The following is a 58,391-nucleotide window of genomic DNA, read 5'->3' on the forward strand; positions in this document are numbered from 1 at the left end:
ACCACTTCCGCATCCCACACACTGCGCACCCCTTCCGCATCCCACACACTGCACACCCCTTCCGCATCCCACACACTGCGCACCCCTTCCGCATCCCACACACTGCGCACCCCTTCCGCATCCCACACACTGCGCACCCCTTCCGCATCCCACACACTGCGCTCCCCTTCACAATCCACATCCCACACACTGCGCTCCCCTTCCGCATCCCACACACTGTGCTCCCCTTCCGCATCCCACACACTGCGCTCCCCTTCCGCATCCCACACCTCACACACTGCGCACCCCTTCCACATCCCACACACTGCGCACCCCTTCACAATCCACATCCTACACATTGCGCACCCCTTCCGCATCCCACACACTGCGCTCCCCTTCCACATCCCACACACTGCGCTCCTTCTCCCTTATCTACATTCCACACTGCGCTCCCCTTCTGCATCCCACACACTGCGCACCCCTTCCGCATCCCACACATTGCGCTCCCCTTCACAATCCACATCCTACACACCCCTTTCGCATCCCACACACTGCGCACCTCTTCCGCATCCCACACACTGCGCACCCCTTCCACATCCCACACACTGCGCACCCCTTCACAATCCACATCCTACACACTGCGCACCCGTTCCGCATCCCACACACTGCGCTCCTTCTCCCTTATTTACATTCCACACACTGCGCTCCCCTTCCGCATCCCACACACTGCGCTCCCCTTCACAATCCACATCCTACACACTGCGCACCCGTTCCGCATCCCACACACTGCGCTCCCCTTCCACATCCCACACACTGCGCTCCTTCTCCCTTATCTACATTCCACACACTGCGCTCCCCTCCCGCATCCCACACACTGCGCTCCCCTTCACAATCCACATCCTACACACTGCGCACCCCTTCTGCATCCCACACACTGCGCACCCCTTCCGCATCCCACACACTGCGCACCCCTTCCGCATCCAACACACTGCGCCACCCCTTCCGCATCCCACACACTGCGCCACCCCTTCCGCATCCCACACACTGCGCTCCTTCTCCCTTATCTACATTCCACACTGCGCTCCCCTTCTGCATCCCACACACTGCGCTCCCCTTCACAATCCACATCCTACACACTGCGCACCCCTTCCGCATCCCACACACTGCGCACCCCTTCCGCATCCCACACACTGCGCACCACTTCCGCATCCAACACACTGCGCCACCCCTTCCGCATCCCACACACTGCGCCACCCCTTCCGCATCCCACACACTGCGCTCCTTCTCCCTTATCTACATTCCACACTGCGCTCCCCTTCTGCATCCCACACACTGCGCACCCCTTCCCAATCCACATCCCACACACTGCACACCCCTTCCGCGTCCCACACACTGCGCACCCCTTCCGCGTCCCACACACTGCGCACCCCTTCCGCGTCCCACACACTGCGCACCCCTTCACAATCCACGTCCCACACACTGCGCACCCCTTCACAATCCACGTCCCACACACTGCGCACCCCCTCCGCGTCCCACACACTGCGCACCCCCCTCCGCGCCCCACACACTGCGCACCCCCTCCGCGCCCCACACACTGCGCACCCCCTCCGCGCCCCACACACTGCGCACCCCCTCCGCGTCCCCCACACTGCGCACCCCCTCCGCGTCCCCCACACTGCGCACCCCCTCCGCATCCCCCACACTGCGCACCCCCTCCGCGTCCCCCACACTGCGCACCCCCTCCGCGTCCCCCACACTGCGCACCCCCTCCGCCTCCCCCACACTGCGCACCCCCTCCGCCTCCCACACACTGCGCACCCTTTCCGCATCCCACACACTGCGCACCCCTTCCATATCCCACACACTGCGCACCCCTTCCATATCCCACACACTGCGCACCCCTTCCGCATCCCACACACTGCGCACCCCTTCCGCATCCCACACACTGCGCACCCCTTCCGCATCCCACACACTGCGCACCCCTTCCGCATCCCACACACTGCGCACCCCTTCCGCATCCCACACACTGCGCACCCCTTCCGCATCCCACACACTGCGCACCCCTTCCGCATCCCACACACTGCGCTCCCCTTCACAATCCACATCCTACACACTGCGCACCCGTTCCGCATCCCACACACTGCGCTCCCCTTCCACATCCCACACACTGCGCTCCTTCTCCCTTATCTACATTCCACACACTGCGCTCCCCTTCCGCATCCCACACACTGCGCTCCCCTTCACAATCCACATCCTACACACTGCGCACCCCTTCCGCATCCCACACACTGCGCTCCTTCTCCCTTATCTACATTCCACACTGCGCTCCCCTTCTGCATCCCACACACTGCGCTCCCCTTCACAATCCACATCCTACACACTGCACACCCCTTCCGCATCCCACACACTGCGCACCCCTTCCGCATCCCACACACTGCGCTCCCCTTCACAATCCACATCCTACACACTGCGCACCCCTTCCGCGTCCCACACACTGCGCACCCCTTCCGCGTCCCACACACTGCGCACCCCTTCCGCGTCCCACACACTGCGCACCCCTTCCGCGTCCCACACACTGCGCACCCCTTCCGCGTCCCACACACTGCGCACCCCTTCCGCATCCCACACACTGCGCTCCCTCTCCCTATCTACATTCCACACACTGTGCTCCCCCTCCGCATCCAACATTGTGCTCCTTCTCCCTTATCTACATTCCACACACTGCGCTCCCCTTCTGCATCCCACACACTGCGCACCCATTCCGCATCCCACACACTGCGCTCCCCTTCACAATCCACATCTTGCACACTGCGCACCCCTTCCGCATCCCACACACTGCGCACCCCTTCCGCATCCCACACACTGCGCACCCCTTCCGCATCCCACACACTGCGCACCCCTTCCGCATCCCACACACTACGCACCCCTTCCGCATCCCACACACTGCGCTCCCCTTCACAATCCACATCCCACACACTGCGCTCCCCTTCCGCATCCCACACACTGTGCTCCCCTTCCGCATCCCACACACTGCGCTCCCCTTCCGCATCCCACACCCCACACACTGCGCACCCCTTCCACATCCCACACACTGCGCACCCCTTCACAATCCACATCCTACACACTGCGCACCCCCTTCCGCATCCCACACACTGCGCTCCCCTTCCACATCCCACACACTGCGCTCCTTCTCCCTTATCTACATTCCACACTGCGCTCCCCTTCTGCATCCCACACACTGCGCACCCCTTCCGCATCCCACACACTGCGCTCCCCTTCACAATCCACATCCTACACACCCCTTTCGCATCCCACACACTGCGCACCTCTTCCGCATCCCACACACTGCGCACCCCTTCCACATCCCACACACTGCGCACCCCTTCACAATCCACATCCTACACACTGCGCACCCCTTCCGCATCCCACACACTGCGCTCCTTCTCCCTTATTTACATTCCACACACTGCGCTCCCCTTCCGCATCCCACACACTGCGCTCCCCTTCACAATCCACATCCTACACACCCCTTCCACATCCCACACACTGCGCTCCCCTTCACAATCCACATCCTACACACTGCGCACCCGTTCCGCATCCCACACACTGCGCTCCCTCTCCCTATCTACATTCCACACACTGTGCTCCCCCTCCGCATCCAACATTGTGCTCCTTCTCCCTTATCTACATTCCACACACTGCGCTCCCCTTCTGCATCCCACACACTGCGCACCCATTCCGCATCCCACACACTGCGCTCCTTCTCCCTTATCTACATTCCACACACTGCGCTCCCCTCCCGCATCCCACACACTGCGCTCCCCTTCACAATCCACATCCTACACACTGCGCACCCCTTCTGCATCCCACACACTGCGCACCCCTTCCGCATCCCACACACTGCGCACCCCTTCCGCATCCCACACACTGCGCCACCCCTTCCGCATCCCACACACTGCGCTCCTTCTCCCTTATCTACATTCCACACTGCGCTCCCCTTCTGCATCCCACACACTGCGCACCTCTTCACAATCCACATCCCACACACTGCGCACCCCTTCCGCGTCCCACACACTGCGCACCCCTTCCGCGTCCCACACACTGCGCACCCCTTCCGCGTCCCACACACTGCGCACCCCTTCCGCGTCCCACACACTGCGCACCCCTTCACAATCCACGTCCCACACACTGCGCACCTCTTCACAATCCACATCCCACACACTGCGCACCCCTTCACAATCCACGTCCCACACACTGCGCACCTCTTCACAATCCACGTCCCACACACTGCGCACCCCTTCCGCGCCCCACACACTGCGCACCCCCTCCGTGTCCCCCACACTGCGCACCCCCTCCGCGTCCCCCACACTGCGCACCCCCTCCGCGTCCCCCACACTGCGCACCCCCTCCGCGTCCCCCACACTGCGCACCCCCTCCGCGTCCCCCACACTGCGCACCCCCTCCGCGTCCCCCACACTGCGCACCCCTTCCGCATCCCACACTGCGCTCCCCTTCCGCATCCCACACACTGCGCTCCCCTTCCGCATCCCACACACTGCGCACCCCTTCCGCATCCCACACACTGCGCACCCCTTCCGCATCCCACACACTGCGCACCCCTTCCATATCCCACACACTGCGCACCCCTTTCATATCCCACACACTGCGCACCCCTTCCGCATCCCACACACTGCGCACCCCTTCCGCATCCCACACACTGCGCACCCCTTCCGCATCCCACACACTGCGCACCCCTTCCGCATCCCACACACTGCGCACCCCTTCCGCATCCCACACACTGCGGTCCCCTTCACAGTCCACATCCTACACAGTGCTCCCCTCCAGGAATTACCTGGAGCACCCAACCATGCTGGAAAAAAACAGGAGATTTTGGTTGGGATGTACTAAAGGAAAAATGTGGTAAAAACCCAGTTATCGGGGTTTTTTACCACATTTCCATATGTACTAAGCCCTGTCCACCCTCTTTTCGGTGTGGAGGGTAACACCAGAGAAACATGGCGTTACCCTATAGAAGCCCATGGGCTTCTTACCGCACCCGACGCTTCACCACCGTGTTGCCGCTCCGCCGTCGCCCAGCGCTGGCCCCCACTCACCTGCTCTCCATGGTCCCGTGCTCCTGCTAGGTCCTCCGCCTCCTCCTAATCTTCTTCTGGGTGCAGGGAGGAGGAGGAGCCCGGGGCTTCCTGCACAGGTGTTAGTACATATGCGATTTGCAAGGTTCGGTGACTGGCGGAATTGTCACCGCAACCTTAGTACTTCCTGGCCTTTAGCAGTGTCCAGGCCTTTGCTTGGCAGCTCGGACAGCTGAATGGTCTACAATAATAGTAATGTTCTGGCCAAGCGAGTACAGTTGGGGTTGTGACATTTTATGTTAATCTGCCATAAAATATTTACTGACACATTCAAAATACAATTATGTAAAATAAATATAATGCTCCTTTAATTTAAGGGAGACTAAAATGTACCCCCACATAGCCCAGGGGTTTTTCTAAAGGTGTACTGTACTGTTTGTTCCATTTGATAGCCATAAAAGATGACAAAATTACCTCATTGTATGTTTTTAGCCACACAGCAGATAGGTTTTCTACTCTGTGATTCACAGCAATCCCTGCCACTGTTGTGGGACCAGTAGGGGCACCAAAGAAATCTGTGAGGGCAGCGGGGGGGGGGTGTCCTGGGTGACATGGCGGCTAGCAGCAGGGTGGCCCGGAAAACGCAGTATTTTGAAAGGGGGTTTCCAAATCCATACAGCTTACACAGGATTTAGGACCACTGCAGTAAAATATACCACTCAGCTTATGACGGGGTACACACTCATTGACTGACACAGACACACAAAGACAGACAGACACACACACAGTAGTAGTGCCCCTTATACAGTGTCCCCAGTAGTGCCTTATGCAGTGACCCATATACAGTGCCCCTCTATGTAGTGCCTCCAGTAGTGGTCCCCCTATGCAGTGCCCCAATACAGTACTCTCAGTAGTGCCCCTTTATACAGTGCCCCCTTAGAGGTCCCCCTATGAAGTGCCCTTTATACAGTGCCCTCAGTAGTGGCCCCCACTATGCAGTGCTCCCAGTAGTGCCCCTTATGCAGTGCCCCACTATGTAGTGCCCCCAGTAGTGGTCCCCTATGCAGTGTCCCTTATACAGTGCCCCACATACAGTGTCCCCAGTAGTAGGTCCCCCCTATGCAGTGATACAGTGCCCCCAGTAGTAGGTCCCCCATATGCAGTGCCCCCAGTAGTGGTCCCCCTATACAGGGCCCCCAGTATTGATCCACCTCCAGCCCGGGTTCCTCCGTGGATGCAGCAGCCAATGAGAGTCTGTCTGACTCTCATTGGCTGTTAAAACAAACACACCACCGCTGCGCCGGCGGCTGTGTGTTTGTCACTATGTAGTGCGGACTGCACTCATTGCGGTCCGCACTACACTTACTGATCGGAGGGCAGGGGAGGTTTCTGGGTACTCAGAAACCCCCCCTCCATGAGCGCACTGCTACTGCTGTCTCCCTTCCCCACGCTTGCTGTGCACACCGCACACAAACAAGCTGGCTCCAGGGGTCCAGGCATCCCTGGGCCATCCCCAGTGTGATACGGCGTATCACAGATTGCCGGCTTGTAGTTAATTGGCTTCCGTAGCCCTGCAGGACACACAGTAAGAGCCTGTGACCGCAGCTGCCGCCGACAGTCAATGTCAGAACGCAGCCACGGCTGCAGCAGCAGAGCAGCATAACATACTGGACCACCAGGGCCCTTTGCGTTCTGAAGAGGCGGCCTGCGATGCTCGGCTACAGAGCGGCCTGGGGTACAAATGGCACTCTGCCCCCCGACCCAGCCCTCCACTACTTATACCTCTTTCAGACACATGCCCCAGCAAATACACAGTTGTTCAACACGGGTGTAACCCTGGTCACAGCTCGGAGAATCCCTTTCACACTACACCGCAGACCCGGGTTTCCCAGGTTGACCCATTTTACACATAAGCTACATCTGCCCTGGCTTTCAGTGTGAAGTCATTTAAATTGGACGCTTTTTTGGCTCCCAAAAATGAAATCAAGGAACTCCGGGTGGCTACTTGTGGGTTTGGGGAAGGGTAGAGACTGCATTGCTGTCATCATGGCTAACGAGGTACACTTGTGTAGCCTGGAGTTCCTTGATTTCAGAGTTTGTTTGCTGTTTCACATAGCACGGGCCCTATTTATTAAAATCCACATTTGCGATAGACAGTCTGCTACTGTGCATGCGCTGCTTTAGAGAACATCAAAGAAGAGAGCCTTAGCAAATGCACCCCCCTCCGCGACCCCTCACTCACCTGACACTTACCTGGGTGATCGTTGAGCTTGAGCTCTCTTCTTCTCCGGTCAGCTGATAGCCGAGGCTCCTGGTCTGTGACCCCGGTCAGCTGATGTGTACTGTAAACTGAGATGCCGGTTTTCAGTACAGCTGACCGGGGTCACAGTGCAGGAGCCCTGGCGACCAGCTGACCGGAGAAGAGAGCTCAAATTGGCGGTCCCCCAGCTGCAGGTAAGTCATATCTGCAAGGATCGCAATTGCAAAGCTGCCTGAGTGTATATATCATATCTATAGCCTGCAGCTTTGCAATTATGATCCTTGCAGAATCAGGCCCTGAGAACGCCCACTTTTAGAGCCCCGTGCACGTTGTGACAGAGATTGGTGCATCCTTGTATACCACCATCGGTCGCACCATCGAAACGTGCACCAGCCCTATGACAGGTGCAGTTTCTCCATCTGACCACGGCCTCCTCTACTTGTGACTGTAAGTCTGAGAACGCAGCCACTGGCATTGACACAGCCATGACACTCCCATAATACGCCCACTGAACAGCCCATTTATGCTTGACTACTACCAATCTCCCAGTCACCGCCCATCGCTTTGCTACCACCAGGTCCTACCTGCACTCCTGCAGTGGGGATCAACTCCGAAGCCTCCTCTCGGGCAGCTTGGGCACCGATTCTGCTAGTATCCAGCCTTCTCTGCCAGCAGCAGTGTGGCAACTGCCCCCATCTGAGCACAGGCAAACCCTCTGCAGTCTCTGCTTCCACATGGCAGGTAGAGCCGGACGAGCCAGAAGCAGATAAGCATCTGCAGCATCAGCTAGCATATCGGTCACATTGGATGGCATGGCCGATATAGAAAGAGCTCTTCAGTGTACATGGAGTCTCATGTCGGTAGTCAGCGAGCTGTGTCTTAGAAGGATTTGGGTCTCGCTTCCACTGCTCTCCCTGTATACAGCATGCCGATTGTCCAGCCTCCAGAGCAGACAGGGAGATACACCACTTTTCTGGGGACACAAGTACCACGGCAGCCCACCACTATGTCTGTGCCAGCAGGTATATGCGTCCCATGCACAGGATGTTCAGCATCATCCACCCCACTTCACCAGACAGCCAGGTATCCAATGCCAACCCACCCAACACAACCCGTCATTGCCCAAACCCAAGCTGCTGCCATGGGGAGTCAGGGCTTCCAGCCTAATGTTCCATCTCAGTTACCTTTGGAGACAGACCTAACTCCTTCCTTGATCTACCCTCCACCAGTTGTATCCCCTACCACAGGGCTCGACAGGAGCCAGTTTAAAAGTTTAGGAGCCAGACCATTGTCCATTACCAAAATATATGAAAACTTGTATAGACCACCACACATGCCCCTCAAGCTCCCCCACATACCATCAGACCACCACACATGCCTCTTCAATGGTCATCGGATTCTGCCCCATGCCCATACCTGCCCCCAATTCAAAATATGCTAAGCAGTGGGGCCCAAATGAACATTATGCCACACAGTAGGAACCACAAGCACATTATGCCAAACAGTAGGACCCAAATGCACATTATGCCACATAGTAGGACCACAATTCTTATTATGCCACACAGTAGGATCAAGATGCACACATGCCACATATTAGGGCCCAAATGCACATTATGCCACACAGTAGGACTCAAATGCACATTACGCCACACAGTAGGTCCCAAATGCACATGATGCCACACAGTAGGATCCAAATGTACATTATTCCATACACTAGGACCTAAATGCACATTATGCCACATAGTAGTGGCCAAATGCACATGATGCCACACAGTAGGATCCAAATGTACATGATGCCACACACTAGGATCCAAATGTACATTATGCCACACACTAGGAGCAAATATATATTATGGCACACACACTAGGAGCAAATACATATTATGGCACACAAACTAGGAGCAAATACATATTATGGCACACAGTAGGACCAAAAACATATTATGGCACACAGTAGGACCAAATACATATTATGGCACACAGTAGGACCAAATACATATTATGGCACACAGTAGGACCAAATACATATTATGGCACACAGTAGGACCAAATACATATTATGAATTATAAACTGAATGCAAGCACAGAATATCCTTATAACAAAATAGAGTTTACGATTACTAGAGAATGTTTTTTTTGGGGTATATATCCAACCTCTATGGAAGGTGGATTGACAAAGGGGAATCGCGCTATACTGATTAAATTGACAGCTGCTGCCAAAAAGACTATTCTGTCACACTGGATCTCGTCAGAACCTATCCCCATACACTTATTTCACACTAAATTCTCCTTTTTATTTTTTATGGACTGGACCGAGACTTCTTTACACAAAGAGAAAATGACAGAAGGGTTTTTTGATGTTTGGCTCCCTATGTCCTCACACTTTCTGATGTTATAAAGGATGCATTGCGAAAATGTTTCGGCTTAACAACATGGTACAATTTTGAAGTTTTGTCCACAGGTGTGCCATTCTAATAGAATTAAATGGTTATTATGTGTTTTGCTCTGTAGTTGATGGGGTATAATATGGATATATTTTTGTCAATGTCTTATGGTTCTAAAATATGTACCTTCTAATCTATTTACTATGTTTATTTTACCCGATATTGCAATTTTATGTATTTTGTCATTTTTGCCACTCTGTCAATAAAAATTTGTTGAAAAAGAATATCCTTATAACCTGGACTGTTAGGGAGCTTGGGAAACACTGCATTACGGAATCGGTATGAAATACCGTCAGCAGCCCGACAGATGAACAGATTCTGGCAGCGGCAGCCCGACAGCGCTGGAAATCACGATCGTCCTCAGGTAAGTTATAACTAACCCTAACCTCCCCCCAAGTGCCTAACCCTAAGTTCCCCCAGGGGTGCCTAACCCTAACCCTCCCTCCCCCTAGCCTAACCCTAAGTCCCCCTCGGGTGCGCTAAACCTAACCCTACCCCCCGCAGCTGTCCGCTCGCGGCGCCTGGCATCCGCTCAATCGGGATGCCGGGCGCCTGTCTCCCAGCGTCGGGAAAATGACAGGCGTCTAGAGATAGCCGCCTGTCATTTAACCCACTCCAGGATAAAGCAGTCGGGAAGCCGGCTGTTGGGATCACGTCAGCCGGTTTCCCGATTGCATCCCCTGCATTACATGTAGTGTTATTCATTTTCTAATAATGCTTTACCAATGTTTAGAAGTTGTAGGGGTTTGCTCCCAAATGTTGTTTACATCTTTACTGAAGTGTATATACAGTATATGCAAGCTACAGATATGCAGAGCAGACAGTATAAAGAGAGAGTTGTATCACACTCATAACAAGCAGCTCTATCTATTGCAACAGCCTGTGCAGTTATTTACAAGGGTGTCCCTTTCCTCTAAGGACTCATAAAGGAAGTTAGTCATTACACTAAGGTCCTTCCACATGTGACCTCCTGTCTCCGTAGTGGATACATGTTATATCTCTGTCTCTGTGTGTGCTGTATCTGAGGTTTCACTTATATCTGTAACCAACCAGTCAGACCTGTTCCAGGTGCAGAAGTTACAGCGGAGAAATCTTACTTGTGTGTGAATAGAACATTTACAGTATGGACACAGGAAGACGGAAGGGATTTCAGTAAAGGCAGGAGGCAGGGACATGGACATTGTCCACAGGTCACAAGCAGAGCACTCTGACACACCTTGTCTTGGCAGGAAAACTGTATGTATATGTAATTGTATATATTTGTATCTATTTTGTACTGGCTATTCCCTCTGTTGTAGTAACAGTATGGCAATAATTAATGTTAGTTTATTAATAATTAATGTAATAGTCTTATGACAAAGACAGCAGGGGATTAAATAATGGCATATTTAATTGTTTTTGGGCACTTATATATAACTGAATTCTAGATATGCTATAGTGACAATATATAAGAAAATAAGTACTATGAGATTGATGAGAGAGAGAGAGAGAGAGAATGGTGCGAAACTCAGGACAGAATAACGACTCAGAGACAGCAATAAATTCCAACGTTTCAATGTATTAGTATTGCTATCAGGGATCTCTTGATAAAAGTTGGATAACCTGAAATATTGGACAGTATTGCGGTGGTAACTATTTAATCTCCTGGTACAAGTCCCGTTGAGTGCGGCCTCCCCTCCCACCCCCCCACCTATAATTTCTAGTTACATCAGGTACAGAGATTAATATTCTTTTGACAGACGTGTATGCTATAAATACTTACCAGTACAAAGAGTCTGCAGCCACCAAAATATAATTGGATCTACAATAATCTGGATTTCATGAAACATGCCTAGATTTGTACAGTATTTAGTTATCCACTTAAACATTACTGTTCCTTATACCCCAAGATGTTGCAAATATTTGCACACAGTGATTCATGAAGAGAATCTACGTTCGCCCCATGGTAGATAAAACATGGGAACATTTACTATAATTTGCAGTGGTTGAAACAAGATTAATGGTCGTTGTGTTAGTTACAAAAACTGTTCCTGCTTTCATATATTGTTGTTTTTGGTTTCTTGCCAGCAGATTAAGGAAGTAACTTGTAATATCTTAAAGAAGAAGTTTACCAATACTCAAACCATTTCTGTGCTAGCTAATGCTGTGTGACTCAGAGGCAGGTGGCAGCTTCAGATCAAAAGGCCTCTAATGTGAAATGACTGCTACTGATCTGACACTGTGGTAAGCATGTACAGGAAGATGGAAGCTGCCATCATAGGTTGGCAGGGTACGAACAAAGAAACTGGGGAGATTAAAAGCTCACGACCCTACAGTACACAAACACTGAATGGCAGTACACAAGAAGATGCTGTGACCAGAATTCGAGAGGCGACAAGCATGAAAAGGATGGCGAGCATGAGCAGGACCCCATCTCCTGCTACAATAAGTAAGAGAAAAAGAGGGATGAGGGGGAGTCTGTGGAGCATGACTGGTTCCCTGCCTTTTGGCGGAGCATGGATCTCAGCCGCTAGTTTTGATGTTGATGCTCAAGAACAGCAGTTGGACTCGGGGGTAAATGGTTTGGTACTTGACCCGGTGGAGCATGCCTGGATGATTATGGCTGCAGAAGGCAACTATGAAGAGCTGCAGGAGTCACTCCAGGAGGATCCCAACTTGCTTTACAAAAGAGATTTTGTGACTGGTTACTCTGTGATCCATTGGATAGCCAAACATGGTCACCATGAGGATTTAATCAGACTTATGGATTTCGCAAGCACTAGAGGCCACTTTTTGGATATCAATACCCGTGCTAGTGGGGGGCTAACTGCACTCCATATTGCAGCACTACAAGGCCATGCCATGATTATCAAAGTGTTGATAGGTGCATTCAACGCAGATGCCCATATTCGCGACCATAATGGCCGAAAGGCTTGGCAATACTTACAGCCTGGTACTGATAGCAATCTTCTGGTACTCCTGGGGGCTCCTGAAGAGGAGGAAGCCGATGCCTTGGCTGCAGCAAACAAGAACAATAATAGTTATGTTACCACCATCCAGCGTAATGCACAACGTGACTATGATGAAACAGATGCTGCTGCTGGTAGGATGACCGTGGTAGTAGCACCTGTAAGGAACTTTCTAAAAACCGCCTATAATTTCCTAAAGAGATGGTAACTATTGGCCCCTCTCGTACAATATTTTGAACAATCTAGAATAATATATTACATTTGCACTTGATTACTGTTAGAAATTGAACATTTGAAACAAAGAAACATTGATCAATATAAAATATTTTATATGGCAAGTATGAAAATAAGGAATCAGTGTAATGAGATTGGTGAAATGAAACTTTAATAAGATTCTGTGTGTGACTTACTTACGGCTGGTCCCATTCAAGCACTTTATAGCAACAAAATTAGGAGCAACGTGAAACCACTCGATGTCCAGTAATAAGGTTCTCAAAAGCAGTGACTGTAAAATAATATAGATCATAGAAACCTGTCATACATGGGTGTGTGTATATATGTAAACTACAGGTACAGAAATGTTATGCATAGGAGTTAATCATGGTAAATACTGCATTTCAATTGCTATTCTGTTTTTAATTTATTTTGTATTAAAAAAGAAATATGGACAAGTATGACTTCACAGGTTTCCAGATATACTTACCTTGTAAAAACAAGACATTAATATGATTTTACCGGAAACTTTGTTACACAGCTACATGTTCATGTATGTGTGTGTATCCAGGACTGCTTGTTATGTGTGTTTTTTCTAAAAGCATGTTACAGGGTACTTTCCTACTTTTTACATATGAAAGAAATAAGTATGAGCTAAAATGCATTGATCAGTCTGAGCAGTTACTTTTATTAGCAGCTCTGTTTGACAATAGCAGTAAATCAGATTTTTCCTGCACCAACAAACATGGAATAAATACCATAGTCTGATTTCAATGACTAATCACCACTAATTTGTGTAAAAAACCTCAAATAGCAAAGGATAAAATGGGGTTGATTCAATTACATTTTCCCCGTGAGTCTGAGCATGTAAGGGGCCCATTTATCAATAATCACATACTCAATGCGATCTGGGCACAATATTAGCACCAATGATAGCACCGGGGTGTATTAAATAGCACCTGCAGGGACAGGGGCAACGCAAAAAGAAGCCCATCCCTGTGATGTGCTCGGAGTGAAGTGACAGCATCACAACCCTCTCCCGTAACTTTTTGCGAAGTGCAGCCCATAAGCTACAGCAGCACAACAGCATCTTTGGGGCCCATTTATCAAAGTGAATTTGAGGTAAATTCCCCGAAAACACCTGTATAACCCGGATGTATGAAGGAGGGATCGCAGCAGGTATCGGAGATACCTGCTGCGATCCCTCCATTGCCGCTGGCAGCCGCCTCCCCCATAGGTTTCTATAGGGGATTGCCATGCTGCCAAATGTATCAATATTGGGAATGCGAAGCATTTCCGATATTGGCACCAGCAGCTAGCGCCATCTGACGATAGCGTCAGCCGCTGTAGTCTATGACAACCTACCGCATATCTGCCGGCGGAGGGATCTCACGGAACCCTCCGCCGGCAATGAGAGCCACTCATGTGCGGTCCGCGGGACTGTGCATGCGCAGCAGCCCCGACTGCCCTACGGAGACATCGCAGGGATTGGCTCCATTCGGAGCCCGTCTCCCTGCATGTCCCGGATAATACATCCAGTAGATAGGATCACATTTTGCAATGCAATCAGGGGCGTTACTGGCATGCCCTGATCGCATTGCAAAAGCGGGGCTTTTTATATGGTGTAAGCTGTGGAGACCAAGCTCCGGAATGTGAGATTGGTAATTCTGACCGCAACGTATCCCCCATAGAAACCTATGGGGGGTTTCGACTGCTGTCAGAAATGTAGGGACTGCAGCAGATATCTGAAATACCTGCTGCGTTCCCTCCATAATACTTAATGATAAATAGGCCCCTAAGTGCAGCCATATGCCACAATTACGGTAGCTCCAGACTCACTGACGTTTGCTCGCAGAGGGCTGCTTCTAAAAACCTGTGAGTCTGGGGCGTTATTGGGACACGTGAGGGAGGGGGTGCCGTTGCTAGCATTTCCACGCCGTTGCAACAGCAACTCGCCCTCCTTGTGGCTAATTGAATCAAGCCTAATGCGTGTTAATCAATGTATATATCTTACTGTGTTCATCTCTGTGATGCTTTAAATTATTTGTGCAATGGCCCTCCTCCCCTAAGCCATTCCAATGTGATTTATAGCAGAAAAGCTCAGTCTCCAACTTCAAAGCAGTACACTGCTCTGTAGAAACCGCCATACCTGTTTTGCCTGTTTCAGGTAATCAATGGCTCAAATAAGACTTTAAGGGCTATATTTACTAAAGTGAGAGTTTTTAGAAGTGGAGATGTTGCCCATAGCAACCAGATAGCCTAAGTATATGTGGTATTCAGGACACTTTGACACAAAATAATGCTTACATTGCAAAGCCGACATCATACACCAACAACTGGGTGAATACAATGAAAGCACAATTATGAAATGCAATTTTATATCTACGAAATGTTAAAAAACATCCTTCTATCTATGTCAAAGATGCTTTCAGAATTAGATCATATACAGTATATGTTCAGTTTGCCCTACATACATCAAAATTCTGTTCCTGAGATTATTTTGAGGGAGACAGTACAGGTGCTCACACTCACCCACTGGCAGGCAGGGTACATCCACATAACTAATAAACCAGCCAAGGAACTTTATTCACATACTAATTTGTTGATGTTACAAAACATTAGTGATAAAATGCATGTCATATGAGGTAACATGTAGAACCTAGTCAAATGATGTACGTGCATGCGCCTAGTACGGTTATGAAAATGTGCTGCAGACCGTACAATGTTTACCAAGAAGCACTCGCTGAGTGATAATAGGGTGTTGGCACATCCTGACTAGGAAATGTTGAAAACTTCCCTGTATAAATCAAATCACTAAAATGTGCAACTGTTTATATGAAGCTGATGTTAAGTTTAAATGGTTTAAGGTACAATAAGTTTGTTTCCAGGGTTAGTAACATGTAGTAGCATAACCTGTTTTGCATTACTTGTCATCCATATTGTGTGTAATGCAAAAGCTTCATACGCAAAACATTGATTTACATTTTCCTGTCTGCCTCACAGAACATAGTAACTTCTCATCTGTTACTATTTATTGTAATGTACGTTGCATATCCTGCAGATTCTTATTTAAGCAGCTATAGCTTTATAAATGGTATACAGGATTTAGTACATTACATACAGAACTGCTTAATGAAGTGGTTAAATAGAAATCTACGAATAGCCGGCACAAGGTTTAAAAAGCCCCAAAGCAAAAAATACAAATTTATATACAAATATTAATTCACTATAAAGACGACTTTTTATAGGAATTAAGGAATGAAACCTTGGGCACAAACTGGTGGCAAAAATGCAAACAGCTGCTTTATGGGAGTGAGCACGTCCAGTAGGGAAATCTAGCTCTAAACACAGCAGTGTAAGAAAGCGGATGCTGACAGCTGTTTCATATCTCTATACTGTACATGCTGCTCAGTCACACAGAGACACACACTGCAAACAAACATCCGCAATGACGTGAAATCATTCTATCATTAGAAAGTTTATCGCCATATTTATTTACACCTCATATAAAATCTCATACAATGTAAATAGATAACATGGGAATGACAGCAATATTTTGTTTAATGTAGAAAGACAGCAGGATTGTTTTTATCATTAAATCCAAGAGTATCAAGGGCATTATTTATCGCTATCCAAAGCACATCATGTTCTTCTAACCCGGAGACTGACAAGAACATGACACTTCTATCACACTGCAATGTGAGTTCAATCTGGGGATTGTGTTTGCTTTCTTCATGCCCCTATAGGGCTTCAGAGTTATGTGAAGTACACACCTGGCCGACCCAGAAGCCGGCCGACCACTCCGGCAGACCGATTTGGTGAGCATACACACTTACCAATTGGCCGCACGGTATGTCTGGCCAGACATCACAACTCGGCGGGCATTTAAATTTGCCAGCCCAGTTGTGATGTCATTGTTAGGCAGTTCCTATGGCCAATATAACGGGTCGATCAGTCACCTGTACACACTGGCAGATGCACATGATATTTCTGCAAAATATATTGCATCCACAACACGTCATATCTATGAACGACATCTTTACAGAGTCTCATGTACACACAAACAGATGCACCGACCGATATATTGGTTGTCAACTCTATGACATATATCGCACAGTGTGTATCCAGCATGAGATTTTGGGGGATATTTATCAAACCTTCTAAAGAGAACAAGTGGAGTTGTGGTCCAATGAGATTCTAGCTATCATTTTATAGAATGTAGCAAAGAAATGAAAGCTAGGATTTTGATTAGTTGCCATGGGCAACACTTCCACTTGTCCTCTTTAGAAGGTTTGATAAATCTCCCTTTTTGTATCAATAGGTATAATTTATCACTCGCAATGTTTCCCTTTTCCTCTGAAACAAACTACTGTAAAGTCACCCTTAAAGCTGAACTACTACCTGGGAGCCCCTAAGGATGACAAAACATCTGTACATAGCAGGCATCAACCATTATTCCTACCGCACTAGCCAAAAATCAAGGGCTGTCAGCGGGTAACCAATTAATATACAATCTAAAGCTTGTGGATGGTCATCCTGATCACACCAACCCTCTTATCTCATTTTAAAGTGGCAAATTAAATAATTTTTGTTGTAAAGCAAAACTGGTAGAGCCCTGAACCAACATGTAGAAGTCCCAGGTGCTCCAGCTGAGGAAATAACGACCCATTCTAAAATATCCCATTTTTAAAACTACCTTTCTTATACGTTAGATTCAAATAAAAGGCAAAACTTATGGACCAGACAAGAATAGATGTTCCTTACTATTCTCTTGGTATCTATTGTGTCCTCTTAAAAGCTTGCTGTACCCATTTTAAATCATAGTCCTTATTCTGCATTCAACTACACGTTTTTTCGTCAGATATAGGGTGTTTCTTGATTTAACAATTCCCCATGACAGCAAAGACTTCCCCATGCAAAGGCTACGGCATTTCTCCTTTCACTGCTGCCATCACAGAATGGCAAGAGCAGAGGCCTTGGAAAAGAAAACATATTTTATTAGAATTTGTTAAATAAGTGGTTCTCAACTCCAGTCCTCAAGTACCACCAACAGGTCATGTTTTCTGTATTTCTTTAATCATGCACTGGTGAGTTAATCTATGTTGCTGGTCAGTAATTTTTCCATCTGCTTCCACAAACAGAAATCCTCAAAACATAACCTGTGGGGGTACTTGAGGGTTGAGGCTGAGAACCACTGCCTTAAAATATATATATATAATTTTTATTTTTTTTTATAATACATTTTATTAGTATTTCAATAGTACAATATATATCATGGTTAAGAAACCAGTCTGAAATTACAATGACATCATCAAAGGTATATGGCATATAAAATTTAACATAACATGCATATATATTTGTTACTATGCCAATTATAATACTAAGATAATACCACAACAGATGGAGAAATAACTATTATTAATAGTTTCAAGATATATTGAGACGAGTAAAAGCTCAAAAATTAGAGAAATATCTTATTTATCATTTTCAATAGGATAGAAAATAAGACAAATAAGAAAAGAAACCAGTCTGAAATTACAATGACATCATCAAAGGTATATGGCATATAAAATTTAACATAACATGCATATATATTTGTTACTATGCCAATTATAATACTAAGATAATACCACAACAGATGGAGAAATAACTATTATTAATAGTTTCAAGATATATTGAGACGAGTAAAAGCTCAAAAATTAGAGAAATATCTTATTTATCATTTTCAATAGGATAGAAAATAAGACAAATAAGAAAAGAAACCAGTCTGAAATTACAATGACATCATCAAAGGTATATGGCATATAAAATTTAACATAACATGCATATATATTTGTTACTATGCCAATTATAATACTAAGATAATACCACAACAGATGGAGAAATAACTATTATTAATAGTTTCAAGATATATTGAGACGAGTAAAAGCTCAAAAATTAGAGAAATATCTTATTTATCATTTTCAATAGGATAGAAAATAAGACAAATAAGAAAAGACAGATTTGTGAAAGAAAAAGGGGAAGATAACCTTCAATCAAAACAAGACAAGACAAGACTAGACAAGACTAGACAATACAGAGGAAAAAAGGCTGTGTTTATATGAATAGTGAAAATGAAGGAATGACCTTAAGTCAAAGGACCGGGTCAGATAAAATGTGGAAAAGGTGCAGATAAGAATGCAAATACCTAAACCGAGAACATGGGGTAATGAAATATACTAAAGTAAGTTTTAAGCCATACTAATATCTCCGCTATTCCATTGATATGAAAAAGCAAAATATAAAAAGTGATATTTATTGTTATATGGTACTGGGACATAGATTAGATATCTTTTTGTAAATGTCTAAGTAAGAACCAATCAGTTGATTCATATAATTTATAGATTTTAGTCTGGGATGATTCATCTAGAGTATCAATATATAACCCCCATTTCCTATAGAATCTATCTATTCCAGAATGAATGTCAGGAATACTAGACCGTCTATCAAAATATATTAACTGAAGCATTTTCTGTTGAACTTCAACAAGAGAGGGAGACGTGTGAGATGTCCAGTGAATCAAAATGGTCTCCTTGGCAACAGTTACAAAAAGTGTGAGTAACGGGGTTAGTTGTTTCCTCCGTTCTCCCAAATCCCAGTTAGAAAAGTTGCCCAAAAGACAAGCCAATATATCAGGAGTAAGATAAAGGCAAAAAGTATTATTTAGATAGGATAATATTTTATTCCAAAATGTCTTAATTTTGCCACATTCCCAGAAACATTGTAGAAATTTAGCCATTGACATGTGACATTTTGGGCAGGAGCCTGATTCTAAAGAAGTCATATGCTTGCGTTGTGCTGGAGAAATATACATCCTATAGGTGGTGCGGATATGAACTTCCTGCAAGTAGGAAGATTGCAAAATTTTAAGAGTGGAACTGTAACGCTCAAAAAGCACTTCAGCATTTCCAAGAGTGGGTATATCCCCTTTCCAAGAATTAAATAATTGCTGTTTATATAAATCCGAGGGACTATTGACTAAATCCGAGTAAATAAGTTTTAAATGAAATAGATTATGTGTAAGGAATTTAAAAATTGGTTCTAATGGATCAGATTGGTTAAGTATAGGCATAGCAGGGGGTAGAGAGGCGATGTAGTGACGCAGTTGTAGGAACATGTAAAATTGATGATTAGGCAGTTGGTACTTATGTTGTAAAGTTGAGAATTGCATTATAGAACCACCCGGATCAAAAACCATAGCTGTGATTTTTAGTCCCTTTTCTCTCCATGTAGAAAATTGTGTGTTAGATAATGATGGAGGAAACTCTGGATTTCCCCAAATAGGAATAAAAGGTGATACGAGGTGGTTTCTTCCCATTTTCTTATTTATCTTAAGCCAAGCAAGATATGTGTCTCGGAAATATAAATTTGATAAAAGTTGAGGTGGGATGTTAGCTGTCTTAGTATGTAAGAGAGCACCAGGGGAATAAGGGGCACATACTGCATTGTCCAGTTGTAATTCTGTAAAGAAAGAGGAGCCCATTAACCATTCGAGAATATATCTGAAAAAAATTGATAAGGAGTACGATGCAAGATCTGGGACACCCAAGCCTCCACTACTACGTTGTGTCAGTTTTTTTGTAGCTACTCTGGGGCATTTATTCTGCCATAAAAACTGAGACATAAGAGAATGAAGGTGTTTAATATCTGATGAAGAGAGTGCAACCGGTACGATTTGCATAATGTAAAAATTTTTAGGAAACACCACACTCTTTAGAGCTGCTGCACGACCCAGTAGGGATAGAGGCAAGAGAGTCCAAGAGTCTAGAAGGGTAGTTATCTTATTTATCAACGGTTTAAAATTAGCTTTGTACTGTTGAGTAATATCAGAGGGGATATATATACCTAAGTATTTTAGCTTTTTAGAGGGGGATTTAAATGAAGACAAAACAGAGTCATTAAGAGTAGAAGGGGAATCAGGTAAATAAATTATCTCTGACTTGTCTAAATTTATCCTGTAACCAGAAATTGAACCAAAAGAAGATATTATTTTCAGAGCAACAGGCAGAGAAATTTCAGGCTGGGACATAAAAAGGATCATGTCATCTGCGAAAAGAGACAATTTTAGAGAGACAGAACCCACTTCAATACCATGAAATAATGTGGATAAATAGAGTGCGATTGACAGGGGTTCAATGGCAACCGCAAATAACAAGGGTGATAGAGGGCACCCCTGCCTAGTACCTCTTTTTATAAGAAAGGGGGAGGACAGAAATCCATTACAGGAAATTTGAGATTGCGAGTTTATATAGAGGAGATTAAGGTGATGAATAAAACAATCAGGGAAACCGAATTTAGCAAGGGATTGGGATAGATGTGATCAAGAGATAAGGTCAAATGCCTTTTCGGCATCTAGTGAAATAATGGCACCATGGTTCTGGGAATTAGAGGACGTCGAGGATAAGATAGCTGAGATCACTCTGCGGACATTTACCACAGAATGGCGACCTTGGATAAATCCAGTTTGGTCTGGATGTATAATGTGGGGAAGAATTAATTTGACTCTTTCCGCTATTATTTTGGTGAGAATTTGTAGTCCTGATTGAGTAAGGATATAGGCCTGTACGAACCTGGCGAGGCTAAATCCCTCCCCGGCTTAGGTAATACTTTAATTATAGCTGAGTTAAAGTATGCGGGTAAACAGTTCTGTGAGCGCATGTGGATAAAAGTAGAAGTCAAGGTGTCATAAATTCTGGGACCTAATATTTTATAAATCTCCCCACTGAGACCATCTGGACCCGGGGGTTTTGCAGGTTTGAGCTGCTTAATCGCAGCAGTTACTTCTTCTAAGGAAATGGGATTTGCTAGTAAAGAATTATGATCAGAAGAAATTTGGGGATAAGGGAGCGCACCCCAATCGACTCATAAAAGCAATGCTTTATGTTGGCTATTTGAAAATTGGATGTCGTGAGATGACCACTTGAAGTTCTAAGTGGGTGAACTACCATAGGGGGTTCATTACCCTTTAAGATATTAGTTAAAAGACGACCAGTTTTATTGCCGAACTTATGAAAACGGTAATTAACTGAAAATAGTAACCTATCACCCATGACATGTAAATATTCTTCAAAGTGCGTTTTAGCAGTGTTATATTTGTGTTTATTAATAAGGGAAGGAGATTGTTTATAATCTTGAAAAGAGTTAGAAAGTTCCGCTTGTAAATTTATATAGTCGTTTGATTGTTGTTGCGAAAGGAAGAGACGTAAGAAATTATAAATCCTCTCAAGACCGCCTTTGCAGTTTGCCAAAATAGAGATGGGTTGGATATAGCGTGAGAGGCATTGTTGATTTTGTACTCCTCCCATGCAGATTCTAGCTTATTGCAAAAAGATATAGAATTTGCTAGGTGGGTGGGGAATCTCCATTGGCGTGTGGGGCCTCTATCAGTGGATACACGAAGAGCAATCCAGATAAGTGCATGATCTGAAAGAGCTATAGGCTCCATTTCAGATACATGAACTCTAGGCAATAATGGTATAGATATTAATATATAATCAATTCTTGAGAGGGTATGATGGGCTGCAGACACCAAAGAATACTCTCTCTCTGTAGGGTGAAGAGCCCTCCATGCATCCACCAACACAAGCCTTTTAGAAAGAAATAGAATTCCCAATTTAGGAAGAGAGTTAGGTCGAGCAGATGAAGACGATTTGTCTAGAAAGGAGGAAGAAACCAAGTTGAAATCACCACATATAATTAGTGATGAGTGCGAGTAGGGACTTAACACAGCTAGAAGTTTTTGGAAAAACGGCTTGGAGTATTGGTTTGGGGCATATACATTGCATAATGTATAGTCATTATTAGAGAATGAGAATGTGGCAATTACATAACGACCCTCTGGGTCTGAGAGAGAGGAGGAAATGTATAGCTTTAGGGATTTTTTACACAATATTACTACCCCTCTAGCTTTAGAATTAAAAGGAGCCGCTGCCAAGACTGACCATCCCAACATCTGTAATTTGGCTGTTTCTTGTAAAGTAAGGTGTGTTTCCTGTAAAAAGGCAATGTCTTTGTGTAGTTTAGAAAGATATAAAAGAATCTTACGTCGTTTTGCTGGTGAGTTGATACCCCCGATGTTCCAGGAGCCAATTCTAAGATCAGTCATATATTCTGATGTAATGAAGGAATGATCTGTTCCGATCCTTTTCACATAAAAAGCAAGGGTATGGCACGAAGGGAGGAAAGAGGGGGAGGAGAACATCATAAGGAAAAAGGGAAGACAGGACAAACATGAAAGGACATACAACTGTAAAATGCAGATAAGTAAATAACAGGGAGGCATGAGAGAATCCCGAAGCCAGACTCCCAGAGTGGATCAGGAAATCTTCCCTGCCTCGAGTACTTCCGAATTGAGTCAGTAATAACACAGAAAAAATAATAACGTAGTATGCTAAACATATCAACATTAATGAAAAATATAGAAGTCCGGGGTGAAGAGGTCCCCCAAACTCCCAGCTACATAGAAAAAGTGTTACACTACCTATCACCTAAATTATATTAGCATTTGGTTGTTATTAGTAGCCAATATTCATAAACGTATAAATTGGAGAAAGCGACATTAAGTGTGGAATCCTAATTCCAAAACATCTTAATCATAATAATATCAATAGAGAAAAATGAGATTGCATAAATTCAAAGATACAAGTATACACAATAAGCAATTATGAGAATTTTGAATCCCCAGAAACAGTAACTACCAGAAAATAAAGAAAAATGAGGTATCAGCGTGGGTTGGAATCTGATATGTCTTCAGCTGAAGCTTGAGATTCTTCATTTAAGTAACCAGCTGCATCATCTGGATTCAAAAAATATTTGTAGGAGTCACCCTCAAATAAACGCAGTCTGGCAGGGTAGAAAAGAGCAAATTTGCGCTTGTTTTTAACAAGTTGTGAGCAGAGTGGTGAAAATGCCATACGTGCTCTAGAAAGTTCAACTGAAAAGTCTTGAAATATGTATAGACGTTTGCCTTCCCAGATAATAGATTTGTTAGCTCTGGAAGCAGACCAGAAGGCAACTTTATGGAGGTAGTTGAGGCATCTGAACAACACTACTCTGGGACGAGTGTCTGCTGGTTTAGGGTGTGGACCTATTCTGTGGACCCTTTCGATAACCAGGTCTGTGCAAGAGTCTGTAATTTCCAGTAAAGATGGAAGAGTATTTCTAACAAAATGGGCCAAAGCTGGGCCTTTGACAGATTCAGGGAGACCAACAAGTCTTATGTTGTTGCGCCGTGAGCGATTCTCGATATCATCTATTTTATTGCGCAAGTAGTAATTATCCTTCTGTAAAGATTTGAACCCTTCCTTTAAGATCAAAAACAGCTTGGAATGTGGCACCTAATTTGTTTTCTGTATCCGTTACTCTGACCGATAATTGTTGAAGCTGATCTTTGATATCAGATACTGCCTGCAACAACAGAGGGGTCTTTGTGCTTTTGATGGCTTCCACAATGTCTCCATAAGTAATGGGATCTGTAGGACGACGAGCTTGACCTTCAACTTGTGCTGCAGCTTTTTTGTGGGCTGGAGGAGTGATGCATATAATTTTTTTTAATGAACGTGCATCTGGAAGCCCAAGACTAGGCTTCCAGTGAACTATGCATGTGTGAATCAGCAAAGCATTACACACATGCCGAGGGTCATGCATGTTCAGAGGGGACCAGGACTGGCTGGTGAAGTAGAATCAGCAATCTTACCACTGCCTTCCACTATTGCTGAAGAGCTGGGTATAATTTAGCTGCCCCTGCGATATTAAAAATGGTAATAGTATTTTAATGGTGATTTGGACAAAAAGTTTTGCTGCGATAACCGGCGATAGAAAATCTTTCTGATCGCCCAGTCTTGGAGAAGTGGCTTGAGTCAGCCATGTCACAATTGGTGTCTGCGAGTTACCTGTCTCAGGTGGTGATCGGGTTTCAACGGAGGCCGGCATGACTGGAATCACAGATAATGTAAATAGCTCTATTTACAAGACTTGGATAGCAGTGAAAACTGCCTTTGATGATAAATGACAGGAACTGGAAGGACCGGACTGGGACCGGCAGGAAGACTTGTTGAATTGAACTGATGAACTAAGAACTTGACTCTGGACTGGAACAACGTGGACTGAACTGATGAGCTTGGAACTTGACTCTGGACTGGAACAACGTGGACTGAACTGATGAGCTTGGAACTTGACTCTGGACTGGAATGTGACAATGGCTGAAGGGAAGTCAGGTAATGCTGAGATGAGGGCTAAACAGGGTAATCTGGAATTACTATGACAAAGGCTAGAACTCAGGTGCAGGCTGGACAGGATAATTGGAAATAACAGGTTTCAGGAAGGATTGGGTAGGTTTGGGAATTTGCAGGCTGGACAGGATAATTGGAAATAACAGGTTTCAGGAAGGAATGGGTAGGTTTGGGAATTTGCAGGCTCAGGGAGGGAATAGGTAGGTAACAGGGGCAGGAGTTGATCCACAGCAGGAAGCAAGGCAGGGTAACACGATGCAGGTTTACAGAGTGCCAGGGACCAACCAGGAGTAGGACTAGCAGCAGAGCACAGGCCAGGTATTGCTGTAACAGGACGTCTGGATGCCAGGTATTACTGTAGCAGGTTTTCGGGATGCACCAGAGGTTGCTGTCAGCAGGCTTACTGGATTGCCAGGCTTGGCTGTAACAGGTTTTCTGGAAGCACCAGGGGTTGCTGCCAGCAGATTTACTGGATTGCCAGGTACAGCTGAAACAGGTTTTCTGGATAGCGCCAGGGATTGCTGTAGCAGGTTACAGGGACAGACTTGAATGCATGAACCATACACCACGGGAAGACGAGATGTTCAGGCCCAGAATGCTATCAGGAGAGGATATATATACCATGGGTCTGGCAGCAATTGGTGGATACGGACAGGTGGTCTGGTAGTAACATTCTGAGTGGTGGAAGGCACAACATGCAGAGGGAGTATTCATCTCTGCAGCTCTGAGAATCAGAACCACACCTGTGATTCCAATCAGGGCTAGCAGTGCTCACAGACAGAGGAGAGACCAGGTGCAATAATCAGAGCAAATCCTCCAGGCATATTACACACACAGATCCATGGGGAAGCTGACAGGGGTAAGTCTCAAGGCAAAAAGGTGACAACTAGACAGGGTCGTGACAGTACCCCCCTCTTTATGGGTGGACTCCGAACACCAAAACAAAAACTTTCAGACATCTTCCCAATTCTCAATTTCTTGGGATACTTGGAGTGGAAAGTCTACAAAGGAGATAGTTCAAGACCTTCGACGATTCTTCTTTTTGCTGCGAGAACGTTTTGTGCCAACCAACGGACCAGGAATCTTTGGCAACTCCTGTGGAAATATGTGGCTGGGAAGGACAGGATCAGATTTTTGGGAGGAACAGTAGCAGAAAGGGGACAAGGAGGTGTGTGCACAAGTCATGTTCTGGGTTACAGATTCAAAAGTACTGCTCTCTTGGGATGCCTGGAATTCGGCACGCTGGCCCTTGAAAACTTGACCTTATTTGGATTTTAGAGGAGTGGAGGACGAATTCTTGGTAGCACAAACAGAGTGTTTAGACAATATTTTGGAACTGAGAACTTCACTAGAATTCTGGTTTACAGGGTAAGGACCAAATTCTTTGACAACAGCTTCACTGAAAGTCTTTATATTTTGAAGCATTGGATCTTTGGAGTTGTAAATAGGAGCAACCCAGTCCCAAGCTTTACCTTGAAAAGATGAGATAACAAACTCTACAATATTAGTAGACTTGACTCCACATGGCAGGGAAGAATTCATCATACCGAAGAATTGTTTCAATAAGGCATAGTATTGAGTTAAGTCCCCATCAAAATAAATGCATGGTGAAGTATCTGACGAATCCTGTGTGTTCAAGGATTGTGGAGCACTTTCAGGTGCCTGGCAGGAGGAAATTTGAGGATGCTCCGATTGATGAGGAGTCGAAATAACTGAAGCAGACCGATGTTCGGAATTCGGACCAATTGATGGAACTGGAAGGAGTCCTGGGGAGCTAGAGACAGTAGCATCAACAATCAAAGCTGAGAACAGACTACAGAGATTGTCATCTTCTGGAACAATATATGCAGGAGACGGTGAACAGGAACCATAATCAGATTTTGTAGCACAAGACACTTCTCCCTGATAACAGGAACTTGAGGCCCCCTCCTGGGGCGCGAGACTTGAGGCCCCCTCCTGGGGCGCGAGACTTGAGGCCCCCTCCTGGGGCGCGAGACTTGAGGCCCCCTCCTGGGGCGCGAGACTTGAGGCCCCCTCCTGGGGCGCGAGACTTGAAGCCCCCTCCTGGGGCGCGAGACTTGAAGCCCCCTCCTGGGGCGCGAGACTTGAAGCCCCCTCCTGGGGCGCGAGACTTGAGACCCCTCCTGGGGCCGCTGACTGGAGTCCCCTGCTGGGACAAGCAGAATCCGGGCTGGAGCCGGAACGGGCAGAATCCGGGCTGGAGCCGGAACGGGCAGAATCCGGGCTGGAGCCGGAACGGGCAGAATCCGGGCTGGAGCCGGAACAGGCACTGAGACGTTGACAGTTGGAACCACTGCTGGAGTTGCAAAGGAAACAGTCTTTAATGAAGTGGTCAGAACTCCCACAATAGAGGCAGAGCTGTAAATCTTTGCGCCACAGAGAGCTTGGGGCGTGGGTAACTACGATGTCTGACATTACTTGGTTCAGAAGAATCCTTGTTTCTTAGGGATTCCAAGGCAGAGGTTTTAGTCGAGACAGAGGCAGCTCTAAGAAATTCAGGAATGATCTGAAAAATTTTGCTGAGTAGAGCCTGAAGCTGTTCCAGCAGTCGATGGAAGGTAGTTAGGGGTTCAGGTAAGGTTTGGGTAACATCTAGCCGGTTATTCAGGATTTTCAAAAGCTGTAGCACTTGATGCTGTACGGCCTCCTGTGAATCCAAGCGGGTGACCAGGTTACGGAAAGCATCTAGTCCCTTAATAGGTGCTTGATCCGCCACCATCATTGTGCCTGAACATTCTGTCACAATTGGTGTCTGCGAGTTACCTGTCTCAGGTGGTGATCGGGTTTCAACGGAGGCCGGCATGACTGGAATCACAGATAATGTAAATAGCTCTATTTACAAGACTTGGGTAGCAGTGAAAACTGCCTTTGATGATAAATGACAGGAACTGGAGGGACCGGACTGGGACCGGCAGGAAGACTTGTTGAATTGAACTGATGAACTAAGAACTTGACTCTGGACTGGAACAACGTGGACTGAACTGATGAGCTTGGAACTTGACTCTGGACTGGAATGTGACAATGGCTGAAGGGAAGTCAGGTAATGCTGAGATGAGGGCTAAACAGGGTAATCTGGAATTACTATGACAAAGGCTAGAACTCAGGTGCAGGCTGGACAGGATAATTGGAAATAACAGGTTTCAGGAAGGATTGGGTAGGTTTGGGAATTTGCAGGCTGGACAGGATAATTGGAAATAACAGGTTTCAGGAAGGATTGGGTAGGTTTGGGAATTTGCAGGCTGGACAGGATAATTGGAAATAACAGGTTTCAGGAAGGAATGGGTAGGTTTGGGAATTTGCAGGCTCAGGGAGGGAATAGGTAGGTAACAGGGACAGGAGTTGATCCACAGCAGGAAGCAATGCAGGGTAACACGATGCAGGTTTACAGAGTGCCAGGGACCAACCAGGAGTAGGACTAGCAGCAGAGCACAGGCCAGGTATTGCTGTAACAGGACGTCTGGATGCCAGGTATTACTGTAGCAGGTTTTCGGGATGCACCAGAGGTTGCTGTCAGCAGGCTTACTGGATTGCCAGGCTTGGCTGTAACAGGTTTTCTGGAAGCACCAGGGGTTGCTGCCAGCAGATTTACTGGATTGCCAGGTACAGCTGAAACAGGTTTTCTGGATAGCGCCAGGGATTGCTGTAGCAGGTTACAGGGACAGACTTGAATGCATGAACCATACACCACGGGAAGACGAGATGTTCAGGCCCAGAATGCTATCAGGAGAGGATATATATACCATGGGTCTGGCAGCAATTGGTGGATACGGACAGGTGGTCTGGTAGTAGCATTCTGAGTGGTGGAAGGCACAACATGCAGAGGGAGTATTCATCTCTGCAGCTCTGAGAATCAGAACCACACCTGTGATTCCAATCAGGGCTAGCAGTGCTCACAGACAGAGGAGAGACCAGGTGCAATAATCAGAGCAAATCCTCCAGGCAAATTACACACACAGATCCATGGGGAAGCTGACAGGGGTAAGTCTCAAGGCAAAAAGGTGACAACTAGACAGGGTCGTGACAAGCCATTAAAGGAGTAGCCAAAATAAGATAAAAATGGAGAAACAGACACTAAGGGGTATATTTACTAAAGTCAGTTTTTAGAAGTGGAGATGTTGCCCATAGCAATCAATCAGATTCTAGCTATTATCTTCTAGTAGGTGCTAGTTAAATGTTAAGTAGAATCTGATTGGTTTCTATAGGCTCTCCATTTCTAAAAACTCTCACTTTAGTAAATATATGCATAAGAGGAAGAAAAGTGGGAGAGAACCACAGAATATCAGCAATGACAGATGTGAGGGAAAGAGAGGAAATAGGTGAAAGTTTACAAGGACACCCCCCCCCCTAATGACTAATTAGGCATTTCCAATTAGCTTAATTAGTAGAATAATTACATATAATTTTTTGGGGTAAAAAAAAATCCTCAAATTACCCCAAAATCAACTTTTTCATTAGTTTAGGTAACCCAAAGTTAATTACAATAATTTTTTTTAGTTGACAAATTGTTTTTAAAAATTATTTATTTTTGTTTTTAATTTTTCAACGTGCCCTCAAAGAACCCCAAAATAACCCTTTTTCTTTTTTTTTGCATTTTTCGTTTAATTAATTTGAGATTAAACGAAGTTTGTTTTTTTATAATTTTCTTGCATTTAAAAAATCCCCCACAAATCAGCCATTTGACATCATTTAAAAACCTACAGTAACTTCCTAATGGCCACAAACAGCCGTCTATACAGTCCTGCTAACGAAATTATCCATTTTGGGGTGTCCAGGATGGTCTCCACACATTTTCATGCATTTCTCGCAAATCTCATTTGGCAGTCGATGCGCACCCCTCCACTGCGAGTAGTGCGAATAGGCATTTTTAGTTCGATCCTCCAACATGCTTGGCTGCCCTTGGAGCCTAGTGCCTACACCAGGGGTGGGGAACCTTTTTTCTGCCGAGGGCCATTTTGATATATATATAAAAAAAAAATTGCGGGCCTGGTGCAGGCCACACCTCCTCCATGTGATGTCACATGGGAGCGGGGCCACAATCGCCAGTGATTACAGCAATGCCCGAAGCATACTGAGAATGCTCCGGCGAGCTGTAAGGGCAGCAGTGTGACCGTCTGAAGCATCCTAAGGATGCTCCAGGCAGCACCTCTGCAAAGATTCTGGCTGCAGGGTGCCATTCTTGGCACCCTGCTAGCCAGGTGAGGCTAGCAGAAAAAAGCTCCAAGGGCCAGACCAAATGATTCCGGGGGCCTTATACGGCCTGAGGTTCCCCATTCCTGGCCTACACTGTCAGCTCCTCCTCTGCGACAGGAGCAGTGTTGCAAGATAATGTCAGACTGCAGTACCCGGTTCCTGTCACTGAGGAGCCAGCATTGTGGTGTCACCCCCCTCTGAGGGTGCCACCTGGTGTGGCCCACACCCCCATAGTGACACCACAGGGTCCTCACTCAAAACCAGCACTTCAGCCTCATAAGGAGTCATTGGTCAATCTGAAGAGCATCCTTGGAGAGTTGATTATCACTGAATCAGATAAGTGTTAACATTTAGTAAGCAAAAGTGAACACAACCAAATCTGTTAGGCAAAGTAGGACCACTCAAATAAATAAAAAAAGTAAAGCACAAACAAATTACTAGAACAAAAAAAAGTAAGAAATACCATGGTTTTTTTATTTATTTTTTATTTTACTGGAACCCACAAGTTGGCAGGATTCATATATATGAACTAAGGGCCTAACTCTGCAAACAAGCAGCTTTGCAATTCTGACCTTGCAAATGCAGCAGTTGTCTGACACCTACTGCTGCAACAGCGATCCCAGCACTGCGACCAAGGTCACTATGTGGGATGGCGTAGACCAGCTGAGTAAGCCATAGCTTATGCAGGCTGGCCGGTATGCGAGGTCAGGAAACTGCGTCCATTTAATGTGGATGTGATTTGAGCCAGAGTTGCTTATTTGTAACCATGGACAATTCTGGCCAGATGCCGCTAGTCCCTATAATTAAAGACTCATAGTCGGCCACTGCACTGTCCTCGGTGGGTGGTAATGCCTTCCATGAGGTATTCCTGTTACACGTGACACCGTGGATCGAGGAATGTTGAATGCACAACTACAGAAATGGAATGTCCCATCCATCTGGCACCCACTATGTCCCATTAGAATAGAGAAAATTCACGTCGCCTTGCCATTAGCAGCCTAACCGGTGTTCAAACTGACTCACGAGATGTCAGATAACTGATGCATCCCTGGGCATTTCCAAGACGTAACAGTACAGTGGCACCACCTACCATTACCTTCACATACTTTTATCCCATGACTTTTAGCACTTCAGTGTATAACAAAATCACTTAAATGCAGCCTGGCATACTGGGACCTAGTGCTATCAGCACAGACTAGTTATCATAGGGGTAGGAGTACATTTGTCTTGTGTGTATCTCCTTAGGGAAATCAGCCCTGTGCTGACTGTTACTATGGCAAGAGAAACAGAAGCTGCAGTTTTTATTGCTATAGTGACACCAAACTCTGGCTGGAATAGCATAGTGCCGGTAGTCGAAAATTGCTGCAGAGATGAATCTCCATTTTCCTGTACATGTTTAGTATGGTAAAGAGCATTTTACACTTTCATGCTGGGTTTATGTTCAACTCTATATGAGCACCATAATCCTTTAAAGAGAAAACAAATATCTTCCACAAAAGTGGAATTAGCCTTTGTTTTAGTACTGCACAAGTTATAAATAAAATTGTATACACAGATCATTTTACATTTTTCTTTCTAGTCCCTAGAAAAGCATGAAATGGTGATTTGGCTAGGGGCTATATTTACTAAAGAGCATTTTAATTTTTTTTTTTTTTCAGAAGTGTAGGTGTTACTCATAGCAACCAATCAGAACCTACGTATCAAGCGCCATCTAGAAAATAGCTAGAATCTGACTGGCTGCTATGGGCAATAACTCTGTTAACATGTCCCATTTGAGGTTATAGGGGTATATTTACTAAAGCAGAGTTGGGGTCTTGAGCCACTAATTTTCACTAGTCTCTTTTGACCAGGGGTCTTCAACCTTGGCCCTCCAGCTGCTGTGGAACTACACATCCCAGCATGCACTGCCACCTTTTTGATACAACAGCATGCTAAAACTATGGCAGTGCATGCTGGGATGTGTAGTTCCACAGCAGCTGGAGGGCCAAGGTTGAAGACCCCTGCTTTAGACAATGTTTTTGGACTGTGAAAACCAATTTTAACGTTATAATATTGTGTTTGTAAATAGAGAATTTAAGTTCAAAATAATCATACAAGAGGGTCTAACAAATATCTGAATATTTTCCACAAGTGATCATAGTGTTGGTTTCCCTCCATGTGGAAACAATGATAATATGGAAGAAGTTGATGCAGAGTTTTTGTTGCTTTCTGTAGCACGGGGGCAGCCTCTCTCATAGGTTCCAGCAACACCTTTCTGCTGCTGGAATCAGGACAGGCCAGCTACCTCTGGGACATATTTACCTATTTCGGTTTTATCTCTGAAAAACTGGACCAATATAGGATTATGGGAGACAGGGTGGGCCAATCACAGGTTCTCATCGAGAACCCTATAGTCTGAACAAATCAAGTATAATAGAGAGTGGTGCTACCAACTACAAAGATGCATAGAAAAGCAGGGTACACAGTAGTATTGTACATGCACTAATAAACATACGATAATAAGGAAGTAGATATAAAAATGTACTTAGTTATTCTAAAATTAAACAAGATCACATTACTAAACAGCAAATAAAAATTACAAAGTATAAAGAGAATAATGTGAACTAAAAGGTTTAAAGAACCACTGCTGTAAACATTCACCACTTCTAGCAACATACCCTTTTAATTCACATTCTTATTACACTTTAACTTATTTATTGTGCTTTCAGTAATGTGATCCTGTTAAATAATTTTAGAACAGCTATTAAAAATAATATTATAGCTACTTGCTTATTGTCTTCTTACACCAATTAGTGCACCTACAATATACTGTTCCCTGCTTTGCCCAATATAAGCAGCAATTAAGTCTCACTGGAGAAAAGCACTATGTAAATAACATTATTAAGCAAACATTCTCTGGTACACAGGCACTGTTTGCTGTGATTAACACTGAAGTGGTGTGTTAAGGAGTGTCATACTGGTTATAGATTTTTTCAATATGAAGGTCCTATGTTTAACAATTTACTTGAGTTATATTTAATATACAATATCACACTATTTTGGTTGAAGCACATGAACTGCACAAAGAAACTACAGAATATCACGGATCTACACAGATGAGCCAGTTTAAATATTACGTTTGGTCAGGGGTGTATCTAGGGGTCCGAGCGCTCCCTCCTCCCATAATTTCAGGAAGTGCCCCAGTAGTAGTCCCCCCTATACAGTGCCTCCCAGTAGTAGTCCCCCCCTATTGCAGCCAACCCCCCCATAACATGCCCCCAGTAGTGACCCCCACAATAGTGCCCCCAGTAGTGTCCATCCCCCCCGCATAACTTGCCCCCAGTCGCGGCCACCCCCTATGCAGTGCCCCCTAATAGCCATACCTCCCCCCCCCCCCCCCTCCCCATTGGCGGCTGTGTTTGTTACTGTGTAGGGCAGATCGCTCTCACTGCGGTCTGTCCTACACTTGTGAGGTCCAGGGGACTAGTTCAAGCCCCTAGAGTAGTCCACCCATTGGCTGTTGGTGGCACTGCCGTACGGCGCCCCCTTTTGGCCTTCGCCCCTGGCGAGTGCCATCCTGGCCAATGGGTAGATACGCCCCTGCTTTTAGTACACACTTTAAGGAGCTTTTATGGTTTAATAATAATAGATGTGTACTACAGGTGTCCTTATAAACTATGGCTGCAGTCACGGCAAATAGCTCATCTCGGCGAGCCAGGTAATGAGAGACGCTGCTAGTGCTGAGCATCTTGTTTGCTCTAATGTGCGTCTTAGTTGCGATGCAACAAAACTGCTGGAGTGATTCATTTTATATGCGACACTTGTATGTGTGTGACTAGGTAAACTTGAATACAAAGTGCTACCATGCAGCGACCACAGCTTTTTTTTCTTCATTACAAGTTCAGATTGTCGCACATCTATCAAATTAATCAGTGCTGTCCATTGAAGTGGTTTTGCAGAATCATGTTGTGACTAAAGACGTACATTCAAACAAAAAACAATATACTGCTCGGCGCAGCTCACTTATGGCGTTTTAAGGTTAAATGTATGAGGACACATCTATAATATATACGGAATAAGTGGCGAGAGATGCCCACTAATGTAGCATAGGGAATACACCAGATATTAGTGGCCTAATCTTGTAATATGCCGTACTATGCGATTTTACAATCAGTCCTTTTCGATTATCGAAAAATCATACCAGGAACAACATATGAGCTACCAGCTTATACAGGAAAAGGTTTCTTCAAATCACTTAATAGTTTTAAGTAGGGATGTGCAGGCTCGGATAGGTTCGAGTTTGCACGCTGACTTCGGATTTTTCCCTCCAAAAAAAACGGAACTCAGAAAGAGGCAAAACATCATCTTGCATGGACGAACATCATCATTCCTGGACAAAAGTCCAGGAATGATGATGTTCGTCCATGCAAGATGACGTTTTGCCTCTGAGTTCCGTTTTTTGGGAGGGAAAAATCCGAACTCAGCATCCAAACTCGAACCTATCCGAGCCTGCACATCCCTACTTAAAAAAAGTCCAGGAATGATTATGTTCGTCCATGCAAAATGACGTTTTGCCTCTTTCTGAGTTCCGTTTTTTTGGAGGGAAAAATCCGAACTCAGCGTGCAAACTCGAACCTATCCGAGCCTGCAAATCCCTAGTTTTAAGGTGTATGAGACATCCTTTACAAAAATAGGTTGTCAACCTCTGCACTGATCTATTCCTTCTGATGGGTATGCTTGCATCACTTACTATGGAGCACTTGTTCTACAAAACACTTCCGTTTTTACATCTAAATCACAGACCACTTTGAAACAATCCCTAGGTATGAAATGGTTAGAGAAAACATTCAATCTATAACTATTTCTGTCCTCTTGAGTGTAACCCCCTAACAAACAATTTCAGGGACATACTTTGCTTTGACTCTCAAATTATCCATTTTAGAACTGCAACTGTTCTGCCCTCTAGTGGTGACTAACCGGATTATATAATAGCCAATATGCGACTGCAGCTACACCCATCAGCGATTATAGTACCTAAACATGAAAAATGTTTATGTACATCTCTACTGGGTGGGATCTGCAATTTTGATGGTTCCAAGGAGGTGAAGCAATGGCAGAAACTAATCTACGATAATAGAATACATTCTGAAGATTTAGGGCCTAATTCAGAGTTGGGAATAGAACGAGATCTCTCTCTCAACTGATCATCTTGGTGAAACCATCTACACTGCAGATGGGGCAGATTTAAAATGTGCACAGAGATTTAGATTTGGGAGGGAGGTGTCCAAACTGACATCTAAAGTGCAGTGTAATAATAAAGCTGTGCTGTATTTGTGGGCTACATGCAAAAGCAGCCAGTATTTACACTACATGCATAAAAAATAAGATACGGTAAGAACTTAGCGTTCTCTATTTCTACGAGGTCCATAGGGTTCCACAGGATACCTTGCGGTATAGGCAATGGCGGCAGACATCCGGGCACCACAGAATCAAAAACTTCTCCATCCTCCTAGGATGCACTGGGGTCCCTCTCCTATACCCCACCACCGAGCCTCAGGCACTCAGTTTCGTCACAAGCCATAGGCCGGAGGAGGATAAAGAGAGAAGAAAGTCTGGAACACACAATCACATTCTCACCAGAGGGAGACAGAAAGACCGGTGACCAGAACCACAGCCCATCTGCAGTACAGGTGTGACAGGGCGGGTGTCCTGTGGAACCCTATGGACCTCGTAGAAAGATAACAAGGGTAAGTTCTTACCATCTCTCTTATTTTCTACTTCAGGTTCCATAGGGTATCCACAGGATACCTTGGGGATGTCCCAAAGCAGTATCCTTCAAGGGTGGGGACGCTCCTGTGCTGAGGAGAGAATCCGTCGCCCGAAGGGAGCATCCTGAGAGGTGTAGGTATCAAAAGCATAATACCATACGAAAGTATGGACAGATGACCACGTGGCCGCCTTGCAAAGTTGAACAGCTGAGGTGCCACATCGAGCTGCCCACGAAGGACCCACAGACCTAGTGGAATGAGCCTTAACAGAAGATGGAACAGGAAGGCCCTTGTGAGCAAAAGCTTCAGAGATAGCCAGTCAAATCCATCCTGCCAATGTTTGTTTAGTGGCAGGCCAACCTCTTTTATGGAAGCCATAAAAGGACAAACAAAGAGTCTGACTTCCTATAGACAGAAGTGCGGTCCACATAGATTTTTCAAGGCCTGCACCACATCCAAGGTGGCCTCACCAACCAAAAGGTCCGGTGAAGTAACCGATGGTACAATAATTTCCTTGTTGATATGGAAACTAGATACCACCTTTGGAAGAAACCCAGGACGAGTGCGCAGCACAGCCCTGTTTCTATGAAAAATTAGAAATGGAGGTCTACATGAGAGCGCTTCCAATTCTGAAACCCTTCTGGCCGAAGCAATAGCCAGAAGGAATACAGTCTTAATGGTTAGCCATTTCAAATCCACTGAGCCCAGTGGTTCAAATGGCGGTCCTTGAAGAGTCTTCAAGACCACAGCCAGATCCCATGGGGCCACAGGTGGAACAAAGGGAGGCAGAATAAGCACCCTTTGCATAAAGGTGCGGACATCAGGAAGCATAGCAATCCTACGATGAAACCACACTGAAAGTGCAGACACCTGTACCTTCAGGGAAGCTAGGCGAAGACCTTGGTCTAAACCCGCCTGTAGGAAGGCCGGAACCCTGGACAATCTGAACACCTGAGGAGCATAACCTCTAGTGCGACACCACTGGAAGAATGCCCGCCACACTCTATGGTAGATGTTGGCAGATGAAGGCTTCCGAGCTCTCAGCATGGTGTTGACCACCGAGTTGGAGGAACCTCTAGACCTCAAGAGGGCAGTCTCAATAGCCACGCCGTCAAAGACAGCAGACTCAGGTCCGGATGAAGGCAAGGACCCTGAGACAGCAGGTCCTGACGTTGAGGCAACAACAGTGGAGTGTCCACTGAGAGACTCTGAAGATTCGTGTACCAGCTGGGCCACGCTGGAGCAATCAGCAGTAGCGTGCCGCCATCTGGCTTGAATTTGCGTATCACTCGAGGAAGAAGGGAGAATGGAGGGAAGAGGTACGCATACTGGAAGGTCCACTTGACTGCCAGAGCGTCCACTAGACAAACCTTTGAGTCTCTTGTTCTTGACCCGAACATCGGCAGTTTGTTGTTGTGCCATGAGATCTATCTCTGGAAGGCCCCACTTGTTCACCAGTAGCTGACACCTCCTGGTGAAGAGACCAATCTGCTGGATGCACGTCTTGACTGCTGAGAAAGTCTGCTTCCCAGTTGAGAAGTCCTGGTATGAACACTGCTGATATTGCGGTGAGATGCTTTTCCGCCCATACTAGAATGCGGGACACCTCTGTCAGAGCCGCCTGACTGCGAGTCCCTCCTTGGCGGTTTATGTATGCCACCGTGGTGGCGTTGTCCGACTGTACCTGCACAGGGTTTTCTCTGCAGGACCTGTCTTGCTTGCTGGAGAGCCTTGAATACTGCCCGCAGTTCCAATATGTTTACTGGAAGAGCAGCTGCTACCGATGTCCACCTTCCCTGAAAGAAGTGTGGACCCATCACCGCTCCCCAGCCCCGGAGACTGGCATCAGTCATCAGAAGGGCCCAGTCTACGATCCAAAAGGGGCACCCCTTGTTCAGGTGAGCCATCTGTAGCCACCAGGCCAGAGATAATCGCACCTCCGAGGAAAGCACTATAGTCTGTCTTTATCCTTTGGGGCGACCCATTCCATCTGGAGAGAATCAGCTTCTGCAGAGGTCTCGAGTGAAACTGAGCAAACTCCACCATGTCGAATATGGATACCATGGATCCCAGTAACCTCATTGCCGAGTGAATAGACACCTGGTGACTCTGCAGGCAAAGACGGACCTTTGCCTGTAACGCAGAGATCTTTTCTCCCGTCACAAAGATCCTCTGATGTTGGGAATCCAAAAGAGCTCCTAGATGGAGCATCCTCAGTGATGGTACCAGGGAGGACTTCTTCCAATTAATCAGCCAGCCGAGAGACTGCAATACAGAGACTGTTAGTTGCAGATGGCGCTGAAATTTCTCTGAGGACTCCGTCAGTAACAGGAGATCGTCCAGATAAGGTAACAGGCGGACTCCCTGCAACAGCAGGTGGGCTGCCATGACAGCCATAACCTTGGTGAACACCCGAGGTGCTGTAGCCAGACCGAAGGGCAGAGCCTGAAACTGGAAGTGGTCCTTGACCACTGCAAATCTGAGGAAGCACTGGCATGCTGGGACAATAGGGATATGCAGGTAAGCATCCTGAATATCCAGCGACACCATGAAATCCACAGGTTCCATTGCTAAAATAATGGAACGCAGGGTCTCCATCCTGAACCGAGGAACCCTCAGAAATTTGTTGAGGGCTTTGAGGTTGAGTATTGGCCGGTAGGACCCATTGGGTTTCTGCACCAGAACTGAGACAAAAGGAACTGGCACTATAACTCCATTCAGGAGCATCGAGTGTATTACCTACTTGAGTTCCCAGGCCTTGTCCTGATTGGACGGAAGGCCCGTGGTGAAAAACCGGCTGGAAGACCTCCTGCGGAAGGAGAGGGCATACCCCTGAGAGACCACTTCTCTGATCTATGTGTCAGAAGTGGTCAGACACCAAGCTTTGGGCGAATTTCAGAAGTTGGCCTCCCACTTTGAGGTCCCCCAAAGAGAGGCCCGTCCCGTCAGGCCGAAGGTTTGTCATCGGACTTGGGAGTGGGACGTCTGGTACTCCAGGCCTGCTTCCTGGGCTTTGCAGGTTTCTTGGCGGCAGTCCTCCTAGGAAAGGACTGTACCCTGGGTCTGTTCTGCAGGGCCGAAAAGACGAAGAACCCGCTCCTGATGGGACAGTAGTGGAAGACAGACACGCAGACTTATCTGCTGCCGTAGTAACCACAATTTTGTCTAGATCAGGGCCAAACAGCACTTCTCCATTGAAGGGTAACCCCTCCAAACCCTTTTTGGATCAGCATCCGCCTTCCAAGAACGCAGCCACAGGATACGACGAGCTGCCACTGCTGCCGAGGAGATCTTGGACGCCATGAGGCCCATATCTAAAGCTGCCTCATTAATTTAGGTAGCTGAGTCCCTTAAATTACCCACCAACTCCACCTGTTCAGGTGACGAGTCTGGGTCCAGGGATGCCTCCAAGGTATCAGCCCAGTGCTCCATAGCTCTTGCCACCCAGCACACAGCCAAAGCCGGTCTGGACACGCCTCCTGCAAGGGAAAAAATAATTTTCAAACATTTCTACCATGCGATCTGTTGGATCCTTTGAGGACAGAGGGCATAGGCAACGTAGCACTCTTTACTAGACGTGTGAATCCACTTGTGGCGGGTTATCCCATTTTGCGAAATAATTATCTGCACAAGGCCACGGCAAAACATCTAGGGGGCAGGTAACGCTTACCCGGCGGTTTCCACGCCTCCTCTAAATGATCCACTAGCTGATCAGATAGGGGAAACACCGTAGCATCACTTTTAATATCCTTGAAAAAGGCATATTTTGATTTAGCTATAGGAGGGTCATCCTCAATAACCAAGGCCGTGCGCACCGCACGTATGAGCCATCATCTGTCACAGCATCCTGATCTTGATGAGGTTGCAGCTGACGCTTCTGCGCCCACACAGACGAATCGCCCTGTAACACCTCGGACAGCTGTTGTACTGAGGTAGACAGTGAATTAGCCCACGCAGGTTCATGGATGACCTGAGGGGGCGACAACGAGAAACTCTGAGGTACTATTAACTGTTTAGGAAACCCCTGCATAGGGGACGACACTATAGACTGCTGTGAGACCCCCATCTGGGGACACGCAGGGGTTGTCGTTAACTGGCCCACCAGGATAGTAAGTGCCGTAGCAAAACAAGCCCATGGTAGCTCCTGCACAGGTGTAGTGACAGAAATCGGCCGTGCCAACCACAGGCACGCCTTACATAATCCATCAGAGTTACCATCACCCTCTGCCAATGGTACCTTGCATACAGTACACTTAGGCGGAATGGGGAAATCGTGCTCACTGTCAGACATACTGAGTGTGTGACCCGGAGCTGTATGTGACCACCGCACTTCACAACAAGTTGTATAGTGAGGTATAAATCCCCCTTGCAACACCGCACCGCAAGGGCTTGTTAGCAGAGAATAGGGAAAATAGCTGACAGTATGTGAAAGTAACAGACAGCAGCGCTAGCCCAAAGTCACATACAATACAGAATATTGAAAACCTTGCAGTATCTGCGCCTCATCAACTAACCAGACCTCAGCCTGTTAGGAAACAGCGCTGCATACACTGACCTTGCACCGGAGGAGAGGTATGCAGAGGGACCCAGACCACGATGCCCGCGTTAACAGCTTCCAGCAGCGTTTGCCACATGTATTAAAATGGCCACCGAGGAGCGGAGGGAGGGCTGGTCCGGGGGCGGAGCGCATGCAGATGCCTAACCACCTTGTGGAGAGGCCGTGTGCAGCGGGAGAGGCGCCGGCTGCATAGCAGGGAAAGCGCGCTCCCCTGGCATGCATTTAACCCCTGGGACGCTGGACATTTACTGTTTCTGTCCAGTCCTCAGTCCCAGGGGGTAGTGGAAAGCGAAGGGATTAGTAGCCTGGTTCCACACTGCAGCCAGTCCCCAGGGAGCCCCCTGCCTGGGGAATAAGGACTGTGCTACTCGGCTGGGACCCACCGCGGGACCTTGCCGCTTACCTGAACCCCCGTAAATCCGGCCACAGTCCGGGGAACCAGGGCCACCGCTAGCTGTGACCCCAGTCACCCACCAGCATCCCCAGATCAGTACCGGCGTTCTGGTACCAGCGGGGTGTAGGAGCGATGATATGGACGTGTACAGACTGTCCATGTTGTCTGCTCGTTAGAGGTGCATCCACAGCTGCATTGAAGAACTTCAGGGGCCTGCAGACCCCCACTCTGTACGGTGCATCAGACTTCGGCAAGGCACAGGACGAAAACGGAGTGCCTGAGGCTCGGGGGCGGGGTATAGGAGAGGGACCCCAGTGCATCCTGGGAGGATGGAGAAGTTTTCAACTCTGTTGTACCTGGATGTCTGCCGCCATCGCCTATACCCCAAGGTGTCCTGTGGATACCCTATGCAACCTGAAGTAGAAATGTATGTATTTACACCCCTTGCATTGCAATATGGTTTGCTCAGGTACATAGTTAAGTGCTATCTCTCTCTCTATTCCCAAGTCTGAATCAGGCCCTTAGATCACTAAAAATGCAAGCTTTTTTTTCCCGTGGAAATGCTTCTGTGGTGACAGGTTGAAAATTGAAATGTAAGGGAACGGGGGAATTAGCCCATTGCACAAAAATGTTTAAAATCCTGAAAACATTGCATCTTAATCATTGTGTTCTCCCTTCACTTCAAACTGTCAGCATTGAACATGTGTGGAAAAAGTACTTGCATTCAAAATGCTTGTCTGACACCACCCTAAAGTTCCATGAGTTTGTGCTGGCTTAGGGCAAAGAGAAAAAAAAACAAAACCTCCTTTTCAAGCTGTCATACTGCAGTCAAACATCCATAACATCAAGTGCAGTCAAACATCTAGATGAGAGGCTCCCCTCATAACACACATACATAATCACAAGCTAGGTTGTAGGGAAAGAGTGATCATGTTTGACAATAAAGCGTTTAAGAGACAGATATTCTTCCTGGAAGTTATCTGACACTTGTGTATTCAGTGCACAATCTGCCAAGTATATAGAAAGGAGATTGGGACCACTGAATTTGAATAAGGAAGCTTTAATTGCAGGTGCATCGTTTTTGCAGGTTTAGGTGTATATTTTACTGAATGTACATGTACTGCTCTTTATGCTGTTCTTTCGTTAGCCATTTCAAGAACTAAAATAAATTTGAACCCTTTACATACAGAAAATAAATTCCTTTCACAATTATTGTTCCTTACTGCATTGTTTTTGACGCTCCTGGTGCCCATTCAGTACCTGGTCACAATGCTTGCATTTGTAGCTCCCAATGGTTATGTTAAAGCCGATATCTTTTTTTGGTAAATAGTTTAACTTAAATTTGTTCCCATTTCTTACACAACTAATTTGTACCCATTTTGTTACCTCAAACATTTCAAAAGCACAGACAAATTCAGATGTTATGTTTTCATTTATTTCCAAAGGAAAGAGCAGTTACTACTACAAAATATAACTGTATAAGGAGATGTGGATCAGGTCTTCAGAAGGGGCCCACAGGGAGCACGCCTGCCATCTGCACAGTCTACAGGCCGAGCTTGGTCCTTCTCCAGTGTCTCCTCTTGGAGTTATACCTGTGGGTATAATTAGATATTATATTAATGAGTCCTTGTACAATCACAACTATAGCATTTCAAAATATATCTCTAGGAACGTATAGAACGTAGAATGAACTGTAGATGTTAACTCTGAAAGATTTCACCCACATACAGGTGAAGCCATCAGACAAGCTGACATCGTTAATCTCAGCAGGATAATGACAGCACTCCCACAAAAATGAAGTACTGTAATTGCAGCCTGCTTTAGGAATTTGTACCAATTATTTTTACAAAAGAATAATAAAAAAAAAAACTAATGTGCATCAAAATGGCTAAACAGATCGTAAAAAGTGATATGGCAAAAATGAAAGCATTCCTCATTGCGGGCAGTTCGTCAGTTTGGCTTACCCCTCTCTAATGGTAAAGAAATAGGGGGCCGCGTTTTTTATGATCAGATGAAGGATGTCAGTGGAAGGTAGCAGGGGGGGTCCAGTGGAGATACCCCTATTGCCACAAGGGAGGGGTTACTGAATGTGTACCACACTTTTTTTTGGTTTGGAAGTTTCAAATAATTTTTTTTTTCCACACTGAATACAAGGGGATAAAGCTGATTAACATCTCTGGCCTCTACTAGGAACCAGAGAGATGACCGAGGCACTGCTAATTTTATGAGGTCTGACCCTCATGGGGTATTTGTTCCCAGTGATTTGACAAGCTACATTCTCATGAATACTAGCTTAGCCCGTACGACTGTATCTCCGTTACATGTAACTGGGGTACATTAAAAAAAAATTGAACAGTTCTCCAGGTGGCTGAAATCAGTGCTATTCCCAGGCACCATCTACAACTGTAACTTCCTAAAAGTAAAAGCAAACGTCAGACTATTATTTCACATTATACAGACACTCACCATTCTGTCAGGACAGCTTCTATCAGGATTTAACCAACAGAGCAACACATAACGGGACGCCTGCGCTCGGAATCCTTCCGGTCAGAATCCCGACAGGGTTAGGATATTGACATCTGTCGGTCGGTATCCTAACCCTCCCTTCCCGATGCCTGAACCTAACCTCCCCCCAAGTGCCTAAACCTAACCCTCCTCCCACCCTGCTTACGGGTTGCCGGCGCCGGGATTCTGAGAGGTGTTGGGATTCCAGCGCTGGTATTCTAAGCGCCTGCATCGGGATATTGAACGTATCCCTTAACTATTTTTGGTGATCAATAAACGCTCTTCAATCGTCAAAACATTACATTTAGCACCATTGTTAACACCAGCAGTGCAGCTATGAGATGACAAAGCCTGACTACAATGAAAGCCCAAAGCTCCTGTGGGTGGGTAGAATATTTTGTTTGACCGATGTCGTTTGCAGCCATACCCGATCGGTTGTGCAGCACAGAAGATGTGGGAAAGATTTCTGGACTGCACAACCTGACATACACATACATACACACACACACACACATACATAATGGGAGGTGCTACCTGATGAGACTAATTGCAGGCACAGAAACAGACAAATCTCAGGTGCATGGAGTCTGTGTTTATATGCAGCTGCTCCTAACTACCTCTTTACACTGCACTTTTCTTACTATGGTGGTGCCCTTGGGCAGCTTGGCTGGGCCAGTTTTGGGGGGTCCTGCGCTCTGGATTTGAACCCTAGTATGTTAGGGACCTACCCGACAGAGGTTACCTGGATATGGTGGGTAGGCCCATAACCTTGGCCATGATTATGCTAAAAACCTCTATTGATTGCAAAATTTTATTGCATTTATATATATTATTAATAATATAGTTCTGCACCTGAGATTTGTCTGTTTCTGTGCCTGTAGCACAGAAGATGGCAGATATACCGGCCATCTGCTGGTGTGTACGGGCGACATGCTGCGGGCACCCAGCAGTGATTGACAGCTCAAGTAGGCAGGCGATTTAAATGGCCGCCCATTTGAGCTGTCAAGCCCAGCTGTACTATTGGCAAGTGTGTAAACTGACTTAATGATTGGCAAGTGTATACGCAGGGTTATTTGCTAGAAAGATGACAATATGGATACAGTGTGTGCCACATTCAGACCGTCTCCAGTAACTTTTCACTGAAAAGAAGCTGTACTACTGTGACAGCTTACGCCAGGTACACACTAGATGATGTCTAGTGTATATGACATCAGCGGGAACTGGCATAAACACCTGCAGATGCCGGCAGCTACGATTGGGGGGGTGGGTATACTGCATGTGGCAGACAATGCCAGCTCCGACGGACGATATCGTCCGTCGGATCGGGCATTGTCAGCGACATAGCGGAAGCACTTGCCGATGTGGACGATTTGCTGGCCTGATCTGCCGAATCTGGCAACATATCGCCTAGTGTGTATGCAGCTTTTGTGCTCGCTGTTAACGTATTCTTCCCAATCCATAACAAAGCAGCCAAGAGCCAGCAACAGGTGCGTATGCTCTTGTCACCAGCCACCCCCATTATTTGCTGCAGGAGACAGCAATATCAATCTATTTTCCTGGTCGGCTGTGAGTCTGCCAGCTGAGCAGATTGGGAAGCACATGCAGTATTGCTCTCCCTGTTGCTCCTTACATTACACAGCAGAAGTGGCAGGTACAGGTCATGTTATCAGGTGCAGGAGTGCCTAATAAAGGGTTTGGCATGCTGAGTGATATATATTTTAGACCTTTTCCACCAGTTTTAAACAAATTTTAGGGCGTTTAGGGTAAGATGGCCTGATGGAGGCCCAGCGCTTCAAAACACTAGGCATGACCCTTATGCACAGGGAACGCTGTTTGCCTCGTTGCGAACCAAAGTTTCGAGCCAAAACCGAACAGCTCATCTTTAATTACACTGTACAACAAAAATACTTTTAATGTTTCCTTTCTAAAAATAAATAGTTACACATTACCAATTTGGGGTCAAGAAAAACAAATGACAATATTTTATAATCTCTAATTTTTGAACTACCCTATTTGCACTATATGTACTTCAGTAATAGGTTAATTTATAATTGCTTTTCAATAAGACTGATATTTTCTTAAGATACCAAATAACAGTTGTACCAATTAAATCAAATCGCTAAGAACACAAAACAAACAGCAACCGAAAATACTACCGATGTGTCCTTACACAACTTTGTTGCAGTCGCACTAAAAAGATCCTCTTGGCGCACAGATCCCTTGAGGCTGCTAGCGCCGGGCATTTTTTTTTCCCTTGCTTAAAAAAATTCTAAAAGGTGCATACATACGGAACGATATGTGAACGTTGGCTGTTCATCGTTGGTGATATCTTTGGTGTGTGGATGAATAATATTGCTCAGCCTGCACACCAGGAATTTCAAGTGAGATCGCTCAGTGATACTGTTCGCTGAACAGATCGCCCCGTGTGTACCCAGCATAAGTCACAATGCAATGTAACTATGACGTACCAGTCTGTGCTGATTGTTATGCGACACTTGTGTTTGTATTTCCTCCAATATCTATTCTCAAAACTCTTTTGTCCCAGAAGACTGGGGACCACTCACATGCCTCACTCCTTTAAAATACTGGCTCTAAAGGGAATCAGTATGAATGACCGCAGGTAGCATTGAAGATCCTGACAGGGGATTTAGGCAAGTATAACTAACCCTAGCCCCCCACCCCCACCTCCTTCCAATTTACTAAAAATGCATTCATTCAATTACTCTACTAAAAATAAGTCACCATTTCAAGCAATTGTATAGACCATGGGCAAATGTAATAACCAAAGATTTGCAGGAGCTGGCGCAATAATCATTAGATTTAAAGTGGCAATCAGTTTACAGGCAAAACCAGGTTGGTTTTGAGTTTAAAACCCTAAAATGACACTCTCATTGGCCTATTACATTTGGCTCCACATGCCCATTCACAATCCAGTTCTGGACTCATCTGAGTTTCAGAATTAGTAACCCCTAACCGCTTCATGGCTAATGCCGCATATCCACTAGCAGATATTAATAAGCGATTGCACGATTAAGACATCGCAGTCGTGCAATCACTCATTAAACGTGCACTACAATGTCGGAAACCACCGATGCGCGCTCCCACTGGTCATTTCCGCCATCAGTCATCAGATAATCATGCTGGTCAATCTGCCGATAACGACAGATTGGCCATGTTCAGGGATGATGGAGGGTGCCTACACTTAATGACTAATCGTTCAGTGTAGGCACTGCAGGGGATGGGGAACGACTGTACAATTACGATGTCGTAATCGTATTGTCGTTCCACTATCAGTGGATAGGCACCTTAAGAGCTGGACCACAATTCCAACAGTCTTTAGTGGGCTTTCAGAACCAAGTTCTACATGCGAATGCCAAACCTCACACCTGAATATAGAAGGAGAGGCAACATAGGATAGGGGCTATATTTGCAGATTAGGCCCCCCCAAAAATGCACAAAATTTGGACACGCACTATAAAGTTAGAGGTACACATTAGACGACTGACGGACGGCCAAGCCGATCCACAATCCGACAGAACATATGGCGCGGTCCATACACACTGCACGATCTGGTGAACAACCGCACAATATGTCGTTCCCCCGCCGCATTAGATTGCCCAGCATGTACAGCAGATGCTATGAACGGACACTGCGGGAGCGCGCATGGGCCGACATAGCGGGTACAAACTTGCTGATATATCAGCCCGGCAACATATACTCTATTGCGTACTCAGCTTAAGACTGCTACACAGATCAAATAAGATCCTAGAGCAGGAGGTTCCCAAAGTCTGACATTATAGTCCAGTTTTTAAGGCTATCCATGCATGAGCACAGGTGACTTAATTAGTACCTCAATTTGATTTAAACATCTGGACTCAAGCCTGGATATCCTTAAAACCTGGACTGTCATGTCAGAGTCTGGGAAACTGACCTAGAGAATTTTTCTTTTTTTTTTTTTTTTTTAAAACAGTTAGCCCAAGTACTAGCTCTGGAAGACACTAATAAAAAAGCATCACTTACCCTGCTGTACATAGCTTGATTTCTGACAGTAGGTTAAGTCAGACTACATGGAAATCCAAATGAAACAGACCACATGGCATGTTCTCAATGCAACAGTTATTGCATAAAGGGACTTACAAGAGTTTCCATAAACTACACAGCATATTGTTGATTTTATAGCCATGTGAGCACTCTAGATTATATCCAATTAACAACTGGTTTGTAATCCACATAAGAATGTGTGCTGCCTGAAGATATACGTAAAATGTATCGAAGCAAAGAAATCTGTGGAGACAACCCCTTTCCTTCTCCAAACTGCACTCTTGTTAGCATATAAAGCCAATGTTTAACCAAGAGTTCACAATACACAGCATCGCTCCAGCTCATTATATATTAGCACACAATGGGGTAAGATGTATGAAGCTCTGGAAAGTGATAAAGTGCAGAGTGATAAACGACCGACCAATCAGCTCACAACTGTCATGTTACAGGCCATGTTTGAAAAATGACAGGTGGGAGCGGATTGGTTGGTCGTTTATCACTCTGCACTTTATCACTTTCCACAGAGTCATACATCTGCCCCATTACTATTTAAAGCACAGCGCTGCAATGGCATCAGGACCAGTGATCCCAAACCCTGCTCTATTACCACTAAGCGGTGCATCCTAACAGGTTGCACATACAGTGTAGTTTAACAGGGGTGTCCATAGACGTTCTCAATATCTGACAAAACAAACACATACCTGATCTTATTGCCAGTCTTCATTCTGATCCACTGTGGGATTGGCCTGTTCTGCTTCTGCTTCTTTGCAAGAAACCTCTTAATTCTGAAGGTCTTGTGCGATGACTGACGAAAGAGACGGAGCACACACATTAGTCACGTCCATCAAAACTAAGGTCATACACCGCATACCAAACTGAACAGTAACTGTCATTATATACATCTACATTTACAGGCAAAGTCAACAAACATATTACCATTGAAGAATGTATCACTAGTCTATAGTGAATAATCTATAACAGGAGAGCATAGGCTCCTACCCTACCAGCTGCATCCTTCCCAGCCACCCATTCACATTACATCCATCTGCAGCACATGCACTAGTAGCCAGAAAGACAGTCACAGTACTCTCAATGTATACATGTAATGTACATACAGTATAGTAGGTGCAGTACGTACACACACGCACAACAGTCATGAGATAATGTGGGGTCATTCATAGCAAAGCTGGAGACACAGGCATAACCCGGGGATACGAATACCCCGGATGCCGGCACATTACTGCAGGAGGGCGCTGCGCACCATAGAGCTGATCCCAGTCCTGCAGGAGTCACCCTCCGCTATCCTGTACAATAATACCAGCCTGACGGGTCGGCTCGGCGTCTCCGCCACCACAGCAGCTATAAGCATCGCTGAGGTAACGTATTACCGCCGAGGATTACATCGGATGCACTCACCATGGTGAACTGGAGCAACCCTGTCACCACAATGGCGGCTGAGAAAGAGGAAACAGGAAGCCGGGAGGGAAGAGGTTAGCAGTGCGGAACAATAGAGACCAAAATCAGGGAGACGTTCTGTACGGATCTATACGAAGACGAGCGCCATCTAGCGGCAGCGAGACGTTTTGCATGTCTCTAAATTCTACTATGTTGCTGTGGTGTTATGTCTATAGATAGACTTTACATCCATCACAACCAACTGCACCTTTAGAGCAGATGAGTGAATATTTCTAAATAGCGTTACCTGATGAATAATTATAAAGTAAGCAATGCATTTTATTTAATACATGAAAATATGTGAAATTAGGTTTAAATGATTTGCATCCTATTTCTGTTCAGATTTCTTAATTTTATTACGTTAGCCATTGTTGGCAACAGGCACGATTCATTATTGATCGCAACTGCGATTATGCACGCAATCGGCCAATTGTTCGCAGTGCATCGCAGTGCACGTGCGCGACCCATCGCAGGGTGATTGATACCGTTTGGGAGTGGTGCCAGGGGGTGGTTGGTGAAACGCAGGCGTGCCAGTGCGTTTGAACGCCGTTGCAGGGGCGTGCATAATTAGCCATTGTGATGCCATACGCAGCTTGGACTTTCACTGTGTGCTCTGAAGTTAGCAATTCCTGAGTAAAGTCTGACCTTGTGCAAGTGTGCGTGATGCTGTGATTGTACTCGATGTTACCGACAGTTTTGCAGTCTTGCTAAGTATTACGGATGTGTGTAAGGTAAGAAGATGGGCGTCCTTATGTTAGGCTGCGTATGGCATTGCGATTGCAATCATTAGCATATCTTCGCAGTGAGACTGCGTGCGTAATCGCTATTGCAATCACAAAAGCAAGTCTTACTGAATCAGACTCTATGAACAAAACACTGAGGGTGCATACACACGCAACGATTTTTTGATCAATTATCGTTAAACGATATAGTTTAACAATAATCGTTTGTAAAAATCGTTCACTTTCTGAGTCAAACGATGAACGATTATCGTTCATGCGCGTTCACGTTTGTAGTTTGTAGTTGTAGTTTGTAGTTCAGTCAGACTTGTCAACTGAACGATTTTCAGTAAGTTAATATGCAAAAATCGTTTGTAGTTCTAAAAAATCGTTCATTACATTTAGTAAATGAACAACTTTAGTAAACGATTTTAGTTAATTTTTTCAAGGGAAAAAATCTTTACTAAAATCGTTCATTAACTAAATCGTTGTGTGTGTATGCAGCTTGAAAGATACCATGGAGCACATCAGTGTTTGACAGAGCCCAACAGTAAATCGAGTTGTAACGGCCAAAGAAGAATTGAAAATAATATATTTTATGTAGCACATACCAGGATATACAGCAGTCTACAACAAAGTCATATTTTACCAATAGTTTTGAGACACCTAATGGAAATAAACCATTTTTTCCACGAATCAAACACCTACCAAGGATGCCTAGGCCAGGGGTCTACTGTGGATCTCCTGGTAACTGTGATGACCACTTCAAACGCTTTGTGTATTTACATTTTTTTCAACTATTTGATGTTTATTTTCCAAAGAAAGGAAATGTTACTAAAAGCAAAAAGGGAGAGGTGTAGTGTGTGGCAACCCCAACTTGTAATTAAAGTAAAGAGTTTACCTTGTGTGTTATGGTTCGGTCTTCATTCATCTTGCGGAGAGGTGAGAGTAATGGAAGCACATGAAGAGGTGATGAGGCAGCTTGTATTTTGTGATCACAGGTTTATTAGAGGGTCAGCAGGGAACTTGCATAAATAACACACCTCACTCAATGAGGCAACCTACATAATGCAATTTCAGTGAGGTAAACACAGATTACGCATATTAAGCAAAATACTTGCACGCTACTACACAAATTTGCATAATGTTACTTTGGCAATGAAATATACAATATAAGGCAACTTTCACGTTATTATTCACAGTTGAATGCAGTACTCATTAAATATCCCTATTTCACACAGCTACACACTAAAAGAAATCAATTCTGCAATAATGACTGTACCGAACTTGCTAATAACCCAAATGTTCATGGGACTTTAAGACGTCACCCTATGCTCCTACCCATCTTCGCTGCTGCAGCCGGTGGTGCTCTTATAGATCAGTTTGTTTTTACCATGGTACTAGTCCCACTTAGTGCGGCTTTTGTTAGTATCCAATCTGGAAGGAAAGAATCGCCAATATGTCCATGGAAGACCTGCACGCAGTACAGCAATTCAGCCACAGGATGCTGATACAACTTTCCTCTCTATAGGCACACTCAATTCACTGGCAATCAGGGGATTATTTAGTATTCATATGCAACTGTCACTAGTAGATTGTCCCGCAATTCTATCCCAGGCCACTGGGGTTATATTATCTCCATTAAGTAGTATACTTCAACTCTCAAGTATCAAAGAATTATTGGTGCTGTGAATAAAAAAGTCCTTGTATGATCCGGAAAACATGCAAGGTTAACAGTAGTAAAGTTTGGCCAGTGAGGCAGATAGCTTGTGTACAATGGAAGTAATGATAACACTAAAGCTGGGTACACGCCTACAAATTTTCTGTCCAACCATCCAACTAGTTGTTTGGTTGGAATGAAAATCTGGTAACGTATGGGAGTAACTGATGATCAGCAATTTGCTCCTAAATGCCAGAAAATAGATGAAAATGGTCGTTTAGATCAAACATTTAACAAAGTTGTGTAAAAAATTTGTTTAACCACTTAACTGACAAATTCTTTTTCCAAAAACCGCTCCAAAATTGTCGGTTTCTTTTATGATTGAATTAGGTCAAGAACATAATTTGAAACTTATCCATCACTATTTTATTTGAAAATTATATATTTTTTAAATATAGTATACCATAAAAACAGCAATTTTTATGTTATACTGTAGTGATGGCCATTGAACGCTATACCATCGATGGTTCAACCATCGTTAGAAGTCATTGATTGTTTAGCGATGGGTCGAGATCCGTGTAGACCACAACTGCCGATGTTTCCTAAACATCGATTGAGGGTTGCCATCGATGGTGCAAAATTGTTGGCCACCAGCAATGGCAAACCACTTGTTTTCAGTCAGACCATCGATGAGCTATGAGAACAGCGCACTCCGGGTCACGATGACCTGGAGTGTGCTGCTAGCCGGCCGATTGGTCCGGCTTCAGTGGCGCTTGGAGATGACGTCATCTCCAAGCGACCACTTTCACTCCACAAAAGCCGGGTCTATGCAGATCCGACTGCGGTGTGAGCGGCGCCGACTCGGGAATATCCCGAGTTGGCGCCGGCAAAATTCCGGGTCTGATCCGGATAGGAACTTTGTTCCAACTCCGGGTCAGACCCGGAATTTAGGTGGAAAAGGGGTATTAGTGTGCCTTGAGGACCGAGGTTGGGAATGACTGCGGTAGGGTATAGTTCCCCTTCAGATACTTTACCTGGAAGTGACGTGAACTGAGGGCGGAAGTGCAGTTTCCTGCCCACACAGTCCAGCAAAAAAAGAAAGTTGGCCGCTCGACTCGCTACATGATTATACTCCCCCTCTATGCCCACTTGGATGGTAGGGAATGACGTTGGACACTGGCTGATGACGTCAGGGTCAATCTACGGAAGGGGATCTAGCTGCTTCCATGTCTATATGCAGTTAGTTGGTGGCCATCTTGTGGTTGGCAAAATTACTATTCAAGACAAGTGCTGCTGTTAGCCTGGGGCCATCTTATGGTTGGCAGAATAAGTTGTGGATGGCAATAGGACGGCACCTTCTCTTACAAGCAGTGGAACTGGAATGAGGGTGCTTTGGGGTTACTCTATGGTTGCTGCTGCACCGGCGGTCTGTGACAGGGAAGATGACTAGCCTGTACTGTGTGCTGCCGCTATGGCTGTATATCTCCGCGAACGGCCCTTGCTGCCGCGGCGGCCGCCTTGACAGTGTCCTGCTTGGTGGTGCCCTCGGTCCCAGCTCCCCACTGCCGTGGCTCACCTGACCCAGTCAACCTTCCGCGGGTCCTCAGCGGCTGTTCTACACTTCACTGGAGCCTTGCAGCTCGGCGGTCTCTGCTCCATTACCAAACGCTGCACGCCACACTTCTCCTCCGCTCCTGGCGCTCACTCTATGCTTCACTCTCTTCTTCGCGCGTACACCTGGCCGCACCCCTCACTTAGGACGGCCTCCTCCAATCAGCGCCTGCTGTCCCCGTGCTTCACACGTGGGGGAGATATGTATTAACTCCTTCCTGGCCCAAGTCTGTATTAACCCCTCACGGTCCTAGAGGTGTCTGTTTCACGGGTGTCACATGGACATGGGAGGATATTCTTGCATTTGGTGGTCTGGATGGTGTCTATCAAATGTTGTGTACCTCCTGGATGATCAGTGTATAAAAGGAGAGGGGAGGTTTTATACTTCCTGGAATGTGCGCTATTTTCTGTGGCCTACTGCACTGTATGTGGGGTTAATTGTGGAGAGTGTCGGATTCAGCACATGTATAATACAAAGCTGAAGGGACTTTGCGGCAGAATTATACTGGGTACACACTTGTGTGACAGGCAATGATGCCGTTGACCAGGGACACCCTGGGCATCGCATGATTGCCGGTACTCACTGCAGCGATTAATGAAGGACAGAACGGTCACTTGTTATACATAATATACATATACATAATATACATTACGCCACATGCGATATCATCAGGTTTTATGTGTAGCACATCAAACCTGACGACATCGCTTATCGTGCATAACACTGCATGATATGCACAATTTGTCATTCTGATTGGCCAAATTAGAACGACATCGCTCCAGTGTGTACCCAGCTTAAGGCAGCTGGATGATGCTAAAACAACATCTCTGAGCAGAAAAGTCTTTGTTAGAGCAAGTGTTTTTTGCAAGATCTATCCCGGCAGTGTCTATAAATATGGCGGTGAGACTTCAGCAACACACGCCGAAAAAACGGCAAAAATGTTATACACCGCATCACAAATCTTATTAAATAGACCTCTGTTTATTTTGATATTGGAAAGAATGACAAATGACATGGCAAAAATCTCCTATAAATAAATCACCAATGTACATTATTTTACGCTGAAAGCATACTTAATATTTCACCATAATTCTTTTCTATGCAAAGTTGCTAAAGTACAAACACAATACAATATATAAAAGGAAATAATATAATAGCTGCCTATTTGTACAAAACTTCTCCTCTAAATAGATGGGTTGCTGTAGGCATCGATCACTATCAGAAGTATAGTAGATTACAAATGTGAATTCAACACGTGCGCTCCAGTACACTGACAATAGGACCCTTCAGTGTAGTAGTGTCACCGCACACTCCCGTAAGAACACATTCAGAATAAAAATATCACCAATGGGTCCTGCGGTGCTAGGAAGTTTAAAATGACTTGGCAATCTTCTTATTCAACCCGAGCACTAGCAAACAAGAAAACAGTGCAATGTGATAACACACTTCTTTAGTCCAATAGCATATATACTGGCTCTCCTACCGAATGCGGTGGTCTACATATGCAGTAGACAGAAAGGCATGTATGGGAGCAGATAACACCGTATTGAGCAGTAGGCCTCAACAATGGTTCTTCCTCCACTCTTCCGTATCACACCATCCACCCGGTAAGCATGTGGAATAGATTTAAAAGAACTCCAATAGAATAATACTGTATTTATTAGAGTAACACACAAAGAACAAATATTCAAACATAATGGGATAAAGTGGCCTCTCACCAGATGTTTTGGTCTACCAGGTAAAATAGTAGACACAAAAGGCAACAGACAAGAAATCCAGGCATCCCCAGGTACTCTTGTCCAGCTGCTAGGTAAGGTCCCACAAGTCCCAACAAGTGTCCCTCCCTCCCAATGCGTTTCGATACTAAAAATATGTATCTTCCTCAAGGCATAAGGAGAAACCAAATGGGGCAAACATTTATACACCCCTACCACCAACCAATATCAGACCTATTTCCAGACATGGATCATCTAAAGACTAATCCTCAAAATAAAAACCCTTAATTCTAAGACCAAACATGCCGCTCCACTTCTTCCGGAGTACTCATAATCCTGCTCAATAGGAGTGACGTCATCCCTATGCGTCGTCCTGCATATTTTAATTGGCCTCAAATTGGACCCATTCTGCGAGTGTGCAGAATAGGTCCTGCTAACTCGCTCGCAGGCTGTCAGCAGACTGTCAGTGATTGACAGTCTGCTGCTGTTTGGGGGCGGTGATGCCCTCAGTTTCCCGAAACTAAGGCATGTCGCCGCTTTTGCGGGGGATGGAAGAAGTCAGGATCTCCGTTGGCTGAAGGAGATTTCCTGGCCTCCTCCTCTAAACTGCGGCGGCCAGCTGCGGGACACTATAGGTCTGAATCATTACATCTTTTTGCATTATGGGTATATTTCCTCAACACTACTCACATAGATTGGGGTGCCTCACTCGGACCTCAGTGTTTGCTCCCAAGCGATATTCTTAATATGCAATTGCTCTGTCTTCTATTTAAAGATTGATTGTATACTATATCTGCTGGTATATTTACCTATCAGACCTATACACATATACAGTCAGGTGCATAAATATTGGGACATTGACAGAATTTTCATATTTTGTCCTCTATTCACCACCACAATGGCTTTGAAATGAAACAAACAAGATGTGCTTTAACTGCAGACTATCAGATTTAATTTGAGGGTAATTACATCCAAATCAGGTGAACGGTGTAGGAATTACAACGGTTTCTATATGTGCCTCCCACTTTTCAAGGGGCCAAAAGTAATGGGACTATCAACTCAAAAGCTATTTCATGGACAGGTGTGGGCTATTCCCTTGTTATTTCATTATCAATTAAGCAGGTAAAAGGTCTGGAGTTGATTCTAGGTGTGACATCTGCATTTGGAATCAGTTGCTGTTGACTCTCAATATGAGATCCAAAGAGCTGTCACTATCAGTGAAGCAAGCCATCATTAAGCTGAAAAATCAAAACAAACCCATCAGAGAGATAGCAAAAACATTAGGTGTGACCAAATCAACTGTTTGGAACATTCTTAAAAAGAAAGAATGCATCGGAGACCTCAGCAACACCACAAGACCCGGAAGACCACGGAAAACAACTGTGGTGGATGACAGAAGAATTATTTCCCTGGTGAAGAAAAACCCCCTCACAACAGTTGGCCAAATCAAGAACACTCTCTAGGAGGTAGGTGTATATGTGTCAAAGTCAACAATCAAGAGAAGAGTTCACAAGAGTGAATATAGAGGGTTCACCACAAGATGCAAACCATTGGTGAGCCTCAAAAACAGGAAGACCAGATTAGAGTTTGCCAAACAACATCTAAAAAAGCCATTACAGTTCTGGAACAACATCCCATGGACAGATGAGACAAAGATCAACTTGTACCAGAGTGATGGGAAGAGAAAAGTATGGAGAAGGTGTCACGCTGGGCGGCGGGTTTTGAAAGCCGAGGTCTGAGGCTGTGGGAGGAGGCGAAGGCAAGGGGCCTGGACGTATGATCTCCGCATCCACAAGTCTTGGTCGTTGGCTAGACCTAGTCAATGGTGCGGAGTCTAACTCACAAGGAGGTGTTCGCCAGTGACCCCTCCAAGCGGGATATGGGCTTGTGCGGCTCCCTGTAAGCAGGTCGCAGTCCTTTGACTTGGTGACCAAGGCCTGCAGGGAAAAGAGAATCAAAACACCTGTGGCCCAAGGGTAATGCCTGGAATAGGCACGTGGGGAGTGGGATAGAACTCCTGGCTGGAGAAAGGCACGTGAGGTGCTGGCTAGAGAGGTGTGGAGATTTATTGGTAGGCTGAGGTAACAGCTGGATATCCCACGAAGTATATACCGGATTGCCGGCCGGAGATCATGCGCTAGGGTGCAATGAGATGAAGGGTTAACCTGCACACAGGCTGTTATGGTGAAAGCACTGCGATGAGATGAAGGGTTAACTTGCAAACAGGCTGTGATGGTAAAAGCACTGCGGTGAGACGAAGGGTTAACTTGCAAACAGGCTGTGATAGTAAAAGCACTGCGGTGAGATGAAGGGTTAACTTGCAAACAGGCTGTGATGGTAAAAGCACTGCGGTGAGACGAAGGGTTAACTTGCAAACAGGCTGTGATGGTAAAGCACTGTGGAGAGATGAAGGTTAGCTTTCACACAGGCTGTTGATAGTAAAGGCATTGTGGAGAGATCGCTTAGAAGCTTCTGGAAGAAACACACTGGAAGCACGGGAACCTGGAACGAGACTCCTCTAGTTACACTAGCGGCAACAATGAATGTTCAGGCAACTACCTGGAGCACAGGAGCCGGATATATACCCCAGGAAGCCTGCTGATAGGCCCACAGCGTTTGGTGACCAACCAGGCCACCCAGGGAAGGAAGTACTGACATAGGAAAAGTGTCATGGCGGCGCCCATGACGAAAACTGCGATCCCCGCTCACCGGGTCACCTGACACCACAGCTACAGGGTGAATGCTCAGCTCCTCCCACGTCGCGACGCCAGCCGCCCAACTAGTCAGAGGAAGCCGGCGGGACGGTAAGGGACGGCCGATCCCCGGCTGAACTCTGACAGAAGGAAAGGAACTGCTCGTGATCCAAAACATACCGCCTCATCAGTGAAACATGGTGGTGGTAGTGTCATGGCGTGGGCATGTATGGCTGCCAATGGAACTGGTTCCCTTGTATTTATTGATGATGTGACTGCTGACAAAAGCAGCAGAATGAATTCTGAAGTGTTTCGGGCAATATTATATGCTCATATTCAGTCAAATGCTTCAGAACTCATTGGACGGCGCTTCACAGTGCAGATGGACAATAACCCGAAGCATACTGCAAAAGCAACCAAAGAGTTTTTTAAGGCTAAAAAGTGAAATGTTATGCAATGGCCAAGTCAATCCCCTGACCTGAATCCGATTGAGCATGCATTTCACTTGATGAAGACAAAACTGAAGGGAAAATGCCCCAAGAACAAGCAGGAACTGAAGACATTTGCAGTAGAGGCCTGGCAGAGCATCACCAGGGATGAAACCCAGCGTCTGGTGATGTCTATGCGTTCCAGACTTCAGGCTGTAATTGCCTGCAAAGGATTTGCAACAAAGTATTAAAAAGTGAAAGTTAGATTTAGGATTGTTTATTACTTTTGGCCCCTTAAAAAGTGGGAGGCACATATAGAAACCGTTGTAATTCCTACACCGTTCACCTGATTTGGATGTAATTACCCTCAAATTAAATCTGAAAGTCTGCAGTTAAAGCACATCTTGTTTGTTTCATTTCAAAGCCATTGTGGTGGTGAATAGAGGC

General features: G+C 45.7%; 2 protein-coding genes and 1 non-coding gene across 5 annotated transcripts; 1 reads left to right on the forward strand and 2 right to left on the reverse strand.

Annotated features, from left to right (window-relative positions):
- Nucleotides 1-10,754: 10,754 nt before the first annotated feature.
- Nucleotides 10,755-13,387, forward strand: SOWAHD (sosondowah ankyrin repeat domain family member D). Of its 2 annotated transcripts, none has more exons than XM_088482904.1 (2): nt 10,755-11,012; nt 11,844-13,387. In XM_088482904.1, exon 2 carries the CDS (start codon nt 12,006-12,008, stop codon nt 12,930-12,932), a length of 927 nt encoding a protein of 308 aa, XP_088339030.1. In that variant the 5' UTR covers nt 10,755-11,012; nt 11,844-12,005; the 3' UTR covers nt 12,933-13,387. The 2 variants fall into 2 exon arrangements, with proteins under 2 accessions (XP_088339030.1, XP_088339029.1); XM_088482903.1 differs by having other exon boundaries at nt 11,847-13,387.
- A 29,142-nt stretch (nt 13,388-42,529) lies between these two features.
- Nucleotides 42,530-49,187, reverse strand: RPL39 (ribosomal protein L39). Of its 2 annotated transcripts, none has more exons than XM_088482831.1 (3): nt 49,079-49,187; nt 48,364-48,467; nt 42,530-42,708 (listed from the first exon to the last, which is right to left on the reverse strand). In XM_088482831.1, the coding sequence occupies exons 1-3, from the start codon at nt 49,079-49,081 to the stop codon at nt 42,660-42,662; spliced, it is 156 nt and encodes a 51-aa protein (XP_088338957.1). In that variant the 5' UTR covers nt 49,082-49,187; the 3' UTR covers nt 42,530-42,659. The 2 variants fall into 2 exon arrangements, with proteins under 2 accessions (XP_088338957.1, XP_088338956.1); XM_088482830.1 differs by lacking the exon at nt 49,079-49,187 and adding an exon at nt 48,924-49,046.
- LOC148511689 (small nucleolar RNA SNORA69) lies at nt 42,806-42,938 on the reverse strand. Its single transcript, XR_015880241.1, has one exon. It is a non-coding gene; the product is annotated as a small nucleolar RNA SNORA69 (small nucleolar RNA).
- Nucleotides 49,188-58,391: the final 9,204 nt, after the last annotated feature.

This window comes from Taudactylus pleione, unplaced genomic scaffold, assembly GCF_031769625.1.
Source record: "Taudactylus pleione unplaced genomic scaffold, aTauple2 ptg000296l, whole genome shotgun sequence".
Lineage (NCBI taxonomy): Eukaryota > Metazoa > Chordata > Amphibia > Anura > Myobatrachidae > Taudactylus > Taudactylus pleione.

Bases quoted from the DNA above. Each gene is read 5' to 3' on its own strand.
- SOWAHD (XM_088482904.1), top strand. From the start codon at position 12,006: ATGTACAGGAAGATGGAAGCTGCCATCATAGGTTGGCAGGGTACGAAC.
- RPL39 (XM_088482830.1), bottom strand. From the start codon at position 49,031: ATGCTTATAGCTGCTGTGGTGGCGGAGACGCCGAGCCGACCCGTCAGG. The intron at 48,468-48,923 runs GTGCGCAGCGCC...CTCTTTCGTCAG, and splicing joins GGACTGGGATCAGCTCTATG to TCATCGCACAAGACCTTCAG. The intron at 42,709-48,363 runs GTATGTGTTTGT...TTATACCCACAG, and splicing joins AAGACTGGCAATAAGATCAG to GTATAACTCCAAGAGGAGAC.